Source organism: Humulus lupulus, chromosome X, assembly GCF_963169125.1.
Source record: "Humulus lupulus chromosome X, drHumLupu1.1, whole genome shotgun sequence".
NCBI lineage: Eukaryota > Viridiplantae > Streptophyta > Magnoliopsida > Rosales > Cannabaceae > Humulus > Humulus lupulus.
Genome location: NC_084802.1, coordinates 141,215,342 through 141,287,430, shown reverse-complemented (window position 1 = coordinate 141,287,430; position 72,089 = coordinate 141,215,342). Strand labels below are relative to the sequence as shown.

The following is a 72,089-nucleotide window of genomic DNA, read 5'->3' as shown; positions in this document are numbered from 1 at the left end:
TGAAGAAGCTTCTGTCAGTGATACTATTGTTGCAACGTATGGTCCATCTGTTCCAACAGAGCACGAATCCGATGAAACTGATTCTGGACAGACAGAAAAGAAATTTCCAGATATTATTTCAGATGAAGTCCAAAAGGAGCCATCAACCAGAGTTAAATTAAATCATCCATCAGATTTAATACTTAGAAATCCAAAAGATAGTATGGTGACAAGAAGAAGGTTTAGTAATGTTGTTCAATTTGTTTGTTTCTTATCTTTAATTGAGCCTAAAAATGTGAAAGAAGCTTTAACTGATGAAAATTGGATTAAAGCTATGCAGGAGGAATTTGAACAATTCTTTAGAAACAAAGTGTGGATCCTTGTGCCAAGACCGTTGCATACCAATATTATTGGCACAAAATGGACTTTTAAGAATAAATCTGATGAATTTGGTACAATTGTGAGAAATAAAGCAAGATTGGTGGCACAAGGGTACACACAAGTGGAAGGAATATACTTTGATGAAACATCTGCACCTGTTGCAAGACTTGAATCAATTAGATTATTATTGTCTATTGCTTGCTTGATTGGTTTCAAGTTGTTCCAAATGGATGTCAAATCCGCATTTCTCAATGGGATCTTGAATGAAGAGGTATATGTTGAACAACCCAAAGGGTTTGAAGATCCCCATGCACCTGATCATGTTTACAAATTGGAGAGAGCTCTATATTGTTTGAAGCAAGCCCCTCGGGCTTGGTATGAGAGACTCTCTCAATTTCTTGTTTCTCATGGATACAAAAGGGGTGGAGTAGATAAAACTTTGTTTATCAAAAATATTAAATCTAACATAATTATTGCTCAGATTTATGTTGATGATATTGTGTTTGGTTCTACTTCTGACAATGAGGTGCAGGTATTTGTGAAACAAATGAAAGAGGAATTTGAAATGAGCATGGTGGGAGAATTGACTTATTTCTTAGGTTTGCAAGTCAAGCAGTTAGATGAAGGAACATTTGTCTCTCAAAGCAACTATGCTAAGAACCTGGTCAAAAAGTTTGGACTTGAAAGTTCAAAGATTGCCAAAACACCAATGGGAACGACTGTGAAGCTATCCAACGATGAAAATCGTGTCAAAGTTGATCCTACACTGTACAGGAGCATGATTGGTAGTCTTCTTTATCTCACTGCTAGTCGACCTGATTTAAGTTATAGTGTTGGTGTGTGTGCCAGGTACCAAGGAAATCCCATGGAGTCTCATGTTACAGCTGTCAAAAGAATCATTCGATATGTTCATGGGACTGCTGATTATGGTATTTGGTATTCAAAAGAAACTAACCCTAATCTAGTGTGCTTTAGTGATGCTGATTGGGCAGGTAACACTGATGACAGAAAAAGCACTAGTGGAGGATGTTTCTTCTTGGGAAATAATCTAGTCTCTTGGCACAGCAAGAAACAGAATTCTATTTCTCTCTCAACAGCTGAGGCCGAATACATTGCAGCAGGAAGTTGTTGTGCACAACTCTTGTGGATGAAGCAAATGATGATGGATTATGGGTTTGATCTTGACACTTTAACTATTTTTTGTGATAATACAAGTGCAATTAATATTTCAAAAAATCCTGTGCAACATTCTCGTACTAAACATATTGATATTCGTCATCATTTCATAAGAGAATTAGTTGAAAATAAAGTTCTTGTATTGGAATATATTGAAACACATAAACAAATTGCTGATATTTTCACTAAAGCTCTTGATTCGGTTCGCTTTGATTTCCTCCAAAAATCTTTGGGGGTTTTTTCTCTTTAAATTGTCTTGTTATGGTGTTATCCGCTTGATCAAATGTGTGTTATTTAAGGTTAAGAAAATTGTCAATCAATTTGAAAATTTTGTTGTGTGTCAAGCTGGATAATATGACTTGTGTTTATGAACCTTTGGTTGTATATTCTTGAGAGAAATTTAATCAATTCCTCCTAGGCATATTCGAGTAAATTAATCAATGTTTAATGTTTGAGCTTCCTTTTGTGTAGCATTGTTTCAAGCTCCTGTGAAAGAATAGAGCTACCTACATCAGTGTGTGAAAGCAGTCTTTTGAGTAAGTTGGAACTTTGTAATTCAGAGTTATGAAGAGGATACGCTACCATAGAAAAGGGCTACCACTGGTGTAGTGTGACAGCGTCTTCATGGGTTACAATCATTTTTAATTTCGAAAAAGACTTATTTGTCATTGGGCAATGTTCCCTTGCATACACTGTCATACACTTATGCTTGAAACAATGCAATAAAAATTGTACACAGTTTATAAAAAAAAAAAAAAAAAAATGTGTGTAAGACTCATACATGTTGATTGATTCACTTTAGAATATGTGCTTGTGACTGAATTGTGGCTTATTTCTCTCGAATATTCTTTCTGATTTTTTATTTTCACAAGTGTTCTTATCCATGGTATACACTAACACTTATTTTCATTTGCTTGATTTTATTCTTATCAGGATGACTCTCATTGATCAAAGCAGAATTTTTTGGTTGAGTTTTATTTTTGTGCATATATATAAAATGAAAATTTAAAAAATAATAATAATAAAAATTTTGACAAGGAAATTCATGGTGGACCGAATCACTGTGGTAATTATGTGAAATTATGCATTTATTTTGTGTGATTTAATATATTCTTTGTCTCCAATGAATTTATTTTGTCCTATTTCTTAATTTGAAAATACCATGATTTGTATCTTTATTGTTTTGTACCTTGTTTAGAATTGTGTTTTTTTTTAAAAAGGAAAAAGGTCAATAAGAAGATCGTGTAGGGTATTTTTTTCTGGTTACCTTTTTTTTTTTTTTTTTTGGGATTGGGATTTTATAAATATTATATATTCATAAACTGAAATCTAAAAAAATAAATAAATAAAGGGTAAGTTGTATGAAGATCGTGTGTATTAAAGGTTATTTCCTTTTATTGTTTAATTTAAAAAAAAAATTACTAAAAAAAAGGAAACCTTTTATTGTCGTGGGTGTCCAAATTGGGTAAGTGTTGTATTTAAAAAGGCTTGCCATTACCCTATTTCTTCTCACCCACGATCTCACTCAGTCACTTCTTCTTCTTCTATTTTTTTTTTCTTCTTCTCACATTTTTCTGTAAATGTTTGTTGTTTTACAGAGAAGAAAATGGTGAAAACTCGTGGAGCTTCCTCTAAGAAAATCCCTACCTCTCAATCCCGAAAGGTGCCATCTCCTTTGCCTCCTCCTCTGTTGCCACAGATTCAGGACTTGTTGCAACAGAAATAGCTGTTGCTCGAGCCTCTGTTGATTCTTTGGCTACTCGAGTGATGTCAATTGAAAGTCTAAAACGTTCTGTATTGGAGGCTGTTCAATCTCTGTCCAAAGATCCAATCGTTTAGTTTTATTTTAGTTTTTAAACTTTGATACTCTCTTTTGTTTTATGGTTTATTGTTCTTTGGCTTCTTTGAAAGACACAAAGGTGGAGAGTATATATACTTTCCAAAACCTGCTTGTTTGTTGTTTTGTTTAACTCTGGACCTTCTTATTTTGAGGGGAGTTAAGTCTAGTCTCTTTACATGTTTGGTATGAGTTAATGCATGTTTTCAAGGGGAGTTCTTTCTCTTTACTTATCACTAACATTTGTGTTGCAGGATTTTGAATTAATTTTTTCTATCAAATTGCCAAAGGGGGAGATTGTAAAATCCTTTATTGGCATATTTGAAAATATTGACAAAATTAATTAAATGAGTATTTTCGAAATGGGTAGTTTCCTGTTTTGTTGAAATGTGTCTTTTTATAATTAGATAATTATATATATGTTAATAAAATAAATATATAATTTCCTATAAAAGAATATCTTTTCTTGAAATGGATATTATTGGTATTTATTTTTATCCTTTGATCTGATTTATTTGTCCAGAAATGGTGTACAGCTTGCAGTGATAATGTAGATATTGTTTCCTTATTTATTTAAGGAAACTGGGTTGAAAAACTATCCAGGTTCAATTAATATGTTTGAACGGATTGCCAGTCTGTTTGAACAGATTCTGACTTTCCTGTTTTGGAAGATTTTCCATTTATTGGCTGTTTGATTTCTGATTTGTTTTCCACGACCTAAAGGGATTCTAAAAAGTATATAATCATCGTTAGGTCGCTGGTTTTTTATTATCTCTCTTGGTGCATTATTTTCCAAATATTTTTCAAGTTTTAGAGAGACTTTTTATTATGTGAAGAACTTGAGTCCATCAAGTTCTTAGTGGTTTATTACAGTGTACTTCTGTATTGTTTTCTTTGTGTTAATTATGCAGGTTGAACACACATGGACATTGGTCATCAAGCTTCGGGAGAAGTCTTGTTCGTGAGTCACTTTTCCGGAGGAAAAGTGCAAGTGTTATGATTTGAAGGGAGTTCAAGATCTTAGCACTTCAGAAATTTGATTAGGAGTTTAGATTACAACAGTTGCGACAAATTCAAGAGGGAGTCTTTATTTGTATAAGTCAATTTGGTTTTGTAATCGTTTAGATATTCTTCTAAAAAATTTCATACTCTGGGCGTGGCCTCGTGGACTGGTAGCAATCTGCAAAGATTGCTGATACCACGTAAAAATTCGTGTGTTCTTTACTTTATGTTCGTTTTTATCTTCTGGTCACAAACTGTTTAAACATATCTGGTTTCTGTTCAAACAGTCTTTGTGTCTGTTTAAACATTTCTGTAACAGTTCAACAATTAATTATTTAATTTGAATAATTAAGTTGGTAATCATAAAACCGGAATTTCAACTGTGAAAAATCAAACAAGCAACTAGTTATCCCTCCTGATACATGTTATTTAACCTAGCTCTAGGATTTTTTTTTTACATAACTGTGAAATACCAATCAAATAACTGGTTACCTTACCCAAGCTTTGAAAAAAAATCGTACAGTCTAAAAAAAAGGAAAAAATGTTTATAATAAATAAAAAATAATAATAAACACAATTCATATTAAAAAAAATTCAAAACAACCAAAGAAAAATTTTATATAAAATTAATATAAAAAAAATCAAATAAGCTAAAAGAATAATCAAATTACAAACATACCCTTCCAAATTAATAAAACTTGATTAAAAGTAAAACTATGGAATAAACAAACTTTTATACAAAAATTATAGGAAATTAAACCCATAAAAGTGAAAATTCTTAAAAAAGTCATAGATTAACTTTTTCTTGATAAAAAGCCATATTTTTACAAACTCTATTAAAAACCTCATATAAAATGTAATTTCCTCTTATTTGTTTGGGCAAAATTCTTATTCACGTTGAAACCGATGAATTTCCATGATTTTTTCTTTGGTAAGCTAATCACTGCTAGAATTTATTGTATTGTTTTATATTATTTTAATTTGTGGATGAAGTAATGAATGGATCAAACAATTTTATTTTACAGTAAGAAATAACAAATTTTATAGAGTAAGGAGAGGTGATTAATAATAGATGGCAGTAGCAATGAAAGATGGGTTGCCATCCCTCGACTGCTCTTCGTTGAGGGAACAATATATGTGTGATGAAATTTAGAAGTTCCTATGATCGATTACATTGTCTGTATTGATAACTTCTAAAGTACCTGGTACATCTTCTAAAAGAGAACATTGTCATGATGCAAATTGTGTATGGATAAAATTTTAAAAGAGGAATGGACATTACAAAGGTGTTAAGCTAGTGGTTAATTTTGATTTAAACAAAAAATAAAATCATATAACAATTCCTGATTATGATTTGAGCTTACTAACAATCATGTATCATGTTGTATCTCCTTGGGATAAGTTTAAAATTAGCCAATTATATGAGTACTTAACTAAAATTACTCTCTAATTATAATTAGTTTAATTCTACTCATTTTTATCCCAACACTTCTGAAAATACCCTTTACCATTACCATTCTCTCTAACCTTCTCTCTCTAAACTTATACACCACCATGATCACCATTCTCTCAACCCTGCCAGTCAAACCCAGCCTCCAACCTTCTACGACCAACCTAAGGATATACTTGGAGGACTTAGAAAACACTAGACATAAATTAGACCGACTCTTCCTCAGTCTTCTCTCTCACCTCTCTCCTAAGGAAGGAAAACACTGAAATTTGAGGAGGAATTACTGGAATTAAGCTCAATCTTTGAGGAATTAAAGGGCTGAATTAGAGGTTAAGCTCAAGAACTAATCAAGGACTGAATTAGAGCCAAGGTAAGCATTGATTTTCGCTCTGTAGTTAGGAACTTTAAGAAAAATGGCTGAGTTTTTAATAGTTGTGATTTTGATATTTAAGGTGGAGTTTGAGGCTTGAAACTCTGAAGATAGGCCAGGGGGTCCTTGGAGAAACAATTCTACAACTGAGGTAAGGTTTAATTTAAAGTTTGATGGTTGAATTTGAGAGTTTTCATGGCTGGTTTTGAGTTTTGTGGGTTTGAAATCTCAGAAATTGGAATTGGGATTTTGGTGAGTGTTAGGCTGGATTTTTGGTTGGATTGTGTTGTTTAAATCATTCTAATGATGTTGTTGTTAATTGGTTTTGAGTTGAGGGCTTTGGTATGGCTTAAGGTGAGGATTAGAGATTGAAAATGGTGGATTTTTCTGGGTTCGAAGGGTCGGGTCGCGGCATGGTTCTTGGTGAGTCGCGGCCCTTCGAAGCTGTTGCATGCTGAGGAAGGAGGGCGGGCCGCGGCATGGTCCAAGCAATGCTGCGGTCCTTACCTATTTTTGTGCCTTAGATGGTTCTGTTTGGGGGCCATGTCGCGGCATGGGTGGCCTATGCTGGGGCGCTTAAGGGATTTTGGGATTTTGAGATTTTAGGCTTGGGAATTTAACCTAGGGTGCTCGGGATTGAATCTTTTACCATATTTGGTGAAGTTCAATGTTCCAAGGACTAGAACTTGGTTTAGAAACTCATTTAAGATTGTTAATGGTATCCTTCATCATGGTTGTGACTAGGTGCTAAGCTAGGGCTCGGGGATCGGATCGCGCTCAAGGAGTATCGCCCATAACTAATTCATCTAGAAGCCAAAGGTAAGAAAACTACACCCGGTTGAATATTTGAACGGGAATAAGGGCTCCCTGATATATATGATTGAAAGAATGGTATTATGCCATGTAAATTGTAAACCAACGGCCTAAGCGTGCCATGGTTAACTTGTGCAATTGGCACGGCTTGGACACTGGTATCCGAGGACAGCTTATTATGCACTGAGCTCGGTTTAAGCGGGTCGGAGTCAGTGGGTTAAACAGAGGGTGCGACCTAAGGTGTTGACCCTAGTATTTGTGTTAATTGATTATTATATTTGGCTATGAATGTGATTAATGAGATTGTTGAATAATCTGAGTATAGATGAGGTTACTTGTACCTTGAAGTGTGCTTATATGTTGTGGATTGAATATCTGAACATGCTTATTGGAATGTCTGTTTGATAATATTGTTTATGCTGTGTATGTTGTTTTATTGCTGGGCCTTGGCTCACGGGTGCTGCGTGGTGCAGGTAATGGCAAGGGCAAGATCGATCAACCTTGATTGGAGAGCTCTGCAGGGTGAATGTACATGTCAGGCCGCTCAACCGCCACGGTTGAGGAGATTACAGGGACGAGAGGACCAGAACCTTGTATTTTGCCTTAGTATGGCTAATGTTTACTCTTAACTGTTGAATTTTGTAAACCAACTTTTAAACATTGTTGAGTTTTGGGGATCCCTTCTGTAAATTGTTTATAACTTATAAAATGTATCTTTTGAGGCCAAAATGTCTTTTAGCCCTAGAACACTTTAGCTAATGACACGTTTTGATTAAACGACTTGATTAGCAAGTCTCACACCTTTATAAATACACAGTGTAGCGGTCTTGGCTATCCAGGGCGTTACACTCAGGGACAATTCATGGCGCGTGTCCCTAGGCAGAGGCAGAGGGAGGCCTCAGATTGGAGGTGCGCCGCGAACCTCAGGGGCAAGTCGTGGACCGCATAGTCAGTTTTAGCCAAGTTAGGTTTTGAGTGATGGGAACTCAAACCTAAGGGCTCGGGATCTATCCTACTACCAGGTTTAGTAGAATTCGATGTCTCGGAGGCTAAGACTCGGTCCAAGAGCCTTTATTTACTCGATATTGATGAATATCATTTATTATGGTTATGAATAGGTTATCGCTAGGGCTTGAGAATGAATCGTGCTCGAGGGTCATTCTTATTATATATTACACTCGGACCTGAGGTAAGAAACTACACCCAATACGTGATGTGCATGATTAGGGCTTGGCCCGAATGTTTAATATAGATTTGATTAGGGCTTGGGCCCCTGTAAATGTGCATGATTTTGATTATGCCTGTGATTGATTGATTAAGCATGTTGAATGCTCTGTATTTGGATATTTGTTATATAATGAATGCTTGTTCGCATTATCTAATTGAGAAAGGCTTGACTTATGAGTCATGGATGGCAATAGCACTGAGCGCTGGTCGAAAAGCATTGACTTATGAGTCAAGGGCGGCAATAGCACGCTGAGCGCTAGTCGATATGGTCAGGCCTAATCAAGAGCACATCATACGCTTTATCGACCCAATGATCGTGAAAAATTAAGTGCCAGGTACGCTGGGCCAGCTCCAAGGCTGGTTATACAAAGGATAGGGCAATGGGCCCTAGGGTGACTTATTAGTCCCATATCCTAGGGTTGGGTCATAGTATCATTCATTAATCATGTATTTTGGACAAAGAACCCTGATATGATTCAACTAATAATCTAATTAGGGAATCTTGCCCCATATGACGATGTAGTCATTTATGTGAATGGTGTGCATGCGCGAGTAGGGTTATTAATACTAGGCATGCTTATTATGATTTGGTAATGTGTTATTAACTGCTTATCAACATGTTTAAGTTTTCTTGCTGAGTCTTGGCTCATGGGTGCTTTGTGGTGCAGGTAAGGGGAAAGGGAAGCTAGACCATCCATGAGTTGGAGAGCTTCGGTGGCGACATGTACATATGCGACCGCTTGACCACCACAGCCAAGGTTGTTCAAAGGAACTAGGGTTAAACCCTATTTTTGCTGCTTAGGTCGGCGGGTTGGACTTTTGAATTGTAATTACTCTTTTGGAACTGTAAACAACTTTATAAACGTTTATTATGGGATCCCATGTATAACTTAACATTCTACTTAAATAACCATTCATTTTGACCGAAATTTTTAACCCTAAACCATCAATCATGTTTATTTGCACGTTTATGACTAAATGACTCAATTAGTGAGCCTAGCACTATTTAAAATACATAGTGTAACGGTCTTTGCTAACTAGGGCGTTATAAATTGGTATCAGAGCCTGCCAAGGTTAAGGGTTCCTGAAGACAGGCTGGGCATGTACACTCGCCACTAAAGATAAGCTCGAATCAAGGTTTGGTAACTATTTAAGTGGTTATGTATTAAACTGCTTTAATAAGATATAAATGCCTTATATGCCTGCCTTATTAGGTAGCATGATATATTCTGATAGGGCCTGGCCCTTGACTTCTGAATGATTTAAAAGGATGTGCTTATTAGCACTGACATTGTCTGTGAATGCAAAGGAAACGCTTATTAGCGTTGTTACATGGACATGTAGATTAGGACACACTCATTGGCGCTATCATAGATACATGTTTGTCAGAAAATGTTTATTAACATTGTTATATGGTTATGAATGTCAAAAAATGCTTATTAGCATTGCTATTGGTTATGAATGTTGGAAAGTACTTATTAGCACCATACATGGATATGAACATGAATCGACATGCTTATTAGCATGATTGTTGAATGTGAATGATTATTTGTTTGGTCTTGGACCATGAGGGAGCAAGAGGTTTATTTATTACTACCTAACTGGCCGTATTGATTATTGCGACAAGGTATAAGCTTGGAAGTATGCTTCCAAGGTAGATAGAGTCATCAGCTGGCCAGGAAGATCAGGGCCAGAATGATAGACGGGGTCAGACCCCTCCACCAGCTCTGGAGAACTGGCAACAAGTGCTTATTGATATGTAAGCCATGTTATTAAGGAAGGAAGAAGAGATCTGCCTCCTGAGACAATGACAGGTTCCTGCAGGGAACATTTTGCCAAAGGTACCACCTGTGATGGTGCCAACAGTAGAACAGCCGCTAGAGGCTGGGAACAGATGGGAACCTCTTTATGAAAGGTTCAGGAAACTGCACCCTCCAGTTTTTTAGTGTAGTGCAGATATGGCTAAGTCCAAACAGTGGATGAGCATGGTTACCACTATCCTAGATTTTATGAGGGTAGTTGGCAATGAGAGGGTGGCTTATGCCACATATATGTTTCGGGAGGGTGCCCGAATTCGGTGGGAGGTGATATCCTAGACAAAAAATGTTAATACCCTAGATTGGGAAGAGTTTAGAACTTTTTTTAATGAAAAATATTACAATTATGCTATCAGGGCTGCAAAAGATGAAGAGTTTAGCAGGTTACTTCAGGGCAATATGTCAATGACTGATTATTCCTTGAAAGTTTGACAGATTAGCAAAGTTTTCCAGGGAACTAGTGCCCACTGATGGGACCAGAAGGGAGAGGTTTCTCCAGGGGCTACAGCCTATGATAGCCTGGGATGATCGTATCACTACTGTGCCACAAGTGACTACCTATGCACAGGTTGTTGACAAGGCTCTCACAACTGAGAGTGCAGAGAATAAGATCTGGCGCGAGAATGCGACCAGGAGAGATACTAGGAGGGCGGGACCTCCATTTATGAGTTCAAGTAGGGGCGAGACCTCCCTTTCCAGCTCCAGGCCCTGACAGGAAACCGCATGGTATTCAAATAGGCCACTGGGGCGGCAATGAGGGCTAGAGGACTTTTTTTAGAGTGCGCCAAATGTAGGAGGTGCCATATAGGGGAGTGTTGGGCAAAAGCCTACTTTTTGTGCGGGATAGTGGGACACTTAAAGAAAGATTGCCCGAAGGCAAGAAAGGAAGAACCAAGAAAGGTGGACAGCTCGACCCCAGCTTGAGTGTTCGCATTGACACAGGTAGAAGCTGAGGCTTGTCCCTCAGTAGTCATAGGTTAGCTTTTTAGTGCTGGAACCCCTTATACTGTTTTGATTGGTTCTGGTTCTACACATTCTTTTGTTGCTAGTAAAATTATTGATAGACTGTGTAGGCCATGTGATTATTATGCTGTGGGGTTCGGGACCTTATTGCCCACTGGGGAGTTAGTAGTATCCAGGAGATGGGTCAGATCACTGCCAATGACAGTGGAGGGCAGAGAGTTGTCAGTTGATTTGATAGAGTTCGTTATGACCGACTTCAATATGATTCTGGGTATGGACTTGTTAGTGAAGTATGAGGCAACCATAGATTGCAGGAGGAAGATGGTAACCTTTGAGGCTGAGGGTGAGGACCCCTTTATATTTGTTGGTACTGTCACTACAAGAAAAACCACTTTTCACAACACATGGTTATAAGACTATTGAAAAAGTATTATAATAGCTAGTTAAAAAAATGGGACATAAAATAATGCTCTATAGTTTAAAAGGCAGGTAGTGAATTTATTTAGAGGGAAACTGAAAATTAAAATGGTCTTAAAACATATATCTTTATTGCGCCAAAGTCGTAAAGAAAAAGCTTGGCACCCGGTTTGATCTAAAGTAAAACGAAACCACATTTTTCTTCTTCTTCTTCTTCTTCTTCTTCTTCTTCTTCTTGTGATTTCTTCATTTTCTTGGGGAGAAGAGTTCCCAAATCAAATCCTTGACATCCCTTTTGTATAGTAATCTTTCATTCATCCCGCATGGACGAGGGATTTGGGGTTCAATTTTAGTTTGTGAATTGGTGCTGCCATTCTCTTCTCTCTCCAACCATAATTACAGCACTCAAATCGGTGATTTAGCGACACATTTGGTTCATCTTTTTGTTTTTGGAAATTTTATTTGGGTGTTTGTTTAGTTTTTCAGATGAACATCCTTCTTTCTTAATTCAATAAATAGTTTTTACTTAATTTGTTATCATTATTATCAACTCAAAAGGTCGCCTTGAGGATATGAAGTCGACAGAGTTGGGCTTTCTCCTTGCTTATGCTGTTGCTTTCTATGCCTTCATCATTCGTAGATCTCTTCAACTTTCTCGCGGTAAAACCCCCAAACCATTTCTAATACGATTGTTTTATGTTAGATTTAACTCTTTAAGTGCGTGTTTTACTAGCGATTCAGTTATTCTCATGAGAACACGATGATTCGAGGGTTTTCAGTTCATCAATTCAGTTCTCCTCCTTCGTTCGTCGAAGTAGAATCTGTCGTTCTCGAGAAGAAATGGTGACGGTGACAGTGACCCAAATCCTGAGGTCCAGTTTTCTTGAATGTACAGTTTCACAATTGGGTACTTATGCCTTAGATGTTTTCCTATTTTCATATTGTGAATGCTCGTGCCTTGTTTGATTTGAAGCAAATTGAATCTGTACTAATATGAATTTTCTTCACTCTTTACTGTTTTAGTTTTGAAATACCCTCTTATTGAGCTGGTGCATTGATTTGGAAAAATCTGTTTCACTTGCTGGATACTTGGAATTTATATGTCGTTTCTCTACTACTTATACAATGGGAATAATCTCTTCTTTCTTTATTCACATTCTTTAGATACAGTATTGTGATTGGAAAAACAAATAATCTGATAATGCCTCCATGAGTTCTAAGTCAAATATAATTACCCAAAACATTATAAATATAATTACCCAAAACAATAGCTTGGTTTCCCTCCCTGTCATTTTGAAGTTGATGTATGTACTCAGCTCAGGATCTCCAAACGATGGGAATCTCCCTTTTAAGTTTTCACCTATGAAATCTTTGTAACTCAATGATTTAGGAAGTCTTTGCTAGGCACCCATCCAGTAACTAAGAGTAGAACATTTAAAAAGTACATGATTTTAGTTAGTTACAGGGGAATAGATATATTCATTCATATGGTGCTAGTTAAGTATGAGGAGTATGAAATAAACATCAGGGAAATATTCAAGATTGCATAAAGAAAAAGTTAACTCTTTGGTTCCAACCTGATCATACTATTCTATAGGTATTTCTTTGTCACATGTTCAGAATTCGGGTCCAGATAAACCTTTATAGTGTCATTATTATGAGGCTTCAACATACTGAACCCCATGCTTCTTTGAAATTCACCTGAATTGAACAAAGTTAAGAACAATTAAAATTATTTTATACAAGAAATATTAATACAATTACATTAATTTTTTGAATAGTATGACCTTGAGGTTTGAGCAAGTAATTCTTGAAAAGACTGATATAAGATCTAGCAATTGTATATTGTTGAGAAAAATATGAGCTTCTTCATCAGTCATTGCTCCAATCAGCCACGACAAGACTTGCTCAATCAATCTCAAGGGCATCATAGACAAGCTTTGATAAAAAAAAATATTGTTGCCTTTTGACATTTAAGTTCATTCTAGCAAGTGGAAGAACCTAAACATGTAGAGAGGTCAATCAATTTCAGGAATGAAAAATTGACTTAAGCTAACTTAAAAAAATAGTGTCTTCAACATTTTTCATCTTTGTCTAAGTTATTATTTTCAATAGTATGAGAAGTATGAATCTGATATGAACAACCTGCATAAACGATAAGAATAGAGGCAAGAACCCAAGAAAATGGAATGATAATAGTCATTGTATTATGGAAATAATAGGATTTCGAGAGCCTATTTCTCTCCAAGAGTTACAACTCACACAAATATTCTTCACACCCTCAAATAACTAACATTCCTCTAGATAAATAATTCCCACAGTACACCACAGCCTCCTACACCTCACCTTAATCAAGTCACTTCCATTGGCTATTATTTCACTTTTCACAACTTCGAGATCTAATGAAAGCAACTATCAGAGTCGGACTCAGACGGGAACTCTCTCGTTTCCCTCAACCCTCATGAAATCCAGGATAGAGGAAACCATATTCATCCACTACTCTGCCCGAAGTGGGTCTGGTCCACCCTCAAAGGTGGGAGGATGCTGCTTCCTAAACCTTTCATACAGAGGTTCCCACCTATTCTCAAACACAGGCTGAACCGGCACTGGCGCCGCACCCTGCTAAATTGGCAGCCCAGTGACCTGTGGAGGGGCCTGCTGCCTCAACTGACGAAGTTCTTCTTCTGTTCTCTACAACCTTGCTTCCATTTTAGCAAACATCTCTTGCCAATTCTGTGGGGCAGGTGGAGGGTCCTAACCCTGATTGTCATCCTCGACCCGACTACCGCGGAGTCTGGATGATTGTCGAGGCATCACAACTATATGCCTGCAACCAACGACGCCACTCATTAGGCATCATAACAAAATCCAACACCACCTCCCATTCACAACAGCCAACCATGAACAGCAATCTACATAACATACAGATAGCATATAACACACAACGGGCCATGCCCTGGCATCATGCATATGTTAACTCATTCATCATGCTCTATATGAAATAAGCAGGCAAACAGGGCATTCGGGCACATATTCAAGCATATAATCAATCATACCAACCAACCCTGAGTCGAGCTTGTCACTGCCTGTGAGCGTACATGTTTGGTTAATCTCCAGAACCAGTAAACCTTGGCTCGCTCTGATACCAAGTTGTAACGCCCTACTTCCTTAGAGCCGTTACTAAGTGAGTTTAAAACGTGCTTTTAACTCGCTAATTGAGGTTTTAAGGAAAATGTGTAATCAAACCATAAACAGAGTCATAAACTTTTTAAAAAATTCCATTTACTGAAAAATCATAAAATGTTTAATATTTGGAATCCCAAAATACTGTTTATAATATTTACAACTCAAAACATACTTAAAGACGACAATACGACAAAATAGGGTCTTTACAAGCAACCTCCAAAAATACCCCTGGTCGTGGCAGCCAGGCAGACCAGACATGTACGCGCAGCGTCACGCTCTCCATACTCATGGTCGGTTGACTTTCTCCTTGCGTTTACCTGCACCACGGAGCACCCCTGAGCCGAAGCCTAGCAAGAAAACTCCACATAAACAGATAACATACACATATGAACCATTTAGCATATAACCAATTTGTCAACAAGCTAAACACGTACGGCCATGCCATCCCAGGCGCTTTACCACGCCCTGGGTTGCGGTCTACACCATAAGGATATCCCAGGTATCCTTCAGGGTCTTACCCAGGTAGCTCGCATTCCGCGTGCTATACGCTGCTATCGGCCCCTTGCCGTTCTCGGCCTTCACCGTTCTCGGCCTTCATCGTTCCCGGACCTCGCCGTTCCCGGCCCTTGCCGATCATTCACATATATGCATACATAGCATAATTAAAACATAACTTAAGAATATACTAACATAATCAATGGGCTACACCCAACACATAATCATATAGGACCATGCCCTGCAATGCAACCATGGGGCCTCGCCCTACTCTATGGGTACAACAGCTTTCTTACCTGTGTCCCGAGCTTCTTGGCACTGAACCCTCGAGCACGGTCCTCTAATCCTAGCCTCACTAAGAATCTAGTCACAACACACAAATAACACTCCCATTATAATTCAGCAGGCTCTCCCAGAACTTGGAGGTGAAGGTGGGGTCTCTGTCAGACACTATCGACCTCGGAGCTCCATGAAGTCGAACAATTTCCTTCACATATAATTCAGCATACTGCTCCATAGTATAAGTCATCCTAATAGGCAAAAAGTGGGCTGACTTGGTATACCATCCACAATCACCCACACCGAGTCATGTTGTCCCACAGTTCTCGGCAAACCAACCACAAAGTCCATGGTAATGTCCCCCTACTTCCACTATGGAATCCCTAGAGGCTGCAGCAACCCTGCTAGCCTCTGATGTTCAGCCTTGACCTGCTAACACGTTAAACACTTGGCCACATAATCCACCACATCCTTTTTCATGCCCGACCACCAATATAAAGCTCTCAAGTCTTGGTACATCTTTGTCGTACATGGATGTAAAGAGTAGGGAGTGGTATGTGACTCATCTAAAATCTCCTGTCGGATAACAGAATCAATCGGAACACAAATCCGACCCTTGTACTTCAGTAACCCCATCTCCGAAAGAGAAAAGTCCTTAGCCACTCCGACTAAGACATTCGCTTTGTGACCTCTCAACTGGGAATCTTTCCCTTGCGCCTCCTTGATACTCTCAAGGAGTGTAGACTGAAGAGTGATGTTGGCTAATCGACCAACCACCAACTCTATTCCCGCTCTAGTCATCTCCTCCGCCAACTTATCAGATATCTGTCTTGAACTGAACAATTGTCTTGGGCCTCTCCAACTCAATGCATCAGCTACTACATTAGCCTTCCCAAGATGGTATAGGATATCACAATCATAATCCTTAACCAACTCTAGCCACCGTCTTTGGTGCATATTTAGATCCTTCTGAGTAAAGAAATACTTCAAACTTTTATGGTCGGTGTATATCTCGCACTTCTCACCATATAAATAATGTCTCCAAATCTTAAGTGTGAATACCACCGCTGCCAATTCTAGATCATGCGTGGGATATCTCTGCTCATACTCCTTTAACTATCTCGATGCATAGGCTATCACTTTACCAGCTTGCATCAGCACACACCCCAGACCCTGTCTGGAAGCATCACAGTAAACCACAAACTTCTCATTATCTGTTGGCAGACTCAACACTGGCGCGGTGATCAGTCGTCGCTTCAACTCTTTAAAACTTTTCTCACATCTTTTCGTCCAGACATACCTTGTCTTCTTCTTTGTCAGATCTGTCAAAGGCATAGCTATCCTGGAGAACCCCTCAACAAACTGCTGATAATATCCTACTAAACCCAGAAAACTCCTCACTTCAGGAACATTGCTCGGTCTAGGCCAATCTCTAACTGCCTCAATCTTACTTGGGTCAACCAAAATCCACTCCTTACTGACGATATGGCCCAGAAATGTGACTTGCGGTAGTCAAAACTCACACTTGATAAACTTAGCATATAACTTATGCTCCCTTAACCGCTGTAAAACCAACCGCAGATGCTGCTCGTGCTCTGTCTCTGACTGAGAGTACACCAAGATGTCGTCGATGAATACAATCACAAACTTATCCAAATAATCCTTGAAAATCCTATTCTTCATATCCATAACTGTTGGGGCGTTGGTTAATCCAAAGGACATAACCAGGAATTCATAATGTCCATACCTAGTTTGGAAAGCGGTCTTTGGTATGTCCTCCTCTTTAATCCTTAACTGATGGTAACCTGACCGGAGATCAATCTTAGAAAACATCGTACTCCCCTGTAACTGATCAAATAAATCATCGAGCCTAGGCAGTGGATACTTATTCTTAATGGTCAGCTTGTTCAGCTCCCTGTAGTCAATGCACATCCTAAGAGATCCATCCTTCTTCTTAACAAACAACACTGGAGCACCCCATGGCGAGAAACTCGATCTGATGAACCCCAAATCAAGTAATTCTTGCAACTGAATCTTCAACTCCTTTAACTCTGCTGGAGCCATTTTGTAAGTCGTCCTAGATACTGGCTCCACCCCTGACACTAACTCAATAATAAAGTCAATCTCCCGCTGCGGCAGCAAGCCTGGCAGATCTGGTGGAAATAAATCTGGAAATTCACACACCAATCTAGTCTCACCTGGTCCAACCAAATCAACCCTAGAGGTGTCCACAACATTTGATAGGAATCCTATGCAACCTTCCTGCATCAGGTCTCTAGCCTTCAATGCTGAAATAATAGGTATTCGCGGTCCACTAGACATCCCCACAAATACAAAGGGTACCTCCCCTTCTGGTTCAAAAGTCACCATCTTGCGCTTGCAGTCAATCGTTGCCCCATATTTTGCCAACCAATCCATTCCTAGGATCATATCAAAGTCATCCATCGCAAGCTCAATCAGATCAACAGACAATTCCCTACCATCTACCTCTACTGGTAAAGCCCTAATCCATCTCCTAGAGACTACCAGTTCCCTAGTTGGCAACAAAGTCTGAAAACCCCTAACATACACAACACTAGGACTACACAGCTGATCTATCACCCTAGTAGACACAAACGAGTGGGTAGCACCCGAATCAAACAATGCAGTATACAAAGATCCAACACTAGAAAGCTGACCTATCACAATTGAGGGTCTAGCCTCCGCCTCAGTCTGAGTCAAGGTAAACACTCTGGCAGGAGCGAGACTGTCTCCCTACTTCGGCTCCTCCTTCCTGACTTGTGGGCAGTCCTTATTCAAATGATTGGCACTCCCACAGACAAAGCAGGCCCGGATCCTACACTCACCCTAATGCCGTCGTCTGCACCGAGGACACACTGGGATACTCCTCCAGTTTTCACTTCCGCCTTGACGGCCACTAAAAGCACCCCGTGCCCTTCTATCAGAACTGGGAGGAACGAAGGAATCTGGGGCCTTCCTCTTCTACTCACTGGGGCCACTACCCCGACTGAATCTAACAAAAGGAGGCACTATCCTCCTAGCATCGCACCTAACAGCACTTTCCCTCCAGATCTGATCCTCGACCCCCTCAGCTGTAAGGGCCTTGTCCACAATCTGAGCATAGGTCATAGTCCCTAGATCCAAGGTGATCTTCAAATCACTGGCGATCATAGCATTCAGGCCCCGTACAAATCTGTCTCTCCTTGCCGCATCCGTCGACACTAAATTTGGCGCAAACTTCGCCAATCGATCAAATTTAAGAGCATACTCTGTCATGGTCAACCGGTTCTGAGTCAGGTTGATGAACTCGTCAACCTTTGCAGCTCGGACTGCTACACTGTAATATTTCTTGTTAAATATATTCTTGAATTCTTCCCAGGTCATGACTGCCACATTCCTTCTCTGAACCACAACATCCCACCAAATGTGGGCATCCTCTCTAAACATATAACTGGCACAGGCAACTCTATCGTTTCCCTCAACCCTCATGAAATCCAGGATAGGGGAAACCATATTCATCCACTACTCTGCTCGCAGTGGGTCTGGTCCACAATCAAAGGTGGGAGGATGCTGCTTCCTGAACCTTTCATACAGAGGTTCCCACCTGTTCTCAACCACAGGCTGAACCGACACTGGCGCCGCACCCTGCTAAATTGGCAGCCCAGTGACCTGTGGAGGGGCCTGCTGCCTCAACTGACGAAGTTCTTCTTCTGTTCTCTATAACCTTGCTTCCATTTTAGCAAACATCTCTTGCCAATTCTGTGGGGCAGGTGGAGGGTCCTAACCCTGATTGTCATCCTCGACCCGACTACCGCGGAGTCTGGATGATTGTCGAGGCATCACAACTATATGCCTGCAACCAACGACGCCACTCGTTAGGCATCATAACAAAATCCAACACCACCTCCCATTCACAACAGCCAACCATGAACAGCAATCTACATAACATACAGATAGCATATAACACACAACGGGCCATGCCCTGGCATCATGCATATGTTAACTCATTCATCATGCTCTATATGAAATAAGCAGGCAAACAGGGCATTCAGGCACATATTCAAGCATATAATCAATCATACCAACCAACCCTGAGTCGAGCTTGTCACTGCCTGTGAGCGTACATGTTTGGTTAATCTCCAGAACCAGTAAACCTTGGCTCGCTCTGATACCAAGTTGTAACGCCCTACTTCCTTAGAGTCGTTACTAAGTGAGTTTAAAACGTGCTTTTAACTCGCTCATCGAGGTTTTAAGGCAAATGTGTAATCAAACCATAAACAGAGTCATAAACTTTTTAAAAAATTCCATTTACTGAAAAATCATAAAATGTTTAACACTTGGAATCCCAAAATACTGTTTATAATATTAACAACTCAAAACATACTTAAAGATGACAATACGACAAAATAGGGTTCTTTATAAGCAACTTTCAAAAATACCCCTGGTCGTGGCAGCTAGGCAGACCAGACATGTACGCGCCGCGTCACGCTCTCCATACTCATGTTCGGTTGACTTTCTCCTTGCCTTTACCTGCACCATAGAGCACCCGTGAGCCGAAGCCCAGCAAGAAAACTCCACATAAACAGATAACATATACATATGAACCATTTAGCATATAACCAATTTGTCAACATGCTAAAAACGTACGACCATGCCGTCCCAGGCGCTTTACCAGGCCCTGGGTTGCGGTCTACAACGTAAGGATATCCTAGGTATCCTTCAGGGTCTTACCCAGGCAGCTCGCACTCCGCGTGCTATACGTTACTCCCAGCCCCTTGCTGTTCTCGGCCTTTGCCGTTCCCGGCCTTTGTCGTTCCCGGCCCTTGCCGATCATTCACATATATACATACACAGCATAATTAAAACATAACTTAAGCATATACTAACATAATCAATGGGCTACACCCAACACATAATCATATAGGGTCGTGCCCTGCAACGCAACCATGGGGCCTCGTCCTACTCTATGGGTACAACAACTTTCTTACCTGTGTCCCGAGCTTCTTAAGCACTGAACCCTCGAGCACGGTCCTCTAATCCGAGCCTCACTGAGAATCTAGTCACAACACACAAATAACACTTCTATTACTAATCAATTTGAAAACATCTCCCGGAGCCAAACCTGAGCTCTCGGGACCTCCCGGATCCCCACACAAGGTGGCGGAAGCGTCCCCCGAGCCCCCTGAGCGAAAGCCTAAAAACTGAGATTTCCCCCTGCCCAGAAATGGCCTAGCGTCGCGGCACTAGCCCTTAAGGGACGCGGCGCCCAGCGTTGCTCCCTTCCTTGATGCAACCTAGCGCCGCGACGCTGAAGAATAGGGCCGCGACGCCTCTTCATAAACCCAGAAATCTGGGTTTCTCCAAACATTTTCCCCGAGCCAAAACACTCCCAAATCACTACCAAGACTTACCTAAGTCCCAAATTCAATTCAAAACCCCAAATAAGCCATCTAAAAACTTATAAACATCAACAACAGGCCTAGATACACAATCAAACTCAAGAATCACTTAGTGGTTCAAAATTCTCAAAGCTTAAACCAGCCTTTGCAAAGTTTAAACCAGCCTTCAAGATTCTTAAACTAAACCAGAAATAACTTTCAAATATGCATGAAATTCATACCTCAAGATGGAATTCGACCTTGAGCTTCTTCCAACTCCAACTCCAAGCTAAATCCCTTTGGTTCCCAGCTGAATTCTCACAAACAACAAGCTGCAAATTCAACTTCAACCCTCATTCTCAAATCCTCAAAACAAGCTTAAACTTTTAAAGAAAAACCATGGATGAATTTCTTACCTCTATGATTAACACACCCTTGAGCTTAAGCTTGAATTCAATTGCTCAAATCTCAGCCCTAAACCCCTTTCTTGATCCCAAGAGGTTTGCCCTTCCTTCCTTTCCTTCTTGCTCCTTACCTCTTCCTTAACTTTCAGCAAGAGGTGAATTTGTCTAAGTGTAGAAAACGTGAATAGCTCTCCCACTCAGCCATAGTTATCTAAATCCCAGCCAAAAGACCCATTTGCCCTTCCATCTAACCCATATTCCAACTAGTCCTCAAGGGCAGCTTAGACCTTTCCTACCTTCTTACAAACTTACCATTTTCTCACCTAGAGTAACTATCCTCAATGGTTACCTACGGTTACCTAAGCTACTAAAATGTCATTAACCATTAATTAAAAGTCCCCAACTAAATTTATAATATTCTCGAAATACCCCTAGGCTCCTCCCGAGCCGGGTATTTAATCCCGTTGTGTGTAACGCCCTACTTCCTTAGAGCAGTTACTAAGTGAGTTTAAAACGTGCAATCAACTCGCAAATCGAGGTTTTAGGTCAAATAGTGTAACTAAGCCGTAAACCGAGGAAAAACTTTAGAAATAATTTTGTTTCATTGAAAATCATAAAAGTTTAACACTTGGGATCCCAAAATACATTTTAGAAACATTTACAACATATAAATTGAACCAAGTCGACTAAACGACAAAATCTAAGTTTATTTACAAACATCTCCCAAAATCCACTGGCTGTGGCAGCCAGGCTGGCCAAACATGTACACGCCGCTTCACGCCTGCTACACTCATGGTTGGTTGGCTTTCTCCTTGCTCTTACCTGCACCACAGAGCATCTGTGAGCCGAAGCCCAGCATGAAAACCCACAAACAGATAACATATGCAAAACATAGACCAAGCATATCTAACAGGCCATCAATAGGCTAAACACATACGGCCAAGCCGTCCCAGACGCTTTACCAGGCCTTGGGTTCGCGGTTCTCACCGTGAGGATATCCCAGGTATCCTTTAGGGACTTGCCCTGACAACTCGCACTCCACGTGCTCAACGCTGCTCCCGGCCCCTTGCTGTACTCAGCCTTGCACTCAACGTGCCTAACGCCGTTCCCGGCCCCTGCCGACCTCGGCCTACACCGTTCCCAGCTCTTGCTGATCATTCTCATAATTGCACTCATAGCATAATAAACAAGTACAGAATGCTAGAAAATACAATCAAAGGGGCTACGCCCTGCAATTCAAACACATTGGGCTCAGCCCTGCATACAAGCTCTATGGGAACAAGGGTTTTCTTACCTGAGTCCCGAGCTTTCCGAGCACCGATGTCCCGAGCACAGTCCTCTAACGTGAGCCTCGCCGAAACCCTAGTCACAACACATTAACAATATCCATCCATTAAGTTCTAATCCATTAAATAGCTTTGAGCCATATCTCTAATCTCCGGGACCTTGAATTCTATCAATCCAGGTGATAAAATCCATCCCGAGCCTTAACCATTGGGTTCCCAAGCCTAAACACCCTTAAAAACATAGGCTGGCACTAAGAGCCGCGGCCCTACCCACAAGCGTCGCGGCTAGCACCTCACTGACACCCACACGGGCCGCGGCACGCCTCAAGCACCTCGGCCTCCCATGGCCGCGCGCGGACACGGGCCGCGGCCCTAGCCTCCAAACCCAGAATTTTCCTTCTTTTCCTGCACTTTCTTCAAACCGGCTCATCCATAATCAACTTAACCCAACAATTTAACCCAAAAATCAAGCTTAAGTCTCCCAACCACACCATCTAAACTTATGCTATAAGTTCACACAGCCAAGAAACTCAGCTCACAACCAAACCTAACATCATAATCTCAATTCACATGCAGCTCATGATTTTAACTTCAACTCAACTGAAACTCAAGAGATTTAAAGGTTAAACTCCTTACCTCAGATGATAATCCCTAGCCTTTTTTGCTCCTCCACCTTCAAAGCTCTCTCACAGCAAGCCTCAAGCCTTGGTTTTCTGTTGAAATTCTCCCAAGCTCACACACCACAGTCCAAGACAATAAATCGACCTTGAGAGGATTAAGCTAAAAACTGATTCTTCCTTTTAGTTCCAGCAGTTTCCTTACTTAACTATATCTAACTTTATCCTTACAAAATGACCAAGCTGCCCCTAACCTTAATTGACTCAAGGGCAATTTAGTCATTTACCTAATCTCGCTAAGTCCTCGAGGTCCAAAATATTAATTTCCCCAATATCCCCTACTAGACATTCTATCCTCAAATATATCTCCAAATATTTATTTTCATAACCTGATAACCCTGTATAATAACTAATGCCCAAACTACCCATCGACTCGCCCCGAGTCGGATTCTCAACTCCGTTGTGACTTCCTGGCTAACCGCTCCCCAGGACTGTCTCGGATCGTGCTGCACAAATATATCACATATATATCGCATTTATCACATATATACCCCTCACATCCAGACGGGGCCCACATGCATATTTAACTCAACTAAACATGCATCATTATCATATATTCACATTAATTCATATATTAACACAATAATTCATTTATTGCCCTCTAGGCACACTAATCAAGGCCCTAAGTCCTATTAGCAAATTCGGGTCGTTACATTGTGACTTTAAGAGAAATAGCTCTCTAGGACCGTCTCGGAACGTGCATCACAGATATATCACCATTATATAAAAAATATCACATATTTTACATTTATGCCCTCAACGGGCTAAAATTACCCTTATGCCCCTAACACCCAAATGGGGCCCACATGCATATCTAATCACCTAAACATGCATTCTAACCACATATTCATTAAATTCACATAAATTAATACAGTATAACAATTATTGCCCTCCAGGCACACTAATCAAGGCTCCAAGCCTTATTTAGCAAATTTGGGTCGCTACAATGGAAGTGTATGTCAACGATATGCTAGTCAAATGCAAGACTACCGATAACCATGTATTCAACCTAAATGAATGTTTTGTGATCCTGAGGAAATATAACATGAAATTGAATCCCCATAAGTGTACTTTCGGAGTGGCGTCGGGAAAGTTTTTGGGATTCATAGTCAATACAAAGGGGATAGAGGTAAATCCAGATAAAATCAGGTCACTATTGGAAATGCCTTCGCCCAGCTCTCGTAAAGAAGTCCAGAGCCTGACTGGATGGGTGGCAGCCCTTAATCGGTTCATTTCAAAGTCCACTGACAAATGCTTGCCATTCTATAACTTGCTCCGAGGGAATAAGAAATTTGAATGGACTGAGGAGTGCAAACAGACATTTCTTGATCTAAAAATGCATTTGGTCGAGCCCCCAGTATTGGCTAAGCCAGTGGTAGGAGAGCCCCTATTCCTTTATTTGGCTGTGCAGAAAATGCAACCAGCGCCGTGTTCGTTCGGGAAGAAGAACGAGTTCAAAAACTGGCATATTATATAAGCAAAAGAATTCTCGGAGCTGAATCACGGTACCCCCTGATGTTAAAGATGGCGTTCTGCCTGATATTAGCCTCCAGGAAGCTTAGGCTGTATTTCCAGTCCCATACAATCCACATCATGACCGACCAATCTTTAAGGCAGTTATTGCAAAAACCTGAAGCGTCGGGACGTCTCTTAAAATGGGCGATCGAACTCATCTAGTTCGAAATAATGTACGTACCACAGACCTCGATTAAAAGCCAGGCCCTTGCTGATTTCATGGCCGAGTGCACCAGATTCCAAGTAGAGTCTTTGAAAGAACCAGTGCAGCAGTTGTGGAGAATCTTCATGGACGACGCCTCTAATGAGAACGGATCCGGAGCTGGGATCATCTTGATCTCTCCGGAGGGGCACCGATTCCATTCGGTACTACGATTCAAATTTGGAGCGTCAAACAATGAAGCCGAGTATGAGGCTTTGTTAGCCGGGCTTAGAGTGGCAAAGGAATTGAAGGCTGGGGTTGTCCAGTGTTATAGCGATTCCCAGCTCATGGTCAATCAAGTGTTAGGGGAATACCAAGTGTGGGTTCCAAGATGGCAGCTTACCTAGCCAAGGTGAAGAAAGAGCTATCAAAATTTGAGTATGGCATCGTCGAACAGATCCCCCGCGAGAAGAATGCTAACGCAGACGCTTTGGCGAGGCTCGCCACCTCCAAGGAAGCTGAGACTTTGAACATAGTACCAGTGGAATTATTAGATAGCCCAAGCGTGGCAGGAAACGCGATGGAGGTCGAGATGATTGACATTAGGCTGACCTGGATGACCCCCTTAGTGGAGTATCTTATGATAGGAAAGCTACCTGAAGAGAGAAAGGATACGAGAAGGATACTCTATCAAGCCCCAAGGTATGTGGTTGTGGATGGAACGTTGTACCGATATGGCCATTCCTTACCCCTTTTACAGTGTGTTCTGCCGGAGGAGGCCAAAACCATTATGCAGGAGGTGCATGAAGGGTTCTGCGGGGATCATGCTGGGGGGAAAAACCTCGCCTTGAAAATATTGAGGCAGGGTCATTTTTGGCCCACTTTAACAAAGGATTCCACCTCTCATGTTCAGAAATGCGATAAATGCCAACGCTTTGCCACAGTCGTGCGAACTGCTCCGGTCGAGCTAACGATGATTTCATCCCCATGGCCATTTGCAATATGGGGGATTGATTTAATAGGAGCCCTACCTATGGGAAAGGGAGGAGTTCGTTATGCGGTGGTGGCCATTGATTATTTCACAAAGTGGGTAGAGGCTGAGCCTCTAGCAACCTTCACCTCAAAAAGAGTCATTGAATTTGTGGTCAAAAGTATTGTGTGCTGGTTTGAGCTACCCAAGAAGATTGTGTCAGACAATGGAACTCAATTCGTCAGTGATCTCTTCACCGAGTTCTGTGAAAAGCACGATATAATTAAAAGTTTCTCTTCAGTGGCATTCCCACAGGCCAATGGACAGGTCTAGGCTGTGAATAAAACCCTTAAAGCGAGTCTTAAGAAAAAGTTAGATGAGGCCAAGGGAGTCTGGCCTGAGCAGCTCCCGCAGGTACTTTGGGCATACCGAACTTCACACAGGACCTCTACGGGGCACACCCCTTTCTCCCTGAATTTTGGAAGTGAGACTGTCCTTCCCGTCAAAGCAAAAATAACCACACATAGGCTACATACATTCATCCAGGAGCGGAATGATGAGTTGCTTAATGCTTCTCTTGACCTGATCAATGAGAAACGTGAGGATTCACAACTACTGCTCGCGCATTACCAACAAAGGATCACTCGTTATTTTAATTTTAAGGTCAGAAGGCATATTTTTGGTTTGGGCGACCTGGTCCTCCGAAGGGTCTTTCTGACAAACAAGGACCCTAAAGACGGTGCTTTAGGCCTGAACTGGGAAGGATCCTATCAGATCGTGGAATTCATGCGTGAAGGAACTTTCAAATTAGCTCGACCTAGTGGAGAAACAGTCCCACGGACCTAGAATTCCATGCACCTAAAGAAGTATTATCAATGTAAGGCTTTGTCCTTTCTCACCTAAATGAAGGGATCATCATGTATTTCTTGTTTTTTATATAGTTTAAGCTTTGTCCTTTCTCAAGTGTATTTATATATAAGTTTGGGTAATAGCATTTATACAAGCAACCAAGAAAGTTCACATTCAGGTTACTTGGGGGGCATAGAGCCTGAGATATATCAAGACAAGGTCACCAAAGGAGTATGAGTTTGAAACATTTAAAATCCTGGATACAACTAGGTTCTGAACTTAGAAGCTAGCAAAATTGATTAACCAATGTTTTTAAAAAAAAAACACGAGGTGTCAATAAATCTAGCGCGAACTAAGTTTAAATCATTTAAAACCCTGGATACAACTAGGTCTTAAACTTAGAAGTTAGTAAAATTGATTAACCAATGTTTTTTTTTAAAAAAAACATGATGTGTCAATAAATCTAGCGCGAGCTAGGTTTAAATCATTTAAAACCCAGGATACAACCAGGTCTTAAACTTAGAAGTTAGCAAAAATTGAAAATTCGATGGCTTCCATAGAAGCTCGAGATATCAATAAACCTAATGAGAACTAAGTTTGAAATATTTCAAACCCTGGATATAACCGGGTCCAAGGCCTGACACTTAACAGGTATGATATAAATCAACACATTAATTTTGGATATAACCAAATTCAAAATATCTATCCCGATCTAAAAATCGATTCCTAAGATTTTGAGTGTGCAAGTCTAAAAAAGCATAACCATGAGAGACAATCAAGGAAAAGACAAATAGATTAAAAGTTAGATATGTGAATTAAAAACAAATTGTCTCGAGGAAAAATAACCTCAAACTAGGCCAAAAGGCGAATGTTTACAAAGAGAAAAAGAAAAGAAGGGACAACTTCATCAAGCCCCTCTAGGGCGCTATGAGGATGTAACCTCTTCAGTCTCCTGCTCGCCCGCGGTGGAAGCATCCCCTGTCTTAGACTGCCCTTGTAGGATCCGGACTTTGAACTTCTTGAGGTATGGATCTCACACTTCAGGAGCCAAGAAGGAGAAGTTACTATCCTGGTTAAAGGCCCAGCAGTGATACAGCATGCTCTCCATGGAGGACAGCGAGGCCGCTTTCTCCTCTTTAACAGCAACCTCGGCCTCCAACTGCTTGGCTTTGGCCTCAGCGACCTCGACTTGAAGAGTGGCCAAGGAAACCTTTGTAGCCTGCTCACTTTCTTGAGATGATGCAAGGGCAGCCTTGGCATCAAGCTCGCCTTTTTTAGCTACTGCAAGGGAAGCTTTGGCAGCTCGCTTGTTTTCCTGAGCAGCAGTCAGGGCGGTCTGAGCAACCTGGAGTTCAGCCTGATGCTCCTCATTCCTAATCCTGACCCGGGCTATACTGCAGTGTTGAGCCAGGACCGACTGCAAAGATAAAGAAACAAGTTAGATGCATACTGAGGTAAAATAATAAAAAAAATTAATATATATATGTTCAAATGAGGAAAGCTATCCTACTGTGAGGGTCATCCCCAAGGAGGACTCCAAGACATTCTCCGGGCTCATCTCTTCTATTGTCCTCAGGTCCCTAGGGTTGGCTTTGTATATGTGCTCCACCACATGGTTCACCGTCTCATATAGAGTCCTGCGAAAAGTATCGGGGATCTTCTCCAGATCTTGAGGATTGACTGGGATGCGCACGGTGGTGGTAGGGACAATAGGAGCTGGGGGACCAGCTTGTGCTGTCTGATCCCGAGCAGGAGGAAGAGGTGGTGGAGGACCCCTTTTCTCCGTCATGATGGGAGTCAGAGTTGTCGAGCTCGTGCCTTTCCCCTTAGCCGAAGATTTGGAAATATTCCCTGTCGCAAGGGGCGTCTTCTTTGCTGTGTACCGGGGTTTCTTTACGACAGGCCCCGAGCTGGTTTTTCCCTGCTGGAAAACCATGCGGAGGTCGGGAGCTCCTGGTTGTGCCATTTCTTCACCTGAAAAGAATGAGAACGGAAGTTAATATACAAGTAAAGTAATCAATTTACATAAAAGAAATAAATGAAAGTCCTACCCTCGGGGCTAGGGGAGGAGTCTATTGTCACGACCTCCGGCCTTGGGACTGCTAGAGGAGAGGGGGAGTCTAAGTCTACAATTTCTTGAATTATGGGAGGTTCAGGCTCAACTCCTACCTCGGGGCTAGACTCATTTACATATTTCCTAAATCTAGGGGCAAACATGCCTTGGAGAAAAGAAGGCCATGACCTACGATTGGTCTCATATTCCTAAAAAGATAACTGACCTAAAGGTTGAGGTGTTGTCTAATACAACGGTATCTTTAGGATAACCCATATCATAACGTAACACTAAATGGTCCACACACTGGAGTAGGGTTAGGTTACGATCTGGATTACTAGGATGGCGGTGAACGAGCTGGTTGGGGTTAAATCTAACTAACCTAAAATCGGTGATAGCCCTGTCTAATTCCCTAAAAGGATATGGGTTACCTAGGCCGGAGGGGCCGGAGGCTGCCCCCGATGCAGCTCATTCTAGGTCAGGGCCCCGGGCAGCCTCGGGAGCCCGCCTTTTCCTCATAAGAGGGACCTCGGCTTCTTCTTGTTCCTCCCCGTCAGCGGCCTCAGGGTTTTCTTCTTTGGGAGGTTGGAGCTCGTGGACTACCAGAAAGTTAGCCCAGGTCCTTCTTAATGCCAACGTTTGGCCTTCACCGATCAATTTACACGCTAGCATCATGACGTCATTCACGAGCTGGCTGTAATCTTTCTCACGGGCTGGAAGCCTAGATAAAGTCTCATACTTACCCCCGAGGGTCACAGACTTCTCCGTCCTCGCAAATATGGTTGCACAAAAAAAAAAGATAGTAAACTCAATCAGCATAAGTATAAGGAGTATGACTATTAAGCAAGAAAGATTGATTTCGCGAGTTGAGAAAAGAAAAAATGACTTACGAGGGCGATTGAAGTATCAATGCTCGCAGTTGCGGAACCCATTCGACATAAAGAATTGGTCCTTGAAGTCGTTGGGGTGGCTGAAGAGCTTAATCACCGAATCTGAATTCAGGAACCGGGTGAGGTAGTAGAGTCCATCACCTCGACCTCTTTGCTCCGGGTTGGCCTTAAGGCAGAAAAAATAGAGAATGTCCGCCGAAGTGGGGACCTCCCATTGGTGTTTTAAAAAGAGATATTTCAGCCCCGCCAGAAGCGGGTATGAGTTAGGCGGGGGGGGGGGGGGGGAGCTGAAATGGCACCAACTTCACATAGTTAACGAAGTCAGTGAAGTATTGATCAAGGGGATGGAAGGCCCCTGCCTTTAAGTGCTCATCACTCCAGGCCGCAAAGTCATCCTGGAGTGGCGCGCAACTCCGTTCCCCTTCGAACGGAGGGCGGGCAATAAGGACGCCGAACCCAACCTCTATGTTGTGGCTCAACATTATTTTATTGACCCTTCCTTGGGTCGTGATCTTGGAGACAATTGTCTCTGCCTCGAAGCACGTGTTAGGATCAACCACGATCTCCCTCTCCACCACGGGGTCGAAATGAGGAATAGGAGATTCGAAGGTGATCTCTTTTCCCTTGTTGGTTTGTTGAGACGAGGGGTCGACTGCATTCTTCTTGGGTACGCTCTTCTTGGGTGCAATTAGATCACCTAGCGAACAAGAACGACAAGTCACTTAATAGGCGACCTAATATTTTATATAGGTAAAGGCAAGGAAGCGCGAAGGGAAATGGTGCTTTTGATGTCCGAGCTGAGTTAATCTCAGCCCGTTGCATGATGCCACGCGCTACCCTACGCTATGCGCTTTAGTTTCCCCAACAAATCCCTGGTGTTTAGGGATTCGTGTGTCAAAAGAACCTGGCTACTAATGTCCTTAGGGGGCAATTTAGAGGAAAACCACCTAAGAAGTGTGTTCTCTACGCAATTTGGTTTTTAGACCCCTAACCTTTCATCTTCTATAACCCCTAACGGGTAGGTTCACCCAGAAAATGCCCAGTTTTGTGAATGTCACATTTTTAAAAGATATTCTAAATCTTCTCAAATAAGCCTAAAGGTTAAAACCTATGTACCAAAAACCTGAGAAAAATACCCTAATATCCCTTTCGCCAAGGCATGGATGATCATGGTAAATAAAAGGTAGAAATCAGTAAAGAAAGAGGTTGTTTAAAACAGCGATACTTACAGTGTGTTCGTCGATTGAAGAAGTATGTATCGCAAGGCCTGAGAGATCCACTCCTGAGTAAATGAGCAAACGAATGCCGAAGAGATTTTGCAACAAATGATTTTTGGGTGTTTTCTTGTTTTTTTGAGAAAGGGAAAGGTTGAGAGTGTAGAAGAGGGAAGGAAAAAAAAATTCGAATGAAAGGTGGTGAACTGTGGAATTGACCTGTCCCTTTCTATACGTAAATGACATAAAACAACGTGAACCATCCGATTTGGCCAGTTCAAGATCCGAGGGTAGTGGTTCGAGGGACGAAACAGCGACAAAAGTTGACAAGACAATTATTGCAGTCCTCGAAACCTGAACAGGCGCCAATTATAGTGTTCCACGTGTCCGACACTCGAGTAGTGGGCAAGCCTGGGTAATCGCAATGGAAGTTTAAAAGTCCTTACCGTGTAAGTCAGAATGTGACGTCATAAAACACGAGCAGGGACTTGGGGGGCAAATGTGCATCCTAAAATTCAGCACGAGTCTTTTATTTAGCTTGTGTATAACTGGCGAGTAAATGACTGTAATAGATGATCCATAAATCCGTATTTTCTCCACAAAAGCAGCACAATTCCCCAGATCAATAACACGAGCTGGGGAATACAAAGCAATAAGTACGAGCATGTAACGATTATAAGGCATAGCATCCGTGACACGAGCTCACGGTGCATTCAACTCGGGGTACGCTAGAGACCTGACGTATCCTTGGATCCCTAGAAACTCGGATACGTTATATAGACGTGCATGGTCAGACATGGCATGTCCGCGGATCCCTGATAACCTGGACACGTAATATAATCGTGCATGGTTAGGCATGGCATGTCCAATTATCCCTGAGGATCCAAGATCAGTTTTACTTAATGATCAGACCATGCCTTGGGAAAAATTGTAATATTTATAATTAGTGTGGCACAAGTAACATTGGGGGTCAAGTCACGTGATGACCCCAAGGCCTGTCCAAGAATTTTCTCTATAAATACTAAGATCTTGGATAGGGAAAAGAGAGATAATTTTTTTAAGGCAAAATCTCTGTCAAAATTGAGAGAGAAAAACAGTAATAATATAGCTTCGTGGACTAGGTAGATTTTAACCACTGAACTACGTAAAAAGACGAGTGCTCTTGACAATCAGTTTCTTAATACGGGTCATTATTAAGCATTAATTCATCCCCAGATATATTATTAATTCATTGTTGGCGAAGAACTGTGTCAACACATGCCCTTGCCATAAACTTTCAATAAAAATCATGCTTCAAATTTAGAATTGGGCAAACATGCCCTTGCCATAAACTTTCAATATTTCCCTCACATGATTCTCTCTCCACAAACCTATGTTCATTATCTTCACGAGTCTCTCGTTCATGTTTTACCCATAGCTCAAAAATCAAGAAAAAAAAATCAAGACAAATTATTTAAAAATCCATCAATTAAGTATTTTCTCAGTGGATTATTATTATTATTTATATTAATATTTTGATCATTTTAATTTGAAAATTACATTTTTGTTTGTCTAGATTTTTTATTTATGAAAATCAATATATTTCGATTGATAATTCGATGCTACATTAATAGAGTTGGATGAGAATTGATTCCATAGTTGAATTCCTGGTTAATTTTTCTTTTTTCAGGAAAATTTGATGGCCATCGAAATCTATTGAAACCTTTCAAAAACTACCATTAATGCTCCATCGAAAACCATTAAATCCTACATAAAAATAAATCTATTTTTTCAAATGACATATATAGTCATCAAAGCATTGTCCAAACCCATCGAAAACTATTAAAAACAACCATCAAGTCTCCATCGAAAACCATCAAGTCCTAGATTAGAAGAAAACTTTTTTTTCACGTTACTTAGAAGGCTAACAAGGCATCATCATAGTCTATTAAACAGCATCAAATCTTAGATTAAAAAATATATATAATTGCACATTACTTCGATGCCATCAAGACATTATCCAAATTCATCATAAACTACCATAGAAGCTTCATTTAAAACTATCGAATTACATCAATTTTATTTATTATTTATATATATATAGATGACTTCTCAATAATTATTGCACATGAATGATTACCATAAATCATTAAATAAGTAAAATCAATAATTTTGAATTTTTTAAATTATTTAAGCAATAAAGATTAGTTGAACAAATGATTATCATATTAATTATTTATATTAATTCAAAAATGATTTTTTTTCTCATGGAATGAATGAATCAAGAATGAAGAAAGAATAGAGAATGAATATTAAATAAAAATAGTTTTTTAATTTTTTAATTTATAAATATATGACCGCCAAGTCATCGATAGCATTTCTAAAAGTTTAAGAAAATCAAAATTTATTTTTAGAAATATTAATTAACAATTATAAATATGAACACATCTTAATCCAATAATTAATATTAAAATAACCGTTTGTCAGTAGTAATTATTAAAAATGCCCCATATATATATTTACATACAAATATAGTCAAGACCATATTTGAAATATATATATTTATATAGAATCTCATGGATCAAAATGTATAAATATATAGATCAACTTAGTATTTTTGTGGGTTTAATGTAATGAATTGTTCTATTTTAGGTTAAATATAATTATGTTGTTTTAGAATGAAAATGCTAAAAAAAAGTTATATGCAGAAATGGTGGTGAGGAATTTGGGTAAAGAAAGAGAGGATGAGAGATTTTGTTAAAAAAAAAAAAATCAAGAGCATATTTTTAAAATAATAAAATTAAGTGATAGTTTACTTGATACATAGAATCATGAATTTCCCTTCCGAAGCGACTGTATGATAAATTTTTTGAAATGTAAATTCAATGGTAAATTTTTTGCATTGTAGAGTGACAAAGAAGGATAAACATCGAACACACTTATAATTAGGGGTGGTAATTTGAGTCACGACATGATAATACGATACGACATAACACGACACAATTTAGGTAAACACAAACACGACACATTTAATAATCGTGTCGTGTTAGTGTTTACTTTAATCGTATCATGTCATAATCGTGTTGATCCGTTTAATAATCGTGTCGTGTCATAATAGTGTCAAACACGATAACACGAATAATTTGCATATGTTTTATGATTTTTTTTATATAGTTATGATTAATTGTGTCATAATCGTGTTATCGTGTCGTGTTGATCTGTTTAATAATTGTGCCGTATTTTTGTTTGTATTTTTGATACGTTTAATAATCGTGTCGTGTTTGTGTTTACCTTAATCGTGTCGTGTCATAATCATATCGACACAAATCTGACACGTTTACAAAAATTATCAACCCTGCATATAATGCCATGCCATAATTTTGTCCTCTTTCGTGGTTAATTTTTTGTTACCTTTCAATAGAAGTCTTCGTACCCAACGACTTGTAAGTTCCCATTGATACCACGCATTCAGAAACAGACATAGCAATATCTGGCATAGAATCCAAGGGCTCTGCGGTCATTTCGAATTTCACTCAAATCCACAGTTGGTTAAGTAGCAAACAAGATAGACCCACCATCAAAAATACTCACTTACTTCCGTGTTATATGGTATTTTATTATAATGAATTATTTTTTATAATATATTTGGTAATGATTTTTAGTAAAGTATTATATATTTATATGCCAAACTTTATACAATATAAAAATATGGGGAAATTTTATATCAGGGGTTCAAGTTTAGCCCCCAGTAAAGACATTCATGTTTTCGATAGGAATAAAATTTATACTTATAATTTTTTTTTTTTTTAATGATTATGTATATTATAGTTATAGTAATAATTTAAAAAATTCTAAATATTTTACAATATTAAAATTTAAAGTTTAAAATGATTAGTTATATACATATATATAAAAAATACGTATGTAATTAACAGTTTGAATCCTATTTTGACCATCTTAAATTATTTGAAATTTTTCAAAAATTGGTGAAATGCTTGCTATAAGTACAATATACACTGTCATATAAAAAATTGAGTTAAAATTTCTCTACATATCAAAAATAGAGATGTTCTTATCGGTAGGGTTAAATTAACACCCACTATAGAATTTTCGTAAAATTATATTATACAATACAATTTTTATAATATATTACAATATGACATAATACCGCATATGCACCCTCACTCACCCACCCATTGAGTTCATTAACATAAGAATATCACCAAAACTCAAACTCAAAAACAACAATTATTAATTTACAAACAACTAATAATAATAATAATAATAATAATAATAAAGGATTCGTATTTTCTGCGGTGATTTTCATAATGGAAAAGCCTCTGGGTCCTTATCTTTTGTAACTGGTTTAGCTAACAAACTCATTGACATAAATAATACAAGAGTAATGGTATGTGCATTTGCACCGAAGTATTATACTATTACTACTTTTTAAAACAGTAAAACTCAAACTTAATTTTAATAAGGGTAATTAGCTTTTTTCCCCCCTCAACTATCACCACTTTCAACATTTGCCCCCCGAACTATTTTTGTATGTAAATTTTCCCCCTGAAAAATTTTAAGAACTAACTATTGCTCCTTCTGTTTGTTTCTGTTTATTTTAGGGACGGAAAGCATCTTGGGCAATTGAAAACAAGGGAAAAGACAATTTTAACCTTATACAATACTCTTAATATTTAACAGCATATTTTTTCCTTTTTTTGGATCAATTTAAACATTTCCTAATTTCTTGTTTTCTTCATTCCCTCATTCTCTATGAAATATTTATGGCTTCAATATCTTCTACTAGCAAGCCAACTCCAAATAACAGAATATATCAAGAAGAGCTTGACTGGAATAAGCCTTTATGTGATTGTGGGTGGGAAGTGTGATACGCATAGCACGAACAAAAGCTAACTATGGTAGGAAATTTTTTGGATGCCCTAAATACAAGGTAATGATTTTGTTTAGAAAATATTTTGTTAATGCTTGAGTCTTATTGATAATCGCAGAACTTTCTTTTTATTATGAAAGAACATTTTAGCAATTATAGTTTTTTTTTTATAGGGAAATGTAAATGTTGGGTGTAGATTTCTGAAGTGGATTGGCCACTCTATTGGACAAAGACCTAACCAAGATTTAGGTGGAGTATTGCAAAGATTAGAAGAACTTGAAGAAGATGTTGCAGTACTGCAAAAAAATGTGGAAAAAAAAAGATGAAGAAATTGCAAAGATTTTCCTTGCTATGAGATATCTAAAATGTTGGCTTTTTATATGTGTTACAGTAGGCTTGTATTTGTATTTGAAGCAGGTGGAGTGAGCCTTGTTTCTTTCTTTTAAAGTGTAAATTTTTTGTAACTTTGCACAAGTGATAATGAGATTATGATGATATATATTGCTCTGTTTTTTGTCAACGTGTTGGATAATTCATTTGATGTTTAATAGAGTTTTGCAATAAATTTGGAAAAGTAGATCGACAATATCAGTACAAATTCTTAATTTATATGCCAATTTCACACAATTCATAAATAAAGTATTGCCATTTTGATTTTCTAGATAGCTACTGCATGTATTTTAATATTCTATATATCTAGTTATATATGCATAGTTGAATGGTCCAAAATAAATCATATTAAGTAGACATATGTCTAAATTTCAGTAAAGACAATAGATAACTGATAATCACATTAATTGAGTAAAAAGAGACTCTGCAAAACACACTACAAATTATATAAAAACAAGTCACATAGAACAAGTTACAAATAAAAGTGATAGATATATATGTTCTACACCAGGCTTCAAAATTAGATTGTATAAAAGAGCCCACTTAAGGTTACAAAGTCAGAAAAACTACTTCCAAAATAGGTTCCAAAATATCAGACATGTCAAATTGAAATTTCAAAGCAAATCCTGTGTCTTTTTGCATGCTGGATTTTTTTTTGGTTGTGCTCACTTCAACAAATGATCCAGCAGTAAAGTCCAATTTTCTTCTCCTATTTGTTGCTGCCATTAGAGTGTGCTCCTTCATTTATTGATCCAGCCTCATTTTTCTAAAATTAAAAGCACTATATACAATTAGTAGAACCTCAAAATGCAATGCAATTAGTAGTAATTGAAAATGATAAATCACTTACTAGTTTCTTAATCCTAGCACAAGTTCTTAAGTTGTGTCCTTCAACACCACAACCGCTACATCTAATCTTCACATACCGCCTTTTCATTTTGCTTCCACCATGTGGGACCATTTCATCAAGATCAACTTTTCTTGATTTTTTGGGTCTGCCAGGTTGTATCTTGCTTATTGGTTTGACCATGCCAGCTTTGCCACTAATAGGCCACTGATCTTGATTTCTTATTGGGAATATTTGATGTGAATAAGCTTTCATATAGTACTCTTTTGTGTACCATTTGCTTATATAATCATCTGGATCATCCCTTTTATGCCATATTGCAGCTACAGCATGCCCACATGGAATACCTGTGAGATCCCACTTTCTACAAGAACAACTTCTAGCCTTTAAGTCCACAAAATACATGCCTCCGTACATGTTGATGATTTGATAAATGAATTCAGATGATTTTGTAGGTATATGAGCCCCAGCTTCAATTTTATGCTTCTCTAAAATTTCAACAATCTTAGGTGCAATGTTGGAATGCCACATAACCACTGAATGTCGTTTGGTGGTAAGTCTTTGCATCAAATACATCCTAATTCTTTCAAGCATTGACAAGATTGGTCTGTCTCTGGCAGCCAAGATAGCCTTCAATCCATTGAAAGATTCGCATAAGTTGTTCAATAGTATGTCACATTGAGGATGAGTCCTAAAATGGGATCTACTCCAATGTATAGGCCCTTTTTCCATTAACCATTCATATGCTTGCTCATTCTCATTCTTAATCTCTTCCATAACTGCATGGAACCCAGTTATAGTGACTTGTCTTGCAGCCTTCCACATAAGATCTTTAAGTGTCTTTTCTTTATATACTTTACTAAAATTCTTTTCTAAATGTCTTGCACAATGTCTGTGTTCTGCTTCTGGTACACCTTCCTTCCACATACCCTTCAAAGCCTGTTCCAATCCCTTCTGTTTATCTGTGATGAATGTCCAATGATTTGAATTCAATATCTTACAATCCTCCTTCAATAAGTTCATAAACCACGACCATGAATCCTTATTTTCAATCTCAACCACAGCAAATGCAATAGGGTACATGCCATTATTTGCATCTATCCCAATTGCTGTTAAGAGTTGTCCTTGGTGTGGCCCCGTGATATGGCACCCATCTAAACTAATCACAGGTCTACATCCTTCATTGAAACCATTCTTTAAGCCTGCATAACAAATATACATCCTTTTAAATCGCGGTTTTCCATTCGGTGCCAAATCTGTCAGAAATTCAACAGTTGAACCCTTGTTGGTATACTTGATCTCCTCAGCATAATCATAAAGCGCAGTGTAATGTTCTTCATAAGTACCTTCGATGGTTTTGGTTGCTAGTCGCTTGGCTTTGTATGCCTTATGTTTTGAAACCTCTAGCACATGGTCTTTGCTGACTTTTTGAATGAATGCTGAAAGACGCCAGTTCTCATTACTCTTAAATTCATCTAAATACTTTTTTGACAACCACTTTGAAGTTGCAAAACGATTGGTGTTGTTCCTCGAACACTTATGTTCGTTGATATAAGTCTTGATGACGAATGTTTGACTGTCATCTATCTTTGAGGCAAAACACACCCAAGGGCAGTTTACACCGCGACAAACAACTCTTACTCTATGAGGATCATTTTTCTTAAAACAAATATCTTTTCCATTCATTATTGCATATTCCCTCACAACTTGTTTAAACACAGCCCCTGAGCTAAAGACCAAACCCAACTTGAAAACTGGCTTCTCTATATCAACATCAGCTTTAAACTCTGTCAATTGTGGTAACTTTGTTTTTTTAGTCCACTTTCTTGGCTTGTGAAACTTTGAGCCCTCACCATGCTCTGTCCTATCATCAACATCACTCTCAGAGCTATCTCCTGGAATGTAATCTGAATCAGACTCAAAAATTGGTAAATCTTTCACATCATCAATGTCTACTACCCTCTTTTCTATTCCCTTCAAATGTTTCTCTGCAGTTTCATCAACATTCAGGGCATCATCACCTTGTTCATACTCAAAATCTCTAATATATTTTGCAATAACCTCATCATTATCCTCAAAATCAGTTTCTTCCCTGTCCAAATTTGAACCAACAACCACTGTTAAACCAACACTGCCATCTGCAACATAAAAATCCCATGAACCACCCACACCAGCGCCAGTTTCAAGCACACCCACATTTGACCTCTGTGTAAGCACTGAACATTGACTTTCAATGAAATGGGAAGTTTTCGATTGAGGGTCTAGAGGAAAAAGAGTTAAATGTTAAAAATTAAAAGTTGCACATGATTTAACTATTTCAATGTATTTCCCTATAACAGACCCCACAACAATCTTTTTTTCCAAATTCAATAGAAAAGCAACATTGAAGTACTCAAAGTAAATGCAATATTCTCCAACCCACTAGTACCCTTCATTAAGACAATAAATATATATATATATATATAAAGACAATATTCCATCTACTTTGACTAAAATAGTTGTATAATAGATAAAGACAATACATATGACTTCATGAACAGAGATCACATAAGACTATATCAATTGGCTCTTTAAGAAATACATGGCTCTAATATAAAACGAGCATAGTCCTCTTAAAAAAATATATGAAAATTATCAAATCATTACCAAAATCAATTTCATGATGCTGAGATTCTTAAAGAAAAAAAAACCCTAAAGAGTTAATATACAAACTGAAGAAATGAAAAAAAAAAAAAGAGAAGAAAATGACTTACTATAATTCAAAGAGGGATCATTCATTGTTTTAATCTCTTTTACGTCAATTTTTTTTGACAAGAATTCTTCATATAATCAGTTTTTTCTTTTTTGAAATAGCTTAAGTTAACTTTTTTTTTTTCTCTTTTGAGATTAAAAGATCATAAACGTAAATACAATGCTTAGTTAGCAAGTAAAAGTGTCTCCCACCAAGATATTGTACACTTACCCTTTTACCCTTGTTTTCAATTGCCCAAGATGCATTCCATCTCTAAAATAAACGGAAACAAACAGAAGGAGCAATAGTTAGCTCTTAAAAAATTTCAGGGGGGAAATTTACATACAAAAATAGTTCAGGGAGCAAATATTGAAAATGGTGATAGTTGAGGGAAAAAAAAGCTAATTACCCTTTTAATAAATATGGTTGATTGTACTAAACTAGCCTTCAATGTAAATATTTGGTTATATATTTTGCTTTCACATATCATTACACGTAATAAAAGTATTCAAGCTTAGTGTGCTTAGTGAAGTCACCTTATAATACCCGCCAATTTTTTTGTTTGGATTTAATATATATATATATATATATATATATATATTTGCTGCATAAACCAATCTTAAAAATCTGTCTCTGTGATGCGAGGAAGAAAGCATTATTAATATTATCGCAATGCCGGAGTTGAATTTTCAGGAGCAGAGCTCGTCGAGATCGGGCTTCAGACCCCGTGACGCTAGCCCCGACTCTGTCATCTTCACGCTCGAGTCAAACTTAAGCCTCTTCTCTTCAGCGTCTGCCAGCGTTGACCGCTGCTCCTTCGCTTCCGACGCTCACGACCACGACTCCATCGTCTCCGAGATCTCTCTGGTAAATTTTCAAAGCTTAACACCATACTGTTTTTATATGTGTATTGTTTGTCCTTAAGCTGACATTCGTGTTATCAGTTCAGATCCGAAACCCTTGCATGTCCGATTTTCCTTTTGCGACTATCCATTTAGGCAATTTGTGTGAATGTTCATCCTTAAAACTTTTGTGGTTTTAATCAGATTGTTACCTGTATTTGTTGATTTGAAAGTTTGGATGAACTTGTGAAGTGACATTTTTTAGCTCGGTAGGGTTGGGAGACTGTATTTGTATGGGGCTGGAAATAGACTTTGAATTCATGAATGGCCAAGTAATAATGTTGTTTTGTTATTTATTTATTTATCTACGAGTATGATCCTATTTCTTTTTTCTTTTTCTTTTTTGTGAGGAACAGAATCTTGGATGATGAATCTAAACGTACTGGTAAATTGGTGCAGCATCTTGCAGGGAATGATACTGAGCAGCAAGAGTGTTCGACTGGTCCAGATCTAGATCCAAACAAACCCACTATACAGATCCATAAGTATAGAAAAGGAGAAAAAGTTAGAGGTATGCAGCTCTATTTTCTTAGCTTTTCTCTAAAAGTGAATAACAACCTACCATGTCTTTTTGCGGTTTTTCAAATTTGAGTCTCGCTCACGGCTCTCACCTTACAATACTCGATTTCTTTTCAAATCAAATCAATGTGTCGCAGTTCATAGAGATGACAGTGATGCTGATATAGCTCTTGATTCAGCTAGAAGTTCCTTTTCCCTCGCCCTCAAAGGTATTAATTCATTCACAATCTGGTCTTAGAACTCTATATTGTTAAGCTCAATCTCTGTCCTAAGAACTAAATATGTGACCACTTATTTGCAGAGTGTCAGGAACGGAGATCCAGATCTGAAATTTTAGCTAAGAAGTTAGACAGGCGAAGACCCGCTTCTTTGGATTTGAACAATGCCATTGCTTCCTCACCTCGATTGGGAACCATCAAGAAGGCCTCCTTAACTTCTCGCCGCTCAGGTAATTTCCCCAGTCCTGGGACGCCGAACTACAGGCACCTGAGTGTTGGAATGCAGAAGGGTTGGAGCTCTGAACGAGTGCCGTCTCATTCTAATGGTGGGCGTAAGCATATGAGTGCTTTGTTGGTACCTTTTAATAATGGAAAGACCTTGCCTTCAAAATGGGAGGATGCTGAAAGATGGATTTTCAGTCCGGTTTCTGGTGATGGAGCGCTGAGGTCTTCGTTTCAGCAGCCACAGAGGAGGCCAAAATCAAAGAGTGGTCCGCTTGGGCCTCCTGGGATTGCATACTATTCATTATACTCGCCAGCAATACCGATGTTTGAAGGTGGTAATGTAGGCAATTTTATGGCTTCTTCTCCTTTCTCAGCTGGTGTTATTGCTCCAGATGGACTTGCAATCCGCCCCAATGGCTATGGTGGAGCCTTTCCTGCACGAACAGAGCCTTGCTTGGCTCGGTCAGTTAGTGTCCATGGGTGTTCTGAGATGCTGAGCCAGTCATCAATGCCTGTTGTTGAAGGTACTGATATATCTCCATTACAAGCACAGAATTTTATAGGGATCCTATGTTCCTCGAAAAATACATTTCTTTAGTAGATTGTCTGACTCGTTAATGAAATGCAGGGTAGTAATTGAATTGGTTAACATGTTCAAAACAATTGATTGGAATAACAGTAAGTCAATCATTTATCAATCATACAGATGAAAATCAAGATGGGATCAAAGATTCAGCAGCCAATGTATCTCGTGCGGTTTCAAGAAGGGATATGGCTACACAAATGAGCCCGGAGGGTAGCACCCATTCATCTCCTAAAGCAGGGATTTCGTTCTCCAACTCCAATCCCTCAATCCTGCCTATCGTGGAGTTGGAGAGTGCTCCTTCTTGTAAGTCGGAAGTCAGGGATGTGCAGGTGGATGAACGGGTTATCATGACTAGATGGTCCAAGAAACATAGAGCACGATTTTCCGGGAAGGGTTCTGAAATTTTTGAGAACTGGAAAAAGAAAGATGGAGATGCTCGATCTCCAGCTTGGGATCTCTCTGACACAACAAGGAGCATATCAAAGTATGTCTACCTTACTATATTAGCATGTGCGTTTTCTTTTGCTTATAACGTGAGGTCAGGGGCAATTATTATTTGGAAAAAAGAGTACATGGGTTGTTTCACTAAAGCGTAATTTACAAAAGATTGTTGGCACTATGTCATCCCTCAACCGAGTCCAAGAATTTTCTTTTAAAAAAAAATTGAAAAAAAGTAAAACAAAAAAACAATATGTGGCCTCTTGAAATCCTTTCATTTGTTCAAATGTTATCAGACCCGTCTTTGACATTGTTGACATGTTAACCTGTTTTCCTTTTTCAGAGTTAAAAGAGAGGAAGCTAAAATTACAGCATGGGAGAACCTGCAGAAGGCAAAAGCTGAGGCTGCAATACGGAAGCTAGAGGTGAAAATACTTCCACATTTCTCCATATATATTTTTGTCTCTACTGGTGAAAAACTCAAATCCAGCTAAAGAACCAAAAGACAAAATATCATTTTAGTACTCTTTGTAAAGAGAATTATATTGTGGAATTGTGCTGTATAGATAATGGTTTGTTGGGTATCCCACTTTATGCTCACTTAAAACATACGTGCATAACCATTCTTCAGATGAAGCTAGAAAAAAAAAGGTCGTCATCTATGGACAAGATAATGAAAAAGTTGAAATCAGCTCAGAAGAGAGCTCGAGATATGAGAAACTCCGTTTCAACCAACCAAGCTCATCAAGTTTCCAGGAGTAACCATAAAGTTGTATCCTTTCATAGAACTCGACAAATGAGTTCTTTGAGTGGTTGTTTTACTTGCCATGCTTTCTAAATTACTTATTCAGGTTTATGTTCCTCCACTTGACCTACATTGCCAGGTAGCTCATCTCTCCACTTCAAAAACATCCCTTCTTGCTCTTATCTTATGCTGATGAAAAAGGGCATTCTTTTCTTGTTATGATAAAGAGAACAGTCGAGAGCGAGTATGAAAGATATATATAGCAGTGAGCAACTAGAATTTTGACACTAAATCAGTGTCGATACAGATTTTTGGATGGCCAGTATCAGTAGCTCCACAACTCGCAGATACAAGGAATTGAAGACTCAAATGGCGATTCTGAAGTTTCAGTGATAAATAATGAATGCATATATGTATGTAAAAAGGTTGTATACCTTTTTGAGTTATTTTCAAACAGTTTGCATTCGTTTAGAAATTGAAGATATATATGGTCAAGTGGCTTATTAATCACAAAAACGATAATTACTAGTCGATTTATTTCCAACTGAGGGCGTTTTTTGATTATATGATAAATGTTCACTAATTTGAATCTCTTGCCCGAAATATGCACATACACAAAGTGATAGTTTAGATACAAAGAGAACAATCAGCTTTAATTAAGAGTGATTTGTAAATATAAAACTATTTTTTCGAGTAAAAATGTGATTTCATTAAGGCAAACTTTGCCAATCAAACATACACGTGAAGATCACAATTTAAGGTCGAGACAGACAGGTAAGCCTGGCCACCTCCATAGAGAGGCTAACTGAGCTAGGGAATAGACTACACTATTATTTATGTGATTACAATGCTTTATTAAGAAATATTTCCCAACTCAATAATATTCTGAATTGTCATGCCAAATACCGAGACAACATCTAAGTTATTAAGGATTGCTTGGCAAACTTTTAAGCAATCTGATATGAGATGAACTTTGCTGGAGATGAAGCTAAGATTTGTCTTCCACTTCCGTAGGTGACAACACCTAGTTCTATCTTCATCCTTCTGCCATCTATTTCAGCATCCACATACATCATTACTGAATCATCCTCCATAGGATAATCATTCAATCCCATTGACTCTGACCTCGCCTCTTCATCCCCGGCAACAGTAACCTTCACTTGGGCATCTTGATACCTGCTTAGGAAGTCCAACGCCCATGTGGACACAAATGGTTCCTCAAGCTAAATGTGGTCATGAATGACCTTATTTCGTCTATACCAAATTCTCCAGCAAAGAGAGATTAGTTGTTCCAGTCTTGTTTGGTAATGTTCTCCATGCAATCAAGCATCGTCACATAAAATTATAAGCCCTTTCTGAATTTCTCCAAGCCATGAGTTGGCCAATCTTCTCTCATAGTCTTCAGAGATGTGGTTTAAAATCATCTTAACGTTGAATGATATAACATAGCCGCAATTAATATCATTTCTACATTTATCGTGTTTACTCTGGAGCATGACCAACTCCCTTAAATCCAATAGAGTTCTTCTCATCATTTGGTATCACAAGCCTACAGCCTTCCTGGACAGCTTCCATGGCCGATGCTGATGGAGATACTCGCCATGCTGTCGCCGAAGAGCGAGGTGTGCAGGCCCTTTGGGCAGCTTTACAGACAGTAGAACAACGACTTGACCAACGCCTCACGACCTTCCTTGATGAATTTCGTGATGTTCTTGATCAACTCCTTCCTTCGGCTGTTGAGCAACTAGTCGCTGAACATCCCTGTGAGCGTGTTCTTCCTCGCCCACCAGTTTCGACTGTTGAGCTTCCGTGTGAGCAACCTGTTCAGGCCCCTGCTCTGCCGGTAGTTGGTTTTCCAAGAGACAATGGTGCATTCCCAGTTCGTAATTGCCCCGTCCCTCTCAAACTTAATTTTGACGATGATGTCGATCCACCCTTTGTTAAGGGTAATCGCGGTAATGTTCGTCCTAATCCTCACCATGATTTTAAAATGAAAATCGATATCCCCTGGTTTGATGGTCACTTACATATTGAGGATTTCTTGGATTGGCTTTCTATTGTGGAGAAATTTGAGTGTATGGGTGTTGATGATGTCCATCAAGTCCAACTTGTTTCTTATAAATTAAAAGGGGGTGCTGCAGCTTGGTGGGATCAGTTGCAAAATCACCGCCGTCGTTCCGGTCAACAACCCATCTGTTCTTGGCCCCAAATGGGTCAATTACTCTGTGCTCGTTTCTTGCCACCTGATTATGAGAAGATTTTGTATCAACAATATCAACAATGTCATCAACGAAATCGTTCTGTCGCTGATTATGCTTCTAAATTTTATCGTCTAAATGCCCGCACTGATCTCATTGAAGTTGAACAACAACATGTAGCTCGATTCTTGGGTGGTTTACGTGATCAAATTCAAGCTGCCTTATCCTTGCACTCCATCTGGTCATTGGCCGACGCTGTCAATCTTGCAACTAAAGTTGAATACTAGCTATCCAATAGTTGGGGTCGTTCGTTTGTGCCTCGCAAAGTGCCTCCTGTTCCCACACCGCTTAAGTTCTGAACCTCTGCCTACACAACCCAGTACTTCCAATGTAGTTGCTCCGCCACGTTCCCCTACCCCTACCCCTACTGCTAAACCATCTTATCCTCGGCCACATAATCCATATCCTCATCCTACTACTGATCGATACTATTGTTGTCTCGAGCCGAGTCACCGTTCTAATGATTGTCCTAAACGTCGAACTAATTTCTTGTGTACTGATGAGCCTGAAGCTTGTGGTGACCTTAATGCTTATGTGAGCAATGATGGTGATGAATATTTTGATGCTGACTTTCTTCCTGGGGATGAGGGTAATCCCGTTGTGTGTATTTTGGAGAAACTCTTGCTGGCCCCTCGCCAACCTACCCTTAGTCAACGTAACTCTTTATTTCACACAAGGTGCACTGTCAATACCAAGGTATGTGATGTGGTTATTGATAGTGGCAGCACGGAGAATGTTGTCTTGAAGGCTCTTGTCAAAACCTTGGGTTTACCAACTTCCCCGCATTTGCGGCCTTACAAGATTGGCTGGATAAAGCGTGGCATTGAATCCAAAGTTACTGAGTTGTGTTGTTTTTCCTTTTCTATTGGGAAATCTTATCACGATGAGGTCTCCTGTGATGTTGTTGAAGTGGATGCTTGTCATATTCTCTTAGGTTGCCCGTGGCCTTTTGACAAGGATGTTACTCATAAAGGACGTGATAACACTCACTTCTTTCAATGGAAAGGCCGCAAGGTTGTGTTGCTTCCTTACCTTCCCACTTCGACACTTTCGGTCTCTACTCCAACTTTTGATGCCTTACTCGCGACTAATGTTTATGACTTTTGTCTCTTTATTAAGCAATGCTCTTGTGTGGTAGCTTTGATCATGAAAGACTCCGCTGCCCCATCACTATGTCTACCACCTATTGTGTCCACTCTACTCCAACAATATCCTTCTATTGCTCCTAACGATTTACGTGAAAGTTTACCCCCAACATGTGATATTCAACACCAGATTGACCTCCAACCTAGTGCCACACTCCCTAATTTTTCTCATTATCGTCTTTCTCCCAAGGATCATGAACTGTTGCAATTGATGATCTCCTATCCAAGAACCTCGTTCACCCAAGTCTCAGTCCTTGTGCTATTCCTACCTTGGTGGTCCCCAAAAAGGATGGTTCATGGTGCATTTGTGTCGACAGTCACGCCATTAATAAGATCACCATCAAATATCGATTTCCCATACCGCGTCTTGAAGATATGTTAGACAAATTGGCTGGTTCTCAGTTCTATTCACGGTTGGATCTTTGCAGTGGTTACCACCAAATTCGGATAAGACCAGGGGAAGAATGGGAAAATGCTTTTAAGACTCGTGAGGGGCTCTATGAATGGCTAGTGATGCCATTTGGTCTTAGTAACGCCCCAAGCACGTTTACAAGATTGATGAATGAAGTATTAAAGCCTTTTATTGGTAAATGTGTTGTGGTATACTTTGATGATATCTTAATTTTCAGTAAAAGTGAGCATGATCACCTTACCCATTTATCTCAGGTTTTCTCTGTCTTGCAAGCCAATCAACTCTACCTTAATCTCAAGAAATGTGAGTTCCTCACCTCTGAGATTTTGTTCCTTGGTTTTCTAACCACTAATAATGGAATTCATGTTGATGAGTCACAAACGCTCCCACTTACACCAATGCATCTTCCTTTGTTTATCGTTACCACCCCACCAAAAGTGAGCACATAATCTATGAAGTTCATTGATAATGGATAGTGGTAGTCTGAATAGGTTCATCGCATAGGTTGGTATGGCCTGAATAACTGATTTTAGAAGGACCTCTCTCCTACCTGCTGAAAGGAGTTTTGATTTCCATAAATAGTTTACTCAACACCCTGTCTTTTATTGACTAAAAGAGCCCACTCTTACTATTCCCAGCAAAACAAGGTAACCCTAGATATTTCTCATGGCATGGGACTAGAGATACACCAAGTGTATCGACTATATCATAACAGAGTTGAGGGCTCATTTGAGGTGAAAAACATATCGCTGAAATATTGAAGTTAACCAGTTGGCCATAATCATGCTAGACTCTCTTTGAATATGGAGCATCCCTCTGAACTAGCCTCAAGGAAGAAGAAGCTATCATCTACAAAGAAAAGGTGAGATACCATAGGACCATTTCTACCACATTTCAACCCTGCTATACTCCCATTGTCTAACTCATGTTTTAGCAATGCAAATAGTCCCTCAACACAAAAAAGGATAATGAAAGGTGATAGAGGGTCACCCTGTCTCAGACCCTGCGAGGGCGTAATATTTCCAATAACTTCCCCATTTACATTGATTGAGTATTTGACAGAAGATACACACTTACGAATCAAAGCAATCCATCTAGTGTCACATTCCCAATTTTTCCATCCCACCCCACATAAAATTTTAGTCTACTCTATCATATGCCTTGGCCATGTCTGCTTTGAAGGCGCAATACCCTTTCTTCCCCTTCTTGTGGTGTTTGATAATGTTGAGGCACTCAAACCCCACCATGGCGTTATCTATAATCAACCTCCCAGGAATGAAGGTGCCTTGTTCCTCATAAATGATGTTACCCAGGCACTCTCTTAACCTATTAGAACATCTCCAATAGAGTGCCAAAAAAGTGGTGTACTATTATATTTAGCACATTTTAGCAAACTTATCACTCTAATGGTGATCTAAAAAGTGTGCCAAATTTGGCGCATGCTAAAAGTTGTGCTAAATATGGCACAAGATATAGCATGGGCAAAATATGGCACAACAATAAATGTCACTTTTTCTTTTATTATATTGCCACTAAATTATTAATTAATAATTAATGACTATTTTTTTTACAATAAAAAAAAGATTAATTTTTGTATATTATCAATAATTATTAAATGAATTGTTAACTTTTTTAGTTAATTTGCATCTTGTGCATTGAAGTTCAATTGCAAATATTGAGAAAAATATAGCATTGGCTCATTTTTTGTGCCAAATTTGGCACAAAATTTACATCTTGCATTGGAGATAGTCTTAGTTAGCATTTTTGCAATAATCTTATACAAAACATTGCATAAACTAATAGGACGATAATCAATAGTATTGTTAGGACTCTTAACTTTCAGAATCAGTGTAGTAATGGTATCATTGATACACTCAACAGTACATGTCCCATTGATGAATTCCAAACATGCTCTGCACACGTCCATTCCCACAACATCTTAGAATTTCTAATAGAAGCCAGCCCCCGTCCCATCCTTGCCTGGGATTTTTCATGGATTCATCTAAAACAGGGCATATCTAACATCTTCATCAGTAAACCCACACATGAGTCTATTATTCATGGAATTGGTCACACATGTTGGAACAACATTAAGAACCTTTTCTAAACTATCCTGCGATGGTAGATGTGAAGTGAATAACTTCCCAAAATAATCTTCAAATACACTAGCAATCTCACTCAGCTCAGTCACCCAAAGATTATTCCCATCAAGGATGCCTTCAATCATGTTCTTCATTTTCTGCTGCGAAGCACTTTGGTGGAAAAACATTGAGTTCTTATCCCCCAACTTGAGCCATGTATCCTTTGCTCTGGATGCCCAATGTTGACGGTGAGAACTCGTCAACTAAGTTGAGTTGGAAAAATTATCGAATCAAGACCACTAATCGGAAAGCTGTAAAAACTTGAACAACAACTCAAGAACAATGATAGAACAATAGTGGAGAATTCATTTTTTCATTCACACTCAAGCCTCTGCTACAGTAAAATCTCCAACCCCCTTTCAGGTGGTCTTAGAGTCCATTTTATAGTAGGCTCTAATGGCCTTAGGTACATAGTGGTCCAGGAGACCATAGGGTACATAAGTACTATGTCAGGGGAGTGGCTTCAGAGGTTATGGTCGTACATCCAGCACAAGAGCAGGTGTCAGGAGAATGCCTCCACTACTTGTTTGTACCCATGTCTGATGAGTGGTGGCAGGCGTAGTGGCGCAGGAGGTAGTGGTGTCGGCTCTGACCTATGGTCGTAGACGTACGGACCATGACTCTTACCCCAGCAGTCTCACTGGCACTGCTATCCGTACTCAGTACTAGGTCGTACAAGTATGTCCCATTCGACTCGTACTGGATCTCCTAAGCATAGGGGTCTCAAGGTGGAAGGAATGGGACCCTTGGTGTGAGGTGGAGATCTGGGGTCCTTGGCATGAGATGCCTGAAGCCTCCCGAGGTCACTCACGAGTCTGGGCGATAGGCATGTGGCCCTGGCAGACGTCTAAGGATGCGTGACGAGACGCCCTCCTTGCGACCCCCTTGATGGCGTGGCTCCCTAGCTGTTCAGGAGGCCCTCCTCCTCTCGAGTGGGCATGTGATGGTGTGCGCAAGCCTCCTCGAAAGCTCTCACAAAGTATGCTTTCAATATAGTGCTCTGCCTCGTTATATGAGGCTCTCAATATGTCGCGTCCTCGGAGGAGCCCACCCCTCGCATGGCCCCTCGCCCGAGCGTTGGCCTCGCGAGATGGTGGCCTCGCCCCTGGTCTGATGCGCGTGGATGAAGGCCTCGCGAGATGGGTGGCCTTGCCCATGTGTTGGCCTCGCGAGATGGTGGCCTCGCCCTTGGTCTGATGTGTGCGGATGGGTGGCCTCGCGAGACGAGGGCCTCGCGAGAAGGATGGCCTCGCCCATGGGCGGGTCTGCGCGGATGGAGGCCTCGCGAGACGAGGGCCTCGCGAGACGAGGGCCTCGCGAGATGGGCCTCGCATATGGCCGAGGTGAGGTGCGGATGGAGGCCTCGTAAGACGAGGGCCTTGCGAGATGGGCCTCGCGTATGGCCGAGGTGAGGTGCGGATGGAGGCCTCACGAGACGAGGGCCTCGCGAGATGGGCCTCGCGAGGCTACTGAGCCTTGGCATCTATGCCTTGCCAATGTGAGCCACCTGGCATCGACTCCATGAGGAACGAACCCAGACTCGTGTCGTGATGGTGCGATGGCTTCCCGAGACGACGGTGGCCCAAGGGCCTTGCCTCGGCCTCATATTTTCTCTTGATGAGATTATTAGCATCAACACTTGCCCCCCAGTCTAGGAGAGTACCTTTAGGTGCTCTTGTAGACTATTCACCTTGATTCCTATAAATAGGTCCTCATGCATGGCCTAATATTTTCACCTTACTCCTTTGGCTTATTGGTTTGGAGAGCCCTTCTTTTTTCAAGAGGTGAGGGGTTCAATCCCTCACAACCTCATTTTCACCATAGTTCCTTTTATTTGTTTTATATATTTTTTCACTTCATTTCATTTTCATTTTTTTTTTTACATATGAGCTAATTTCTTGGTGTGTCTATTTTGCGACTAACACATCTTTCTGATCCCTTCTTGTAGACGCGCATTTTCGGCCCTTTGGTGCTTTTCGCTCCTCGACCTTTTTTTGACCCCAACTTCGCTCTCTTAACCGCTTGAGGTATATTTTATTTCCTTTTCCCTTTTATTTTTTATCGGGTCCAAACTTGCAGTACTCGGGATGGGGTACCTTAGTCTAAGCTTGTAGTGAGTTTGACCATATGCACGCCCCTCCTCTTTGTTTTTTTTTTTTTATACCCTGTAGTAGGCCATTTAGGGCGTTTGCATCTAGAGGTATTAAGCCTATTCCTTTGTGTTTTGTAGCCTTCCCATCGTTTATACGTGAGACCCTTTTGCTGTTGGGACGTGGTTTCATGGCCAGTGACGGCCCGTCCGACATACCCCCAAGGGCTGAGTTTATTGACCTGTCCTCAAACTCAGAGTCCCCTGAGGGCAACCCTCACCAGGACTATGACTCCTTAAGGCAAGCCCGCATCCACCACCTTGAGTGCATGGCCGAACTTAGGCGTAAAATTTGGGTGGTGGAGAGCGAAATTGACTCGATGTCGAGAGGAGATGGAGGACCTTCACCCCCAGACCTTAGTAACCATATAGCGCGTCTTAGGACGACCCTTTTTTGAATTGCGGTGGGAGTTAGAATTTATGAAGGGGCACCTTCCGCCAGAACCTCCCAGCCCATCCTCGCCTGATGATGGTCGTGGGGCTTTTAGTGCCTCTCCCCAGCCCCTAGCCTCGGTTTTTCCCAGCTTAGTGCTTCCGCCGTCACTCCCTCGATGAAAAACTCTTGCTAGGAAGAAAAAATGGAGGGTCAAGTGTTCTGCCTCTTCCTCACATTGTCCTTTTGATTTTGCAGATATGCCGAAAGCACGCCGACAGGTATCTGTCCAGGAGGAGGACGACGCCCCTTTACTGGCATCCAGTCTAGTGTCACATGTGTCTGCGAACAAATTGAAGGAGATCGTGAAGCACTACCGCATTGCTCCAGAATACACTCTATATGCTCCTCAGGAGGCATGCCGGGCCGACCGCCTTGAGAAGGGTTTTGTGGCTTTGAGTGAGCAGATTTTGAAGGCGGGTGGTACCATTCCTTTGCACCCGTTTTTCATGGCGGTTCTCAACTACTTCGACTTGGCCCCTCCTCAACTGTCACCCAGCAGTTGGTTGACTTTAAGTTGCCTTTTCATTTGGTTCAAGGGAAACGTCAAACGCGCCCCGACGGCGCAAGAGGTGCATTCCCTGTATAACCTCATGGCAGTGCACAAGTCCAAGGGCTTCTACTACCTGCAGAAGGCCAACAACGAGCTCCCCTTGATAGAGGGCTCAGTGTCCAACACAGGGCCTTGGAAACAAGACTTTTTCTGGGTAGAGGGCCCTCTCTCTGTTCGTGAAGACTTTCGCGCCGGCCCTAGTAATTACCCTGGTCTTTCTTTTCTTCTTATTAGAACTTATTGTTTCGTACTCTTGCTTGTACTGACATTGGCGTGGATCATGCAGGGCAATTTGCTGATCCTTCGGTCATTGGGCCGGAGGCAGAGGCCATAAACAACCTCATTAATGCAAACCCCGCCCTGAAGAAGGCGGCGGTCCTATTTACCGTGGCGAACCTCAACCGCCACCAGCTGTCCCTGGTCTCGGACCCCAAGCTCCTGTGGTCAGTTACTGGGTCTAAGAAGGCTACGGCTATGTCGGCTGAGCCGTCCCTACACGATGGTGAGGCCGAGGAGGAGATGGAGGATGCCTCCCTCGAATGTGGGGGATCTCATCAGCGTCCTCTGTCCCTCGGGGGATGCCCCCCTGTGGCTCCCATGATCAGGACATGGCCTTTCAATCTCTGGACCCGTAGGCCGCAGCGGGATGTTACGCTCCCCCTGGCCTTGATAGCTGTGACGCCTTCCTTCAGGTTCCTCACGACATTGGACCACCAGGGGCTGATTTCATCGACCTTGCGGAGGCCCCTTTTAATCTACCAGGGTCTCAGTTTTTCTCCTTCCCTGCGCCCCCTCCTGCTTCGGCGAGCGGGTCGTCCGTCCCTGTCCAACAAGATGCTCCTAGTACGGAGGCGGAGCCTTGGGGGACTAGGATGGCCTCATCTTATGCGCAGCGTTACATTCAAATTGCCTCGGGCCTCCCTGTCTTCGACTGGAGGGGTCTAGGGAATGTGACTCAACCAGACCTTGGGGACACCCTAAGGCGCGCCGCGGCCTAGGTGAGTTCTTGCACCTTGCGTCGATTAGTATTATGTATAGATGTACATGTGTTTTTCTTTTTGTTACTTATTGCTGACGCCATTGACTTTTTTGTGCAGATCTACACTGTGTCTCTTCGGTATGCCGACACGTCCAGCACCATCTCCGCATCTACTGCTGAGAGGGACTGTCTTATAGCTTGGGTCCAGGAGCTTGAAAATGAGCTTAACGAGACCAAGGTCAAGTTGTCAAAGGCCCGGACTAAGTCTGCCAACTTGCTCTCAAAGAGGGAGAAAGCGAAGGCCAAGATCAAGGAGCTAAAGGGCAAGGCTAGACGCTTGGAGCGCGATCTCCAGGGGGCCAAGGCCACTGCGGCTGCGTCACAGGAGAGGGTTACTCAACTGGAGACCGAAGTTGAGGCCCTTAGGGCCGAACTACAGTCAGCGCAGGAGAGGAACACTTCCTTAGAGGCGGTGAGGGCTTCCTTGGAGGCGGCGAGGGCTTCCTTGGAGGCGGAGAGGATCACCACCGAGCGCAGGTCTATAGATCGTGCTCTTTACAATGTGTGGAGGCAGGATCCCAACTTCGACTTCTCCTCTTTTGGCGAACAGGCCGTTGCCCGAGCGGCCTTGTGGAGTGCCCACCATAGGAAGCCTTGAAGTAGTCTTGCTTCTTTTTTTTTTTTTTTACTTTTAACTTTGTAATATCATTATCACTGCTACTTTTCTTTTGGTAACTCTTGTACTATCTTAAGAACCCTTTTTTCTAATGTATAAATACATGTGTTGCTGTTTATTTCTTGTTCTACTGCATTTGAGGCCCTTTTAAGCCTGCATGATGGGGTTTGGTTGGTTCCCCTCTTTTATTTACCAGGCTGGAGGTCCTTTGGAGCCCATGCGAGAGGGTTCACTAAGACCTCTTTTGGTGCCTCTTGGTTGCTTCTATAAGGATATTTTGACCCCTTGGGTCCTAGTTATCCTTTTATGTTTTTCTTGCGCGTGCTTATTATTTCTTTGCGAGAAGCGTCCTTCTCGTCGTTATTCATAGTACTATTTTTGCAAGGATCTCCTTTGGGACCCTTTTTGGCTAGGCGGCTTGGTGGTCGCTCTAGGCTTATTATTATTATCGTCACCATATATTTTTTTTTTTGTAAGTCCCTATGGCCTCCCTTGGTGTTCACAAGGGTAGCTAATCCTTGTGATCCCAAGGGATGCCTTGTGAGGACTTCGTTTAAGGCCCTAGTATAGGGGGTCCCTTTGTTTTTGGGTCATTTCCTCCTGATGGAGGGCCCTTTTTAGGATCCTCTTGGTAAAGGGTCCTTTTTTTTTTTAGGGGCCTCCTTTTTAGAAGGGCTAGGGGTCCTCTTGGTAGAGGGTCCCTTTTAGAGGCCTCCTTTTTAGAAGGGCTTTTAGAAGGGCTAGGGGTCCTTTTTAGGACCCTTCGTTAGAGGGCCCTTTTTTAGGTTCCCTTTGCTAGGCGCATACTGTCGGCTCCTATCCTACCCCCCAAGTGTCTGGTGAAATTTATTTCGGCAGACACTTTGGCTGATGCCCACGTAGCGAAGGAAAATAACACAAGAGGTTGCAAGCAGTTTCTCCCATAACATGCAGTTTCATTCATCACATTCATAACAAACAGTCTCATACAAACAGTTGTAATAGTACATAGGAGATTTTCATAGAAAATAAAATAAAAAGGCTCACACCTACTCAGGAGGTCGTCTAAGCAACCTCTTTGATTTCTCCCTATCCTATTAGGTTAGCGTGCAACACTTGTCCTTTTACCATCGGATGTGGGCACCTTACTGGTAGTACTTCCTCAGGTGCTCCGCGTTCCATGCTCGGGGTATGATGGTGTCGTCCATGCGCGCCAGCTTGTAAGTGTTTGGGGGTATGCACTGAGCAACCTGGTAGGGCCCCTCCCAGTTCGCCCCCAGCACTCCTGCGCCTGGGTCTCGTGTGTTAGGGAGCACCTTCCTTAGCACCAAGTCGCCAACTCTGAAAGTTCTCTCTCGCACCCTCGAATTGTAGTACCTTGCGGCGCGCTGCTGGTATACTGCCACCCTCATTTGTGCTTTTTCTCTCTTCTCTTCAAGCATGTCTAAGCTTTCGGCCAAGGCTACACGGTTGGCCTCGTCTCCATATGCCTGTACCCTGTGGGACTCAACTCGCACCTCAACCGGGAGCACGGCCTCGCACCCATAGGCCAAAGAGAATGGGGACTCCCCAGTAGTTGTGCGTGGGGTGGTTCTGTAAGCCCACAGCACATTTGGTAGCTCATCTACCCAGGCTCCCTTCATTTTCTCTAGCTTTGTCTTCAAGTTCTTCTTAAGGACCCTGTTTATGGCCTCCACTTGTCCATTGGCCTGGGGGTGCACAACCGCGGAGAAAATCCTCCTTATGCCCCTTTCCCTACAATATTCATCGAAAGCTCCCCCCTCGAACTGGGTACCATTGTCAGAAATAATTTTGTAGGGAACTCCATATCTACAAACAATGGATTTGTTGACGAAAAAGGTGATGTGCTTGGTGGTTATCTTCACAAGGGGTTCTGCTTCTACCCACTTAGTGAAATAGTCCACTGCCACCACCGCGTATCTCGCTCCACCCCTACCTGTAGGAAGAGCGCCGATCAAGTCTATCCCCCAGATAGCAAAGGGCCAGGGGCTGGTCAGTTCATTTGGGGGTCTCCGAGGGTAGTTGGCGTGCCTCTGGCATTTGTCGCATTTCGTGGCAAAGTCATGCGCATCTCTCTCCATGGAGGGCCAGTAGTATCCTTGTCTCATGGCCTTCCTGGCTGTGGAGGGTCTGCTCTCGTGGTTGCCGCACTCTCCCTCATGTATCTCTTGTAACACTTTCAGCGCTTCCTCTTCTTCTACACACCGCAGGAGTGGCATTGAGAATCCTCTTTTGTAAAGGACCCCATCTACCAGGGTGTATCTTGCAGCCCTGTACACCAACCTCTGGGACTCATTTTTGTCTGCAGGCAAGGTTCCTTCTTCCAGGTACCTCTTGATTGGCTCAGTCCATGACTCCCTTGGGACACTAACCATGTGCACGTCCGCGCCTTCGATGCTGGGCTTGGGCAGGTACTCCACGGGTATCGACTCCAAGATGTCACCATCCTTGGTAGACGTCAGCTTGGCGAGTACATCGGCATGGGTATTCTTTTCTCTGGGGATTTGCTCTATATTATATGCCACCAACCATCCCAGATAGCCCTTCACCTTCTCCAAGTAGGCTGCCATCTTGGGTCCTCTCGCCTGGTATTCCCCCTTTACTTGGCATACTACCAATTGAGAGTCATTGAAGATATGAAGGCGCGTTACTCTCAGTTCTTGGGCTAAACGCAGGCCAGCTAGGAGCGCCTCGTACTCTGACTCATTATTGGAGGCCTCAAACCCAAATAGGATTGCGCAATACATTCTGTGTCCCTCGGGCCCAGTCATCATGATGCCCACTCTAGATCCTCCTTCATTAGATACCCCATCAACATGCAAACTCCACTCCTCTAAACCTCCTAGCTCTTCCTCCATAATAGGCTGCTCCCCTTCTTCATTCCTTCCTTCATTCGGCTGATGGGTGAGCTCTACTATAAAATCTGCCAGCACCTGTCCATTGATGGAAGCTCTTAGGGTGTATACAATGTCAAATTGACTCAGCTCGATCGACCATTTCATCAGCCTCCTTGAGGTCTCAAGTTTATGCAAGACCTACCTCAAAGGACTATCTGTCAGGACATCAATTGTATGTGCATGGAAGTAAGGCCTCAACTTCCTCGAAGCCACTACTAGTGCATAGGCCAACTTTTCGATCTCCGGATACTGGTTCTCCGCGTCTACCAAACGCTTGCTGATATAGTATATGGGTTGTTGCTGCTTCTTCTCTCCTTTAACCAAGGCTGCGCTGATGGCATGATCAGACACTACCAAGTACAGGTATAGCTTCTCGCCCTTCTCTGGCTTTGCCAACAGGGGTGGCTTCCCCAGGTGCTCTTTCAGCTTGACAAATGCTTCCTCACATTTTTCATCCCAAGAGAACTTTTTGCTCCCTTTGAGGATGTCAAAGAATGGGAGGCACTTTTCGGTGGACCTTGAGATAAACCTATTAAGGGCCGCCACCCTTCCCGTTAGGCACTGCACTTCCTTCTTATTCTTTGGCGGGCTCATCTCTATTAGTGCCTTTATCTTGTCAGGATTGGCCTCGATGCCTCTGGAATTGACCATGAAGCCCAAGAATTTTCCTGAGGATACCCCGAAGGTGCACTTGACTGGATTCAACTTCATCCGGTATTTCCTGAGTGTGTCGAACATCTCACCCAAGTCCTTGTTGAGCTCTGTTGCTTCTTTGGTCTTCACTAACATGTCATCCACATACACCTCCATATTCCTTCCTATCTGGTTGGCGAACATTTTATTCACCAACCTCTGATAGGTGGCTCCTGCGTTCTTGAGCCCGAAGGGCATCACCTTGTAACAGTAGTGCCCTTTGTCTGTAATGAATGACGTGTGCTCTTCATCTGCTGGGTTCATTGGGATTTGGTTGTATCCTGAGTAGGCGTCCATGAAACTCAGTAACTCATGTCCTGCCGTCGCATCTACTAGCTGATCAATCCTGGGAAGTGGGAAGCTGTCCTTAGGACAAGCTTTATTCAGGTTCGTGAAATCGACGCAAGTTCTCCATTTCCCATTCGGCTTCGGCACGAGTACTGGGTTCGACACCCACACAGGGTAGTAAGACTCACGGATGAACCCGTTGGCTTTTAGCTTGTCAACCTCCTCTTTTAATGCTGCGTATCTTGTTGGGTCTATCGCCCGCCTCTTTTGCCTGACGAGCCTTGCCTCTGGGGAGATATTCAGGTGGTGGCACATCACACTGGGGTCTATGCCCACCATGTCCTCATGACTCCATGCAAACACGTCTAGATTATCTTTAAAAAATTTCATCAACTCCTCCTTCACATCACCTTGCAGGCTTCTCCCTATCTTCAATTTCCTTAGGGGTTCCTCCGTCACCGTAACCTCTTCTACTTCTTCTACTGGTTCTACTCTTGACTCATCCATGACCCGAGGGTACAGCCTGCGGACCCCCCTGTGGGCATACATAGCGCCTCATGTATCACCATGGCCATTGGCTCCCGCGGTTTCGCAGGCGCGCGGAGTGAGGTGTTGTAGCACTCCCTCGCCTCCTTCTGTTCCCCCTTCATACTAGCGACCCCTCCTGGAGTCGGGAACTTGACAACCAAGTGATATATTGAAGTTATGGCTTTCAATTCTCTTAGGGAGGGTCCCCCAATACCACATTGAAAGCTGATGCACAATCTACTACAACAAAGTTAGACATGACTGTGGTCTATCGGGGTTGTTCCCCCATGGTAAGTGTCAATTCGATCATTCCAAGGGGTTGCACTGAGTCCCCTGTGAATCCGTATAGGGACGACTGGCAGGGCTTCAGATGACGAATGCCCAGTCCCATCTTTTCCAAAGCAAGGCGATATAGGATGTCTACCGAGCTCCCGTTGTCCACTAGGACTCGATGCACACGCATATTTGCCAATTGAAATGTCAGCACCAGCGGATCATTGTGGGGAAAGTGTACCCCCCGTGCGTCCTCCTCAGTGAACGTTATCGAGTCATTTTCACCCTTGAAACTTTTTGGGGGTCGCTGATCTAAACTCATGACGCAGGGAGGCGGACTTCGTCGAGCCTCTCTTGCATATCTATCTCGCCCCTTTCTAGAGTCTCCCCCAAATCCTGGACCTCCAAAAATGGTTCGGACCTCCCCCTGTATTTCTGGGGCTCGCTCTTGTGCCTGGGGTGCTGCGGGCTCGTCCTCTGGCCTTTGCCTTTCTCTCCTGACATAGCGGCCCAGGTGTCCCCAGCGGATGAGCTCCTCAATTTCCTCCTTCAGATGGATACACTCTGCCGTGGTGTGTCCGATGTCCTTGTGGTATTGGCAGTATCTACTGGGGTCCCTTTTGGACCGATCCTTTCTCATTGGTGGGGGCTTTTTGAAGGGCACTCGATCTTCGTTGGTGATGTAAATATGCTCCCTGGTATCTGTGAGGTTCGTATAGTAAGTATAAGTCGTTTGCCTATGATCACCCCCTCGTTTGGTTTTCCTCAGCTGGTCATCTCTTGACCCATCGTACGTCCTTTTCTTCTTCGCTACATTCGATCCGTCGTTAGTTGGGGGCTTCGCGTGGGGCTCCTCCTTCCCCGCCTTTAGGTTTGCGTGGCCATCCTCCACACAGATGTACTTCTGCGCTCTCTCATAAAAGTCATCTAAGTCGGTGACTTCCCTCTTCAACATATTGTCCCACAACTTGCTTCCTGGGAGCACTCCAGCGGTAATGGCCATTTTTAACTCTCGGCGCGTTAGGCTCCCCACTTTTGCGGCCTCCATATTGAACCGGTGAATGTAGCTCTTCAGGCTCTCATTCTCCCCTTGCTTCACGTTGGCCAGGCTGGTACCTGGCATCGTGTAGTCCCGCACGGCATGGTGCTATTGGAGGAATTCGTCAGAAAACTGCTGCCAGGACCTGATGGACCCCGGCCTTAGTCTTTTGAACCATTTGTAGGCGGGTCCTTTCAGAGTAACAGAGAAGCAATGGCACCTGGCACCACTTGCGATCCCCCTCAGTTTCATCAGATCATTAAACGCATCCAGGTGGTATTTCGGATCCGTGTTCCCTTCGTAAGGGGTCATATTGGGCTCCTTAAAATTGGCAGGGAGTCGAATTGCCTGAATTTCTCTCACAAAGGGCGACTCATGGTCGAAGTCCTCCTCAAAGGCCTGGCCGCCTGACGCGGTGACGATCTTGCTCTGCAGGCTCCTCATCTCCGTGTCTAGGTCCTGCCTCCTCTTACTGAGAGTGTCCCTCAAAGCGGACGGGCTAAGATCCGCCTTTCCCTTGCCTTCTTGAGGCGCCACAGGGGGCGTGGTCCCTTTGCCCGCCCTCTTCTTATTGAGCTCCTCCCGCAAGTCTGAGGGTGCTCTTTTAGAGGTGACCTCATCCTCATTGCGAGGGGCAGCGTTGGTCCTCGGCACTGGCTTCTGGGCCTGCTTAGGCGGTTCAGGGTGATCACAGTGCTTCATTCGGGGGGTGTTACTGGTTGAATGTCGGCTTCTCCCATCATCTACCGGTACAGTGGTCTCCACCCCATCCTTGCCCTTCTCCTTCCTCTTAGGCAAGGTTACGCTTGACTTACCCTGCAGCTGGCCGTTCAGGACCTCTTGCATGTTTTCCAAGGTGGTTTCCAACCTTTGGTTCTTACGGTGGAGCTCACGTATTTCCTCTTCGTAAAACCAGGATTTTGAACTAGAGCTCACGGAGTGGACCCGGGGGTGCTTATCATGCCTACGGGCAGAAGGGCCCGGGTCTTGCCGGCCGGAGTTCGGTGCCTGCGGCGGTTTTGGAGGAGGGAACTCGTCAGCGTTTACCGGTGGTGCTCTTGGAGGACTTCCTCCAGGTGGAGCGGCTGGTGATGAGGCCACCCTATCACCTCCGTGAACCTCAGGGTCTTTCGGGGGCTCCACGTCTCTGGGTGGAGGAGCGTCCTTCAGCTGGACTCCATTCAGGTGAACCTCTACCTCCCGTGGCTCCCTCAGTCGCTTCGAGCGTCTTGGCATCTTCTTCTTGCCGGAAACAATGGTGGAATAGTAGCTTGAAACTAACGTTCCCACAGACGGCGCCAAATTGTTGACGGTGAGAACTCGTCAACTAAGTTGAGTTGGAAAAATTATCGAATCAAGACCACTAATCGGAAAGCTGTAAAAACTTGAACAACAACTCAAGAACAATGATAGAACAATAATGGAGAATTCAGTCTTTCATTCACACTCAAGCCTCTGCTACAGTAAAATCTCCAACCCCCTTTCAGGTGGTCTTAGAGTCCATTTTATAGTAGGCTCTAATGGCCTTAGGTACATAGTGGTCTAGGAGACCATAGGGTACATAAGTACTATGTTAGGGGAGTGGCTTCAGAGGTTGTGGTCGTACATCCAGCACAGGAGCAGGTGTCAGGAGAATGCCTCCACTACTTGTCTGTACCCAAGTCTGATGAGTGGTGGCAGGCGTAGTGGCGCAGGAGGTAGTGGTGTCGGCTCTGACCTACGGCCGTAGACGTACGGACCATGACTCTTACCCCAGCAGTTTCACTGGCATTGGTATCCGTACTCAGTACTAGGTCGTACAAGTATGTCCCATTCGACTCGTACTGGATCTCCTAAGCATAGGGGTCTCAAGGTGGAAGGAATGGGACCCTTGGTGTGAGGTGGAGATCTGGGGTCCTTGGCATGAGATGCCTGAAGCCTCCCGAGGTCACTCACGAGTCTAGGCGATAGGCATGTGGCCCTGGAAGACGTCTAAGGATGCGTGACGAGACACCCTCCTTGCGACCCCCTTGATGGCGTGGCTCCCTAGCTGTTCAGGAGGCCCTCCTCCTCTCGAGTGGCCATGTGATGGTGTGCGCAAGCCTCCTCGGAAGCTCTCACAAACCATGCTTTCAATATAGTGCTCTACCTCGTTATATGAGGCTCTCAATATGTCGCATCCTCGGAGGAGCCCACCCCTCGCATGGCCCCTCGCCCGAGCGTTGGCCTCGCGAGATGGTGGCCTCACCCCTGGTCTGATGCGCGCGGATGAAGGCCTCGCGAGATGGGTGGCCTCGCCTATGTGTTGGCCTCGCGAGATGGGTGGCCTCGCCTATGTGTTGGCCTCGCGAGATGGTGGCCTCGTCCCTGGTCCGATGCGCGCGGATGGGTGGCCTCGCGAAGCGAGGGCCTCGCGAGACGAGGGCCTCGCGAGAAGGATGGCCTCGCCCATGGGCTGGTCTGCGCGGATGGAGGCCTCGCGAGACGAGGGCCTCGTGAGATGGGCCTCGCGTATGGCCGAGGTGAGGTGCGGATGGAGGCCTCGCGAGACGAGGGCCTTGCGAGACGAGGGCCTCGCAAGACGAGGGCCTCGCGAGATGGGCCTCGTGTATGGCCGAGGTGAGGTGCGGATGGAGGCCTCGCGAGACGAGGGCCTCGCGAGATGGGCCTCGCGAGGCTATTGAGCCTTGGCATCTATGCCTTGCCAATGTGGGCCACCTGGCATCGACTCCACGAGGAACGAACCCAGACTCGTGTCGTGATGGTGGGATGGCTTCCTGAGACGACGGTGGCCCAAGGGCCTTGCCTCGGCCTCATATTTTCTCTTGATGAGATTATGAGCATCAACACCCAAAATTTCACATCTTTATACATGAGCACGTTTAGTTCTTTTTCCACTTCGTATTTTCCCCATGAGTTTGCATCCAAATTTTTATCCAGAGCTACCATTTCCTCTTTCTTCTATTTGATGACAACTCTAGTTCATTTAAAGGAAGAATGGTTCCATGCATTAAGTTCAATGGCCAGCCCATGTAGCTTCTCACTCACGGCCATCACGTTTGTATTATTACCATGATCCCACGTTGTTTTCACTACCTCTCAGCATTCCTCTTCATTTTCCCAAGCCATTTCAAAGTGAAATCTTGATTTAGTTCTTCTAACCTCCATAGGGTCATCACTCCTTAATATTCTTGTAAGGAGAGGCCGATGATCCGACCCCCAAAGCTTAAAGTGTGTCACGAAGGAGCTAGGGAACAAATTGGTCCACTCATTGTAACATAACATCCTATCCAATCTCTCATGTGTAAAGGATCCAGTCACATGTTTGTTACACCAAGTGTATCTACCACCCTTAAAACCCATATCAAAGAGGTTTGTGTGATCAAGAGAATGTAAAAAATTCTCCATTAAATATTGGCTCCTAGGCGGACTGTTACTCTTTTCATGGTTGAATAAAATTTCATTTTGGTCTGTGTAACGCCCTGGATAGCCAAGACCGTTACACTGTGTGTTTATAAAAGTGCAAGACTCGCTAATCAAGTCATTTAACTCAAAACGTGTTACTAAAACTATAGTTGAACTAGGGTTAAAAGATTTTGGTCTCAAAAGCTGCATTTCTTATAAATAGTCGTTTTCCATTTACATGGGATCCCAAGAGTAATAAGTTAAAGTCTGTTTACAAAAGATTCAAGATTTAAATACAGTGATTAGCCACTCCAAGGCAAAACAGACGGTTAAGCCTTTCTCGTCCTGTTCCACTCCTCAACCGTGGCGGCCGAACAGCTGACTATGTACATTCAGCCCCGCAGCTCTCCATCTCAAGGTGGGTCCAACTTGCCTTTGCCTTCACCTGCACCACGTAGCACCCGTGAGCCAAGGCCCAGCAAGAAAACACAATAACAGAGCATAATCATTCAACAGACATTCAAATAACTCATACCGCATAAGCATGTACTCAACAGTCTAAGCAATCATGTTAATCAAGTATTCATCATACCAAGTATATCATTCCATATAAATAATCAATTCACATATGATAACTAGGGTTAATGCCCTTAGGCCGCACCCTCTATTTATCCCACTGACTCCGGCCCGCTTAAACCGAGCTTAGTGAATATTAAGTTGTCCTCAGCTACCAGTGGCCGAGCCGCGCCCTGTGCGCTAGTATTATTTACGACACCCTTAGGTCGTTTATCACATGTCCCATGGAATAATACCATCTATGACATCATACAGATATAGGGAGCTCTTAGTCCCATCACAAACACATAACTGGGTGCAGTTTTCTTACCTTTAGATTCGCTAGCTTTAATAGATTTGATTCTCGAGCACGATTCCGTCCGAGCCCTAGCGTACACCTAGTCACAGCCATAGATTAGAATGATCACCAAACCTCAAATCCAAAACCTAGCCTCGGGACCAATCCTGAGCCCTCGGGAAGTCCTAATTCCACCAAACGGGGTGGTGGAATTAAACCCCGAACCCTTGGGCAAAAACCCTTGAAAATTACCCAAAAACCCCTTTCTGGAAACAGGGTAGCACTACAATGATCTAAGGAGAAAATCGCAGCGCTACAAACAGAGCCCAAAACGCCCCAGACCACATAGCCTAGCGTTACAGCGCCCAGTGACTAGTGCAGTAGCGCTAGTCACAGCACAGAAAACTCTGCATTTTCCTCCTTCGATTTTCCCCGAGCCAAACCTTACCAAAACTCTTCCAAACTTCAACCAAACATAAAAACAAGCATACCAACATCCTCCACTCATCCCAAACATCCCAACCACACATAACTCAATCACATGCACTCCAAATCACAAAATTCACCATGGCTGAACCTAAAGCTCAAAATCTCAACAAAACTACAGAAATCACAAAGTTTGAAACTAGAGTTTCTTAACTTTGATGGATGAGCTTAGCCTAGGTTGTCCTCCTCACTAGCTTGGCCCTCACCTCCTCAAAGCTTCAGCCTCAACTCCCTAAAATTCCCCACTAAAACTCAGCTCAAATTACACAACAATACCAAGAGCTAGAAACTGAAAACTACTTTGAACCTTACCTCAAATGATGAGTATCCCCTGCCAATTCCTCAAACCAGACCAAAGACCTTAGCCTCAAGCTCCTGCCTAGACTCCCTCTGTGTTTTTGCTCCAAGAAACCTCAAGAAATGGAGAAGAGACCTCCAATCGAATGAGAGAGAAAAAGACTTCCAATTCCCTTTTTTTTTTCCTTTCCTTTTCTTTCTTTTCCTTCAGACTTTTAAGACCTTCTACATATTCCACTAAAGCGTAAAGCCTAATAACACTTATCCTTTATAAGCCAAATGACCAAAATACCCTCCCATTATCTCTAAGCCTTTAAATCAACCTAGGGGCATTTTGGTCATTACACCCAATTCCCGCTAATTCCTTGAGTGTCTCTAATATTTACCGCTTACTTCCCGACACCTAACCAATCACCAATTATATTATCCAATATCAGAATAGATTCCAATATATTTTCTAAATTCCCATAAATACCTCCAGGCTCGCCCCGAGCCGGGTATAAATCCCCGCCGTGATTTTTTCGTTAAACCGCTCACTAGGATCGTCTGGAGTCACAGATTACAAATATATCCACATAATAATGTGGTCTCGACAATTTATCACATATATATACAGTTATGCCCTCAACGGGCCAAAATTACGATTATGCCCTTCTAACCTAATCAGGGCCTACATGCATACTAATACACATAGTCATGCATCTCAGATATTCAAATAATCATATAACATGCTTTTAATCATTAAATCACATATAATCCAGTTATGCCCTCCCAACACACTAATCAAGGCCCTTAAGCCTTATTAGCAAATTTAGGTCGTTACAACTATCCCTTCCTAATGAGAATTTCGTCCTCAAAATTTACCTGAATAACTCGGGATACTGATCCCGTATCGCTGTCTCAAGCTCCCAGATCGCTTCCTCAACCCTACTATTCCTCCACAATACCTTAACAAGAGGAATCGTCTTATTCTGTAGTACTTTATCTTTCCGATCTAAGATCTAAACCGGTTGCTCCTCATAAGAAAAATCTGTTTGCAACTCCAGGTCTTCATACCTCAACACATGAGTTGCATCTGAGACGTACTTCTGGAGCATAGAAACATGGAATACGTCATGAACTCCTGACAACGATGGTGGCAAGGCTAACCTGTAAGCCACCTGACCGATCCTTTCCACTATCTCAAAAGGTCCAATGAACCTAGGGCTTAGCTTGCCCTTCTTTCCAAACCTCCTCACTCCTCACAACGGTGAAACTCGGAGAAACACGTGGTCCTCAACTTGGAACTCCACGTCCCTACGCTTGGGATCAACGCAGCTTTTTTGTCTGCTTTGTGAGGTGAGCATCCTAGCTCGGGTCTTCTCTATAGCTTCACTTATCCTCTGAACCATATCCGGCCCCACATACTTTCTCTCACCCATCTCATCCCAATGAATGGGTGATCTACACTTCCTCCCATATAACATCTCGTAGGGAGCCACTCCACTCGTTGATTGGTAACTATTGTAATATGAAAATTCAATCAACGGGAGATACCCAAAGGTTGAAGCAACCCTGCTGGTCGCTGATGCTCAGCTTTCACCTACTGATAGGTTAAACATTTGGCTACGTACTCCACCACTTCCTTCTTCATCCCGAGCCACCAATATAACATCCGCAGATCCTGGTACATCTTCGTGGTACCCGGATGAAGTGAGTACGACGTCGTATGAGACTCATCCAATATCTCTCGCTTGATTCCCTCATCATTCGGAACACAAATCCGCCCCTGATATCGAAGTAAACCAACCTATGAGATAGAATAGCCCTTAGCTACTCCCGCTAAGACATTCTCTCTAACCTCCTGTAACTAAGCATCTACCAATTGTCCTTCTCTAATCCGCTCTAGTAGGGTCAACTGCAGAGTAATATTGGCCAACTGGCCTACCACCAATTCTATCCCCGCTCTGACCATCTCATCAGCTAACTCTCTCGAGATCTGGGTGGAACTGTATAACTGACCTGAGCCTCTCCGGCTTAATGCATCCGCCACTACGTTGGCTTTTCCCGGATGGTAAAGAATATCACAATCATAATCTTTCACCAACTCTAGCCAATGCCTCTGTCTCATGTTCAGGTCCTTCTGTGTAAAGAAATACTTCAGACTTTTATGGTCAGTGTATACCTCGCACTTCTCCCCATACAAGTAATGTCGCCAAATCATCAATGCGAAGACCACTGCTGCTAGCTCCAAGTCATGGGTAGGATACCATTGTTCATACTCTTTCAGTTGTCGTGATGCATAAGTTATGACCTTCTCATTCTGCATCAACACACAGCCTAGACCCAACCTCGATGCATCGCAGTAAACAACAAACTTCCCTTCCCCCGAAGGAAGACTCAACACATGCGCTGTAATAAGTCATCCATTTAGCTCTTGAAAACTATCCTCACACTTGTATGACCAGACAAACTTCAAATTCTTCCGTGTCAATTCTGTCATCGGTGCCGCTATCTTCGAGAAGCTCTCCACAAACCGTCTGTAATAACCTGCTAGACCAAGAAAAATCCGCACCTCCGAGGCGTTCCTTGGCCTCGGCCAATCCGTAACTGCCTCTACCTTAGATGGATCCACCTTAATCCCATCTGCACCCACGATATGTCCAAGGAATGTCACTTCTGGTAACCAAAATTCACATTTCTTAAACTTGGCGTACAACTGATGCTCCCTTAACCTTTGAAGAACCTGTCAAAGATGGATCTCGTGCTCTATCTCTGAACTGGAGTACACTAAGATGTCGTCGATGAAGACAATAACGAACGGATCCAGGAAGTCCTTGAACACCCTGTTCATTAGGTCCATAAAGGTTGCTGGGGCATTGGTCAAACCAAACGACATGACTAGAAACTCATAGTGCCCGTACCTCGTTCGGAAGGCCGTCTTCGGTATGTCCTCATCCTTGATCCTCAGCTGGTGATAACCAGATCGAAGATCAATCTTTGAGAACACCGTCTTACCCTGCAGCTGATCAAACAAGTCATCAATCCTTGGTAGGGGGTACTTATTCTTAATAGTCAACTTGTTCAATTCCCTGTAGCCTATACACATTCTCAAGGTCCCGTCCTTCTTCTTCACAAATAATACTGGAGCACCCCATGGCGAGTAACTAGGCCTGATGAACCCCAAATCCAGAAGCTCCAACAACTGTATCTTCAATTCTTTCAGTTCCGCCGGTGCCATCCTATATGGTGCTCTCGACACTGGCTCTGTCCTTGGTGCCAACTCAATGACAAACTGAATATCTCTTCGCGGCGGCAACCCCGACAAGTCCTCACGGAACACATCCAAGAACTCGCAAACCAATCTGGTCTCTTCCGGTCCTATTGGCGAAACCTTGGTGGTATCCACCACACTAGCCAAAAAACCTATACACCCTCCTTGTAACAAATCTCTGGCTCTCAACGCCGATATCCCGGGTACGCGGGGTCCATGCACTGCTCCCAAAAAAACAAAGGGATCTTCGCCCTTCGGCTCAAAAGTCACCATCTTCTTTCTGCAGTCAATAGTAGCTCCATATCTAACCAGCCAATCCATACCTAAAATCATATCAAAGTCCTCCATACTTAACTCAATCAAGTCTACTGACAATTCTCTACCGTCAACTATCACTGGCAGTGCTCTAATCCACCTCCTAGATACTACCAGTTCCTCTGTGGGCAAAATAGTCCCAAACCCTGAAGTACAATACTCACTAGGTCTACACAGTCTATCAATCACTTTACTAGAAAAAAATGAATGTGTAGCACCAGAGTCAATCAATAGAGTAAAGGGAGAGCCAGCGCTAGAAAGCTGACCTGTCACTACCGAAGGGCTAGCCTCGGCCTCTGCCTGCGTCAGGGTGAACACTCGAGCTGCAGTCAAGCTGTCCACCTTCCTCGCATCTCCTTTCTTCACTGTTGGGCAATCTTTCTTGAGGTGTCCCACCACCCTGTACACATAATAGGCCTTAGCTCGACACTCGCCCGGATGGCGTCTTCTGCACCTCGTTCATTTAGGATAAGTCCTCCATGAGTCACCGCCTCCCTGATGGCCACCCTGAGTACCCCGACCTCTCCTATCAGGGCCAGGAGCGGTCGACGCATCAGAGGTCTTCCTCTTTAAATCACTGGGGCCTCCGCCCCTACCAGAACCAGAATATGGAGGCACCGCCCTGCGGCCCTCCCGTCTCACTGCACTCTCTCTCCATATTTTATTCTCCGCTTCCTCAGCGGTAAGAGCCTTCTCTACAGCCTGGGCATAAGTTGTCCCTCCAGGTACTATTGTAATCCTCACATCTCGGGCTATCATCGCATTAAGCCCTCTGATAAATCTGTCCTGCCTAGCTGCATCGGTAGGCACAAGGTCGGGTGCGAACTTCGTAAGTCTATCAAACTTTAGGGAATATTCTATAACTGTCATGGTGCCCTAAACCAGCCCCACGAACTCATTTATCTTTGCTGCCCTGATGGCAACATTATAATACTTCTGACTGAATAGGTCCTTGAATCCTTCCTAAGTCAAAGCAGTAACATCTCTGGTCTGTGATGCCACCTCCCACCAGATTCGGGCATCCTCCCCCAGCATATATGTGGCATAGGCCACTCTGTCATGTCCCTCTACCCTCATAAAGTCCAGAATCGTAGTAATCATGGTCATCCACTGTTCAGCCTTCAGTGGATCAGGTCCTCCCTCAAAGATCGGGGGCAGCTGTTTCCTGAACCGCTCATACAACGACTCCCATCTATTCCCAACCTCTATTGGCTGTACAACAGGTACCACTGCAGGTGGCACAATGGGGGCAACACACCCTGATGGAGCCTGCTGCCGCAGAATTCGGATCTGTTCATCTTGGCTCTGTAGCCGAGCCTGCATGTCTGCCATAAGCTGTTGCCAATTCTCAGGGACTGGAGGATAGGTCTGGCCCTGGTCATCATCTCTAGTCTCAGACCTGCCAGCTAGTCGTGTAGATTTTCTTGGACGCATAATTATCCAAGTCAATCTGCAATCAATGACTCGACAATTAGACTATGATGACAGGGTAATAATCCTTTCATGATCCACCATTAGAACCCCAAACATTCACAAGCAATCAAGATATAGCAATTTATCCAAATATTCATCCATATATTCATTCACATGCATAGCAATGCTGATAAGCATGCCTCAATATCATAATGCAATAGTCAAGGGCCGGGCCCTATCAGTATCTCATGCTCCCTGTTAATCAAGCAGTTATCAACAGTCATATCTCATTCAAATCATTTCAGCACATAGTCATGTACACACAATTTATCAAACCCTGAGTCGAGCTTGTCTTTCGCGGCGAATGTATATGTCCAGCCAGTCTTCAGGAAGCCTTAAACCTAGGACGCTCTGATACCAAGTAGTAACGCCTTCGATAGCCAAGACCGTTACACTGTGTGTTTATAAAAGTGCAAGACTCGCTAATCAAGTCATTTAACTCAAAACGTGTTACTGAAACTATAGTTGAACTAGGGTTAAAAGATTTTGGTCTCAAAAGCTACATTTCTTATAAATAGTCATTCTCTTTTTACATGGGATCCCAAGAGTAATAAGTTAAAGACTGTTTACAAAAGATTCAAGATTTAAATACAGCGATTAGCCACTCTAAGGCAAAACAGACGGTTAAGCATTTCTCATCTTGTTCCACTCCTCAGCCGTGGCGGCCGAACAACTGACTATATACATTCAGCCCCGCAGCTCTCCATCTCAGGGTGGGTCTAACTTGCCTTTGCCTTTACCTACACCACGTAGCACCCGTGAGCCAAGGCCCAGCAAGAAAACACAATAACAGAGCATAATCATTCAACAGACATTCAGATAACTCATACCGCATAAGCATGTACTCAACAGTCTAAGCAATCATGTTAATCAAGTATTCAGCATACCAAGTGTTATCCAATAAATTAGCATTTGTGACGTGGCGAATAATCTCTTGACACGTGGCTGACACCTGGAGCGTCTGCTAGAGTATCGACCAGGAGACACACCAGAAGCAGGACAGACCTGTCTTTACCACGACCAGACTGGTCGGTGGTTCCGCTGGCAAAGCAACATTTACGGAAAGATCTTATGAATCCCAAATTTATCTCATGCAATCTTCTGAATATCCGATGATTCAGGGGATAATATCTGTAACAATATTGGGCAACCATCCATGAGCCTATAAAAAGCAAGAGATGGCTCATGGGAAGGGACTTTTGGAGCCCGGAAATCATAGAGATTATAGAAATTATCTGAGTAAACTTGTATTGTTGATGAGGAGTGTTGAAACTCATTGAACCCAAGTTCTCTGATCACACTTTTGATCCCATATCAATATCATTCTAAGTGGACGTAGGTCATTACCAGATCCTGGGGCCGAACCACTATAAAATTGCTGCGTTTTCTTTACTTTTGTCATTACGTTATTATCTATACATATTCGTCTATATCATTCATATTTTGACTCCGTGTCAGTTGGCTAAATCGTGGGTCAACACCAAGTATATCATTCCATATAAATAATCAATTCACATATGATAACTAGGGTTAACGCCTTTAGGCCGCATCCTCTATTTATCCCACTGACTCCGGCCCGCTTAAACCGAGCTCAGTGAATATTAAGCTGTCCTCAGCTACTAGAGGCCGAGCCGCGCTCTGTGCGCAAGTATTATTTACGACACCCTTAAGCCGTTTATCACATGTCCCATGGCATAATACCATTTATGACATCATACAGATATAGGGAGCTCTTAGTCCCATCACAAACACATAACCGGGTGCAGTTTTCTTTCCTTTAGATTCGCTAGCTTTGATCAATTTGATTCTCGAGCATGATCTCGTCCGAGCCTTAGCATACACCTAGTCACAGCCATAGATCAGAATGATCACCAAACCTCAAATCCAAAACCTAGCCTCGAGACCAATCCCGAGCCCTCGGAAACTCCTAATTCCACCAAACAGGGTGGTGGAATCAAACCCCAAACCCCTGGGAAAAAACCCTTGAAAATAACCCAAAAACCCCTTTATGGAAATAGGGTAGCGCTATAGCGCTCTAAGGAGAGTGCTACAGTGCTACAAACAGAGCCCAAAACACCCCAGACCACATAGCCTAGCGCTACAGCGCCCAGTGACTAGCGCTACAGCACAGAAAACTCTGCATTTTCCTCCTTCGATTTTCCCCGAGCCAAACCTTACCAAAACTCTTCCAAACTTCAACCAAACATAAAAAAAATCCTACCAAAATCCTCCACTCATCCCAAACATCCCAACCACACATAACTCAATCACATGCACTCCAAATCACAAAATTCACCATGGCTGAACCTAAAGCTCAAAATCT

General features: G+C 42.3%; 2 protein-coding genes across 5 annotated transcripts; one reads left to right on the top strand and one right to left on the bottom strand.

Annotated features, from left to right (window-relative positions):
- Positions 1-36,832: 36,832 nt before the first annotated feature.
- On the bottom strand, positions 36,833-39,312 carry LOC133806324 (uncharacterized). Its single transcript, XM_062244441.1, has 2 exons — positions 39,270-39,312; positions 36,833-39,138 (listed from the first exon to the last, which is right to left on the bottom strand). The coding sequence occupies exons 1-2, from the start codon at positions 39,310-39,312 to the stop codon at positions 36,833-36,835; spliced, it is 2,349 nt and encodes a 782-aa protein (XP_062100425.1).
- An 867-nt stretch (positions 39,313-40,179) lies between these two features.
- On the top strand, positions 40,180-43,830 carry LOC133803737 (uncharacterized). 4 transcript variants are annotated; one of them, XM_062241853.1, is made up of 8 exons: positions 40,180-40,475; positions 40,910-41,021; positions 41,167-41,238; positions 41,331-41,996; positions 42,179-42,542; positions 42,840-42,921; positions 43,128-43,268; positions 43,381-43,830. In XM_062241853.1, the coding sequence occupies exons 1-8, from the start codon at positions 40,281-40,283 to the stop codon at positions 43,432-43,434; spliced, it is 1,686 nt and encodes a 561-aa protein (XP_062097837.1). In that variant the 5' UTR covers positions 40,180-40,280; the 3' UTR covers positions 43,435-43,830. The 4 variants fall into 4 exon arrangements, with proteins under 4 accessions (XP_062097837.1, XP_062097836.1, XP_062097835.1 ...); XM_062241852.1 differs by having other exon boundaries at positions 40,181-40,475; positions 43,128-43,380; positions 43,549-43,830; XM_062241851.1 differs by having other exon boundaries at positions 40,181-40,475; positions 43,128-43,380; positions 43,469-43,830.
- The last annotated feature ends 28,259 nt before the right edge of the window (positions 43,831-72,089 follow it).

What these genes read in the sequence shown, in the direction of transcription:
- LOC133803737 (XM_062241852.1), top strand. Translation starts at nt 40,281, where the DNA reads ATGCCGGAGTTGAATTTTCAGGAGCAGAGCTCGTCGAGATCGGGCTTC. An exon ending in CTTTTCCCTCGCCCTCAAAG is followed by an intron (nt 41,239 to 41,330) that starts GTATTAATTCAT and finishes ACTTATTTGCAG; the next exon opens with AGTGTCAGGAACGGAGATCC. An exon ending in CTGCAATACGGAAGCTAGAG is followed by an intron (nt 42,922 to 43,127) that starts GTGAAAATACTT and finishes ACCATTCTTCAG; the next exon opens with ATGAAGCTAGAAAAAAAAAG.
- LOC133806324 (XM_062244441.1), bottom strand. Translation starts at nt 39,312, where the DNA reads ATGAAGGGTACTAGTGGGTTGGAGAATATTGCATTTACTTTGA. An exon ending in GAATATTGCATTTACTTTGA is followed by an intron (nt 39,139 to 39,269) that starts GTACTTCAATGT and finishes TTTTTCCTCTAG; the next exon opens with ACCCTCAATCGAAAACTTCC.